Source organism: Aegilops tauschii, chromosome 3 (assembly GCF_002575655.3).
Source record: "Aegilops tauschii subsp. strangulata cultivar AL8/78 chromosome 3, Aet v6.0, whole genome shotgun sequence".
In the NCBI taxonomy this organism is placed as follows: Eukaryota; Viridiplantae; Streptophyta; class Magnoliopsida; order Poales; family Poaceae; genus Aegilops; species Aegilops tauschii.
This window is the reverse complement of record NC_053037.3, coordinates 18,422,024-18,493,768: the sequence shown is the minus strand read 5'-3', so window position 1 is coordinate 18,493,768 and position 71,745 is coordinate 18,422,024. Positions and strand designations below refer to the sequence as shown.

General features: G+C 48.8%; 2 protein-coding genes across 7 annotated transcripts; one reads left to right on the top strand and one right to left on the bottom strand.

Annotated features, from left to right (window-relative positions):
* Positions 1–4,422: 4,422 nt before the first annotated feature.
* Positions 4,423–6,166, bottom strand: LOC109778534 (anthocyanidin 5,3-O-glucosyltransferase-like). The gene has a single exon (XM_020337104.3). It carries the CDS (start codon positions 6,149–6,151, stop codon positions 4,691–4,693), a length of 1,461 nt encoding a protein of 486 aa, XP_020192693.1. The 5' UTR covers positions 6,152–6,166; the 3' UTR covers positions 4,423–4,690.
* A 27,170-nt stretch (positions 6,167–33,336) lies between these two features.
* Positions 33,337–62,654, top strand: LOC109782620 (LEAF RUST 10 DISEASE-RESISTANCE LOCUS RECEPTOR-LIKE PROTEIN KINASE-like 1.2). 6 transcript variants are annotated; one of them, XM_045234568.2, is made up of 4 exons: positions 33,337–34,187; positions 61,000–61,032; positions 61,218–61,472; positions 61,601–62,654. In XM_045234568.2, the coding sequence occupies exons 1-4, from the start codon at positions 33,413–33,415 to the stop codon at positions 62,554–62,556; spliced, it is 2,019 nt and encodes a 672-aa protein (XP_045090503.1). In that variant the 5' UTR covers positions 33,337–33,412; the 3' UTR covers positions 62,557–62,654. The 6 variants fall into 6 exon arrangements, with proteins under 6 accessions (XP_045090503.1, XP_040259196.2, XP_040259199.1 ...); XM_040403262.3 differs by lacking the exon at positions 33,337–34,187 and adding an exon at positions 35,637–36,580; XM_040403265.3 differs by lacking the exon at positions 33,337–34,187 and adding an exon at positions 51,552–52,579.
* Positions 62,655–71,745: the final 9,091 nt, after the last annotated feature.

Sequence of the window (71,745 nt, the reverse complement as noted above, 5' to 3'; positions counted from 1 at the left end):
TTCCTCTCGCCACCGGTTTCATTCTCTGAGCTACTGCTGTGTTCCTCATCCCGGCTTGCGGTGTGCACCGCGAGTCGGGACAGTAGGCCTCCGAAACCGCACCTCTTTGAGTCCTATACGGGAGAAGGGTGATAAGGTTTTTGGGGAGCGCACCGCGCCACTACTGACTTCTTCATCACGGACTCCGACGACTACTTCCCCGATGACGACTTCTTCCCCGACGTCGACGACCTCATCGACGACATGGCTGGAGAGGATGTCGACCCCAAGTCCAGTGCTTCTGCTACTGTTGTCCTGTACGTGTTTATGCTCTTTCTGTTAGAAGTCCTGCCATAGTTCTTTGCTCTAGTTTCTGCCCTACATGTGTTAGGTTCTACTTCATATATGCAACTTGCTATACTGTCTGCTCTAGATGTGTTTAGTTACATTTCATATGTGAAGTTGCTGTTTACCTTCTCTTTGTCAAATCGCATGACTTGCTTTATCACTGCTATACTAGTCGTGCTTTATCTAGTATTTCTGTTAATAAAATTATACGGTAAATTGCTCATATTTCCAACAGCGTTGTCAGATTGTTAAAGGCAAAACACTACAAGCACCAGACCGAACTGCTCTTGCTATAAAAGTTCTATGTTCCAATTTTTTTAGATCATCGTTGCCAAAATGTTTTATTAGAAAACGTGATCACATGTGAAAAAACCAGGCTAGAGGATCGGTAAAGGTCAACGTTGATGCTTCATTTTGTACAAATACCATTTCTGGAGCCACAGCAGGTGTTGCTCCAGATGAAAAGGGTGATTTTATTGCAGCCTAAAAATAGGGTTTCCCCCCGCTTTGTATTACAAAGCGCAATCGTCACCGATACAGTCAGCGATACCACGCTGGGGTAGACAGCACAATCATGCCCAAAACTAAACAAGAGAAAATAAGAGAAAGAAATGTGAGCAACACCGGCTCAACGGAAGTTGTAGCATCCCGCAACCGCTGCGCCCACTGAAGAATTCCGCCACACTCCAATGCCATCGAATCGCTGTGTACCAAGCGGCACCTTCAAGAAGGACCGCGAGGACGGCAACGACGCTGCTGCCCGGACGAGTCCTAGGATTTCTCCCGGTACGCGGAGGGGGTGAGGGAGAGGTATACTCGGCGCCCTTCAAGAAGGGTGGCGGCGCCCACGGGCGTCACCGTGTTGGAGTCGGCCATGCCCAACAGAGATTTCTCCCTACCTCTCACACCCACTACCCAGGACCAATTATTGGCTCCACCCTGCCTACCGCCCACCAACATGTGCCACCACAGCCACGAGGACACCACCGTCGTCTCACCACGACAAACGTCACGAGGCCGGCCAGGCCGAACAAAACCACCGTTGACAGGGGCCGGCAGTACCGCAGCCACGTGGGAGGGGACAACCTCCACCGGCTCAAGCGGTAGCAGACCGGATGCAGAGCAAGAGCACGCCGGGCCAACTGCCTAGCCAGGCCCAGATCGGGCCCGCTAAGCTCTCGCCGCCATGCTGCAGCAGAGGCGTCGTAATAGCCGCTGCCCCCCTCTTCCGTGGCTCGCCGGACCAGCCGGAGGCCACCCGTCGGAGGCCAAGGCGGCCCGCCCCGACCCAGATCGGGCCCCAAGGAGCCCAGATCTGGGCCTGGAGGGCGCCGCCGGCCAAGCCCCGCCGCCACTCAACCGCCTGATCTGTACCAGAACGCCGCCTGCCAAGGAGCTCCGCCACCGGAACATGCCGTCCGAGCCGGGAACCGTGACAGGAGAAGGAAGAGGGGCCGCCACCGCCGGCCAAGAACGGCGCCGCACGGGCAAGCGCCCGGCCAAGCTGGCCGACGGCAGCGGCGGGAGGGAGTGAAGGGAGGAGGGCTAGGAGGGTTGGAAGAGAGGGCCGCCCCGGTCACCTCGCTCGGGGAGGCGACGCGGGGGGGAGAGTTCGTGGCTTTATCGCAGCCTACACATGGTTCTTGCCTCATGTGTGCTCAGCTGACTCTTCGGAGATACATGCAATAAGAAATGGGATTTTGTTAGCACAGAGGATCAGCTGCAACCGTTTGATCATTGACTCTGATAGCTTAACTGCCATAGAGGCTGTGAACCAATAGGAGGCCTTTGGACCTGATGTTGCTGTGATTATACCATGTCAGATGGGATATATTAATGGCTATCTTTTTATTTCTGTGAAGGAAATGCCACAACCTATAGCTGCTGCGCTCGCATCCTGCACCCGGTTCTTCGAGGCCATGTCTGCGATGAGGGAATCCTTTTCTACTCTCCAAACACTACGTGTTGGTCCTTGTCTGTCAATGACCCCAGGTGGCTCCAGCGATGATTTGAAGTTCTTGACGCCACCACAGTGGAGAGAGGGCTCGATGCTCAATAGCTGGAAGCAAGTGGACGATGACGTAAACCCTGAAGGTGATGGAGTCGACGGTATCACCCAGACGAGGCTGTCATGGCCATCCTCCATTAACAGGGACATGTAGGTCACACACAGCTCACCAAGCTAGTATCCACCTGTCTGCATCCTGTGTAAATAGGCTTGTCTTCGATTTTATTCTGTGTGGTTTCTTCTGGTGGCTGGCAAAAGCTATTATGGAAGATCGGAAGTAAGTAAATAACCAGTAGGCTATCCAAAGATACGAGTAGATTGCAATAGTTGCCACACTTTTATTGAGGGAGGGAGGCAAGGAAAGGGAGAGGGAGAGCCCGGACTATACTAAACTTGAGATGAAAATATTTTTTCCAAAAAAAAGGAATTTTCTTTTGCAATATACATATTTTACCTGATTTTTAATAATATATTTTAATCTGTCGAAAAAACTAGTAGCTGGGTTTTTTCTTTTTTGGGGAGAGCTATCGACTTTTCTTCTGAAGCGCTAGCATGAGAGTGAGGAATATGCGGATGGACCCTAGCAGATGTTTTATCATCACTAGTAAATGCGCACGTGCAATCGCATGTTAATATGTAGGCAATATATTAATTGCACGCGGATATTACGTATGCTATTATTTATGTGTTAATTATGTGATTAATGCAATATTTTGTATGATATTAATTGCACGTTAAACACGTTTAACGCTCGTCATTGGAGCAGTCTAGATCGTTGGACTGACATAGTTCGATGGCCGAGATCAGTTGGATCTGCCCTTTGGATCTTTTTATATTAGTATGAATACATATAGATACATTCAGATTCCTTAAAAACTGCCATTCTATGAAACATAACCACTTTAGCAGAATATGTATCACATTAATTATCCTTATAATTTTATAAGGATCTATCTTATAACTATCACCTCATTCGTTATATTCAAGGAACAGGGGGCTCATTCCTTGCTAAATTTTTTTAAATAATATTTTTTTTATTAAATTACAGAAATATTACGCCGAAAATATTATTTTCAAAAATAATACACCGTCGGCCCGCTGCAGGCCGACTGGACCTAATCGGCCCACAGCAGGCCGACTGGAGGCCCATCTGCCTGGCCGATTGGGCTGTCGGCCACCAGATCAAGTCCAGTCGGCCTGCAGTTGGCCGACAGGGTCCAGTCGGCCTGCTGTTGGCCGATAGGCCTGCAGTGGGCCGACTAGGCTCAGTTGGCGTGCTGTGGGCCGACTGGTGCATGCCACCTTTTTTTCCGAATGATCCCTGGTTTTTTTTTTAAACTATGACGTATTCCTATTGCTTGAAAATTCCTAGGACACTGACGAGTGGGCTCCACTTGTGAGCTCTGTTTGTGAACATTTATGCACACCAATATGTGGAATGTATAATAGGGAATGTCTTCTAGTAGCAGACTGTGAGAGCTAAACACGATCGTGTACTAGTGTGTCCGAGTAGTACTCTGTACTAGCGTCCGAGTAGTACTCCAGTTAGTAGCCGACTTGGTTAGCTCGTAGCTATATATACCCCAGACCTTGTAACACAACGAAAAGAGATCAATACAAAGAAAAGCAAGTCTCGATACGAGCCTTTGGCCATCATATCGATTCGGTGTCTTCATGTTTTGTTCGTCGAAGTTTACAAGTCGCTGTGTTCTGCCGACGGCGCCGGAAAAGTTGATTGCTCGAAGCAAGTCTAGCTAGCTTACTAGTGATTCACGTACACACGTAAAGCGGGACAGTGCATAGGACTGTTTATCAATCAAGCAGTGAGCATGTGTGCTTGCTAGCTTGTACGTGTGTATACAGCTTCGGGTGATTTGATCTAGCAACGATCAAAAGCCAACACAGACTAGAACGAACCCTTAGTTGTAGATGCTCTTATGTAACAATGGCAATGTCACATAAATCCTTGCTTAGCGCAAAATGATAGCCAAGAAACATATGAGCACTAACTGTCTAATAAAAGGAAATGTGTTTTGCTATGTCTCCACCGGTTGTTTTTCTTTAGCCTCGGTCGACACCGAGAGCTGTCGATCTGATTTAAGGGTCTGTGGAAAAGATTACATTGTTTTATAGTATTGTCTGAATAAATATTTGTTTTAGTAGATAAACAAAATATTGCAACACACTGAATATTTTAAATACAAAATCTTAGACTCATGAAACGCGACTTAGACGGGTAGACATGTAAAACAAAATGATCACTGTAGAGATGTAACATATAACGTATGCCAAGATCATTCATCAATGTAAACTTCCCCAGTGCCAAGATTATATGGCAAAATTCCGTAAAAGAGATCATGCATCAGTGAGTCCCATGGGGATCCCTTCCCCAGTGCATGCCCGATCCTGAAGGCTGGCCACGTCCGCCATGAACTGGGCAAACGCCAGGCGTGACGACCCGCCGTCGTTGCAAGCTGCCGCGGCGCCTTCCTTGTGCGCCTCGACCCGCATCCTGAGCTCTCTACCGTCCTCGGACTCCATGACAAGCCGTACCTTGCCCGTCACCTCGCCGGCCTTGACCAGCCCCTGCTGCCACCCGACCATCTCCACGGCGATCCCCATGTCCCCCACCATGAATATCTTGTTCATCTTCTGCTCCGCGTACAGCGGCCAGCACAGCATCGGCACACCCGCCGTGACGCTCTCCAGCACCGAGTTCCACCCGCAATGCGTCACGAACGCCCCGGTGGCCCTGTGGCGGAGCACGTCTAACTGTGGCGCCCACAGCTTGACAACGAGGCCGCGATCACTGGTGCGCTCCATGAACCCATCCGGCAGGAGAGCGTCGAGGTCCGGGTCGGCACTGGGGTTGAACGGCTTCCCCATGTCGTGGACCGGTGCTCGCACGACCCATAGGAAACGGTGGCCGGACTTTTCAAGGCCGATGGCGATCTCCCTGAGCTGCTCCTTTGAGTGGCTTTCTGCGCCTATGCTCCCGAAGCAGAGGAACACCACGCTGCGGTCCGGTTGGCCGTCTAGCCAGACAAGGCACTCGTGTCGCTCTTTTGCCTCGGCGATGGCACCGACAAACGGACCGATGCAGTACACCGGAGGCAAAACCCGACCGGGGACACACCGTGGGTCCTTGAGAGCCGCCACCCCCGGAGCCTCCAACGACTCGAACGTGTTCACCAGCGTGCCATTGGCCTCCATGATCCAGCACAGGGAGCCCATCGTCGCCTTGTATGTTTCACTCTCCGGGTCCTCGAGCATTTCGGCCAGTAAGTGCGAAGCCGGCATAGATGGAAGGCCGAAGAGCTCGATAGGGTTGTCTCCTAGCTCCCCGAAGCTCGCCCCGCCCTCTGGAAGGAGCGTAGCAAGCTGGGAGAAGGCGGCGAGGATGGAGGCGCTGCTGGTGAACAAGTTGTAGCAGGGGATCCCGAGCCTCTTTGCGACGACGACCGCCTCGCTGGACAACGAGTCGACGACCACGGCGTGAGGGCGCATGGAAGAGATGAAGTCGTGGAGGCGCTGGTTGTAGCGGCGCAGGAGGTCGAGGTACCTGGGGATGAAGTGTATGTCCAGGGTTAGTTTGGGCGGGTCCTCCACACCTGGGAGCGTGTGGAAGCTGACGGACGGCATGGAGGCGGCGACGCGGGCGACGACGGCGCTGAAGACGATGTCTTCCATGATGCCGGGATCGATGAGCGCGACGGAGACGGCGTAGCCGTGCTCCAGGAGCTGGGCGGCGAGCTGCATCATGGGGACGAAGTGGCTCACGGCGAGGCCGGGGTACAGAACGACCGTCTTCTCCATGGGTTAGTTGTGACGCTGGGGCTGGGAGGATAAACTTGTGAGGACGCAGTATTAATTGATGCTTCAATCGATGATTGGTGTGGTGGAAGATCTGCACAACGATAAATGAGAAGCATCGAACTGCCCGGTCGGCTAGATCCAATATCTCTCACTTTCCATAGCTTTTAGGGTTTAAATTTTTTTGGGACCATACTAAAATTGGCTGATGCGGCTGTAACAAACATATATGGATTCAGGTTGAACGACAACAAAGTAATATCTTGCCGGCGGCAGAACAACGACGAGGGCGATATGTCGACGTCTACGGGTCAAGGATACGCCAATTGTCGAGACGAGTTGCAGCCGGCAACCTGATCGTCCCAATATATATGTACGTAATATTTACATGCATCAGACGCGTCTAACGCCGGAGTGGCTCGCATGCTTGCTCCTCGCTCTTCTTATTATCGGTATTGACATAGCCAGGTACAAATCTCACCTTCATCATACCACCTCCGTCCTGATTTATTAATCCCGTTTGTATTCTATGTCAAAATTTGACCTTAAATTTAACTAAAAAATGTTAATGCATGCTATAAAAATTAATATATTTAAAAACTATGCTTAAATACAAATCCAATGACATAATTTTTAATGACATGCATTAGTATTTTATTAGTGTCTTCACTTCGGAGGCGGCGATGGCGGCGCTGAATAAAAAAGGTTCAGATCTGTCCCCAACGAGCCAATCAGTTCTATGATTGGAGATGGATTTGGAAACCAGTCTGTTCAAGTAAGGATGGTGTGACGGGCGGCATCATCCTCGTGGTGGACCAGTGTCCTCGGGCTCCGTCATTGCGATGACGTTTGCTCCAACGCCAGCGTGGAGCTTGGGAGGTAGTCCAGGAGCAGATGCAAATTGTGTCTGCATCGACAACATCTGAAAGACGGAACGTGTGCTAGATTTGTGGTTGATGGATGACAGGTACGGTTTCCTCCTTTGAAGTCTTAGTCGTGGTGGGGTGCCAGATCTTGAGTTCGACGGCGCGTCCGGGGTGTTGCCCCGGTCTGAGATTCGTTCAACGATAATGGATTTATTTTTTATGAGCCACCTTGAAGGTCCGCAAAGCTGTTTATCAGCGATGGAGCCGCGTCGAGCTCGGGTGAGGAGGTGATTCGTCTTTTCTTTCTTTGATGGCTGCTGTGGTGGTGCCGGAGGCAGATGACGGAAGTTGGTGTTAAGTTCAGCAATGTTCTACTATCTTTTCAACTTTTGTCATATCAACCTTTAGGTGACTTGTACTTTGTTTTTCTTGATATAAATGAGACACGTATTATCATGTAAAAAAGTTAAATTTTTAGTTAAAATTTGGCACAAAATATAAAAGGGACTTATAAACTAATACGGATGTGGTATTACATATGATGACTAGATTACATGCATCCGGGCAGCACTAGGGATCAAACTACTGCTAAATTCCTTCCCTTCAGACCAGTAGGAGACCGTAGGATTAGAATCATGGTTGCCGTCCAATTTGCTAGTAGCCCACGCATGATTTGTTGGATAGGAAGTGTTTCTCAAGCTAATAACTGTGCACACCCTTGCGTGATTAGAGGATACTAATAATTGTCCACAGATCACGTGATTTGTGAACTAATCCATTATTTTAGGAAGCAAAACAAATATTAGGAAACTAATTCCGAATTTGAACGGAAATAATCAATCTGGTGAAATAAGCTTCCGCGCCATGTAGTTTGTTGCCTTATGAGGCAAACTTTGTACCCACTGTACCAAAATTTGCTTCCAATGCAAATAAAAGTTACTTTTACACCCAAAAAAATCGTTTCTATTCATTTGCAATGCATCAAAACTATGCTTCTCTCGACTAATTTTTCTGCTTCCACATCAATTAAAAATTAACATGCTTCATTGGTTCGTACAACATGTTTCCAACGACGGGAATACTTGCTTCTTTCTCGTCATCAAAATCATAGCGCTTCATGGTAATATTTTGTTTCAGACGACCTAAATATTAGCCTCATTCTGGTTGCCAAAATTTTGCTTCCAGATCAACATAAATTAACATGCTTCATATCATATGTTACGTCTTCACAATAATATTTGCTTCACTCCGCTATCCGTGTCTTCCTTACGTGGTTTATATTCTGAACAAGCCAGCAGCCTCTAAGGACGAATGTGCGTCATGATCAAATTCAAAGCATGCGTTCACTGAAACGTGAAAGCAAGTTGTATGAAGTAGAGAAAAAATTGTACTCGAAGCAAGCACCCATTGAAGCACGAAACAAGTTGTCTGAAGCAGAAAGAAAACATGTAACTTAGTCACATTACTCGCCCAGAAATTGTTTCGTACCAACGGCTGATTGGTTCAATTTAGTGAAAATTTATATCAGTACATTTTGTTCGCTACACATAGACAATAGAGCGGCCAAAAAATTGTTTCAAGTGTAACATGGAATTGCTCCCAGCAGAAAAAATTTGTTTCCATCAATCAGACATTGCTTCTTGATATATTAGAATCTGCTTCCAAAGAAAATATAATTTGCATCCAAAGAAATCGGAATTTTCTTAAACTTGAGCCAAATGCTACTATGCTAGCACATTTTCTCTTCTCTTTACAATTTGTCACCAGCCTCTAATCTCCTCGCTGGGCATGGCACGGCCATGTGCTCCTTTGTGACTCCACCATAAATGTCGCACATACAGCATGAGGCTATGGCCACCACGTCGTCAAGAGTGGTGCCGATCAGAACTCACAGATTGTTTGATCACCTACATTCCAAGAAGTTTATAGAATTTGGTTGAACTATAGAAGGAAAAGCACCATTTCAAAAAAAAGGAAGCAAATTATCATGTGGTGCAAAACTGTTGCATATTAGAAGCACCGCTTGCAAACACCAATTCATTACAATGTCAGACCTAGCACTGGCGGCAACAAGAGCAAGATGAAAATGCAGACCTAGCACTGGCCTTATAGGACCGCGGCGTTGTGCAGGTAGAACGCCCGTGCGTTGCTACGGGCTATAATGCAGGTAAATAAATAAAATAAATGATTAAGGTCATCTTTAAGGTCGAAATTCATTTCTTCATTATATGTGCGACCATTTTTGGACATCATTTGGGGGCCCCTCGGGCTCCTCAAATACAACCATCTGGACAGTCCAACTCCTGAAAATCCAGCCCATATATGGGGGGATGTGGTTGTTTGTACTATCCACCGTTTTCGCTTCCTACCCGGTTTCCGCCGTGCGTTGCGGCGTTGTGCAGGTAGAATGGCGTGAGTTCCACCGTCTCCTTGTGGAACACACCGTAGGCGTCGGTGATGTGGGGCCTGCCGGAGCTGGATGGATCAGAGGTGAGGCCGCTCACGAACCGGGCGATCTCGTCAGGGGACGAGATGCCAAGCAGGGCCAGGAGCTCTTCCAAGGTTTTGCCGCATGATCTGGTGGCTACCAGGGCGGGCGTCGTCGTCGTGTAGATTGACAACGGCGAGAAGGCAACGTCGCCGTCGCCCGCGGCCAGCTTTTTTGCCAGGCGAAGCGCGAATGCCGTCAGTCCGTCAGAGCCCACCACTGGCGGTGGCGACCACGAGGAGAGCTGGAGGCAGCTGCGTGCGAGGCGAGGGGAGAAGGGGATCTACGCGGAGGTGGAGGAGATCGGGCCAGTGGCAGCTGTGACTGGAATCGGGAGAGATTAGGGGAGAGATTTACGGGTGGGGCTGCGGGTAATTTAGTTCCTGCCAATTTGTGAGGCGTCAGATTTCGTTGAATCGACGGCATTGGATTGGTCTGGGGCTGGACATCTATCAGACAATAGATAGAAAGTGTTTCCCACAGATTATGCATAGATGGTTGTACTCTTGCATGGTTAATTATACTAATATTTTATGAAATATACCTTTTTAAATTAAATGCCTCGGCCGCTCCCCATCACCCTCCATTTAAAGGCCTTAGAGATTGTGGGGGTAGTGGGATCGTTTGCGCCCATGACCCCACTCCCCCGCGAATATTAAGGTGCATCGCAAGCCCTACCGTCGGGGCAAAGTCATAGTCAATCCTAGGCGCTGGCCCAGGCTGCTACCTGGTGTGCAGGCCTACGGCGACATCACGTCGTGCGTGCCTTGGCAAGGCCCAGCCCCTCCTTGAGCCGCACGTGACACGCGGCTGGCCCGCCGAGGACCACGAATCGACACTTGACAGGGCTCAGGCCGGCCGGGGTGGCACTATTAGGGAAATACTTATACACAGGAGCTCACCTGTAGCGCTTTTTAGAAGCAAGCGCTGCTGCTAAATAGCAGCAGCACTTTTGACAACCAGCGCTGCTACTAATCACTTAGCAGTAGCGCTGTGGATGCAAAACACGCTACTATTATAATTGCCAGACCGTTGCAGGCAGGCTAGGTATACTAGTACACTAGTGCAGAACAGGGCTATAGCACCGGTTCGTAAGGGCCTTTAGTGCCGGTTCGGCAACCGGCACTAAAGGGTGGGGACTAAAGGTCCCCCTTTAGTACCGGTTCTGCACGAATCGCCACTAAAGGGCCACCACGTGGCACGAGCTAGGGCCGTGGGCGAGGAGACCTTTAGTACCGGTTCGTAACACAAACCGGTACTAAAGGGTTTGGGTGTTTTTGTTTTATTATTTATTTTTCCTTTAATTTTGTGTTTTCCATTTAATATAGAGATTGTTTTTACATTATAATGAGTTAGTAAATCAGTAGGTGAAAGAACCGCGGATTAGTTTTAAAGGGATTGATCCTAAGTGATCAAGTAATATGGATTATTATTGATAATTCATATTACTTGATCACTTAGCTAGGATCCATGTAGTTGAAAATGTTCACGTTTCTTTCATAAATGATATATATAACTCATCATCATCATCATCATCATCATATTAATATAAAAACTCTTGCATAATATCATCACCAACAACACTCTAGGTACACCACCAACTAATACTAGCTTAAAGAAGAAACATTCACTTGTACCAGAAGCAAAGATATCATCGAGTTCAACATGGTCATGAGATTATAAGCGTTCATAAAACCACAAAAGCAAATCACTTTGAGATAGATTAAGTTCAAGACGAGAACACGTGAGAGGACAAGTACTAAGAGCATGAACTAGCTAATCACTCCTGCTACTCTCTCTCAAGTAAAATAGCATAGAACATGTGTAGAAATACTGATTCATCATATTGGAGCATGCAGATGAACCTGTCTCCTAATCGTGGGCTGCGATTCTGTTTGCTGCCCCCTAGTACTTCTCTGCTGTCATTCACAATTTTGCTCCAGTCTTTCACTATTAAGCATTCCTCGGTTTTAGAAATCTCGAATGCACTCATGTGCATTGTAGGATATCTTGGTCGTAAGCTAACCATTGACGTGCGACCTTTAGTCTCGATCCACTGAGGCACAACTATCATCGGGAGTCCCTGTTGAAGAACATGGTATAGTAACATACAATTAGCAATGAAGTTTTAGCTTAAAAAATGTATGCAAAAGATGCACTAAGGATAAATAGTAAAAATCTTACCATCCTGCCTAAATAGATGTGACCGTAGTTCAATACAAACACTATTGGTCGTACGTTTTGAGTACTAAGATTTTCAAATTCAGGTAAATAATCTCTCTTGACAGCATCAAGATCCTCAAGCCATGAAACATAATGACTTATCTCCTCGCAGTTTAGTTCAGCCCCAGGACAGTGGACGGTCCTGTCTACCAAGCGCCAGACATATTTGCTTGAATGGAAATAAGCTGTCAATAGAAATTAGTTGTCAACTATTTTTGAATAAACAATATCAAAGACATAAATATGGTTGAGAAACTCACATAATGGTAGAACTGGAGGCGTCTGCACATCGACCCAAATGTCTCTATTACCTTCAATATCATCTTGGGGACGAATATCAAAGGTGATAAACATATCAGGCTCAAATGCATAAGCCTTGCATAATGCTTGTGACGCCCCCGATTTGACCGTACACTAATCATGCACGCAAATGTGTACGATCACGATCAGGGACTCACGGGAAGATATCACAACACAACTCTACAACATAAATAAGTCATACAAGCATTATAATACAAGCCAGGGGCCTCGAGGGCTCGAATACAAGTGCTCGATCATAGACGAGTCAGCGGAAGCAACAATATCTGAGTACAGACATAAGTTAAACAAGTTTGCCTTAAGAAGGCTAGCACAAAAGTAGCAACGATTGAAAAGTCAAGGCCTCCTGCCTGGGACCTCCTAACTACTCCTGGTCGTCGTCAGCGGCCTGCACGTAGTAGTAGGCACCTCCAGCGTCGTAGGTGTCGTCGTCGACGGTGGCGTCTGGCTCCTGGACTCCAGCATCTGGTTGCGACAACCAGATAGAAAGGAACAAGGGGGAAAAGAGGGAGAGAAGCAACCGTGAGTACTCATCCAAAGTACTCGCAAGCAAGGAGCTATACTACATATGCATGGGTATATGTGTAAAGGGGCATATCAGTGGACTGAACTGCAGAATGCCAGAATAAGAGGGGGATAGCTAGTCCTGTCGAAGACTACGCTTCTGGACATCTCCATCTTGCAGCATGTAGAAGAGAGTAGATTGAAGACCTCCAAGTAGCATCGCATAGCATAATCCTACCCGGCGATCCCCTCCTCGTCGCCCTGTTAGAGAGCGATCACCGGGTTGTATCTGGCACTTGGAAGGGTGTATTTTATTCAGTATCCAGTTCTAGTTGTCATAAGCTCAAGGTACAACTCCGGGTCGTCCTTTTACCGAGGGACACGGCTATTCGAATAGATAAACTTCCCTGCAGGGGTGCACCACATAACCCAACACGCTCGATCCCATTTGGCCGGACACACTTTTCTGGGTCATGCCCGGCCTCGTAAGATCAACACGTCGCAGCCCCACCTAGGCTCAACAGAGAGGTCAGCACGCCGGTCTAAACCTATGCGCGCAGGGGTCTAGGCCCATCGCCCTATGCACACCTGCACGTTGCGTACGCGGCCGGAAGCAGACCTAGCCCCCTTAATACAAGCGCGAGCTTACGGTCCAATGCGGCGCGCGCCACTCAGTTGCTGACGTCAAAAGAGCTTCGGCTGATACCACGACGTCGGGATACCCATAACTACTCCCACGTAGATGTTTAGTGCGTATAGACCAAATGGCCAGACTCAGATCAAATACCAAGATCTCGTTAAGCGTGTTAAGTAACCGCGAACGCCGACCAAGGCCAGGCCCACCTCTCACCTAGGCGGTCTCAACCTGCCCTGTCGCTCCGCCACAAGATCCACTCGCGGGGTACTCCTACGAGCCGACCCGACTTAAATCATCACATGTGTCATGTATATAGTATATAAGTATATACCCGTGATCACCGCCCAGGTGGTCACGGCCCGATAGTATAGCACAGCAGACGGACAAGAATGTAGGGCCACTGATGGAAATCTAGCATCCTAGACTAAGCATGTAGGATTGCAGGTAAAGGTAACAACAATAGTAGCAAGGATAGGCTATGCATCAGAATAGGATATCGGAAAGCAGTAACATGCTACACTACTCTAATGCAAGCAGTATAGAGAAGTATAGGCGATATCTGGTGATCAAAGGGGGGGCTTGCCTGGTTGCTCTGGCAAGTAGGAGGGGTCGTCGACTCCGTAGTCGAACTGGGCAGCAGCAGTGTCGGTCTCGTAGTCTACCGGAGAGAAGAGGGGGAAGAAACAGTAAATATAATGCAAACATAAGCATGACGATGCATGACATGACAATGAGCGGTGCTAGGGGTGTCCTAACGCGACAGTAGGTGGTACAGGTGAAGGGGGGGAACATCCGGGAGGTATTCCCGATGTTTCGCGTTTTCGGACAGACGGACCGGAGGGGGAAAGTTGCTAGTTCAATAGGTTAGGGAGGTGTGGTGAACGAACGGACTGCGAAGTTGGATTCGTCTCGTCGTTCTGAGCAACTTTCATATAGAAAACATTTTCATCCGAGTTACGGTTTAAAAGATATGAATTTTCAAAGTTTATTTGAATTTCTGGAATTATTTATATTAAGCAAAATGAATTATGACGTCAGCATGAGGCAATGCTGACATCAGCAGGTCAACAGGTCGGCTGACCAGTCAAACCAGACAGGTGGGTCCAGTGGGACCCACATGTCAGCCTCTGTTAGTCTAATATTTAGTTAAACTAAACTAACAGTCTAATTAGAGGGGTGGGCCCCATATGTCAGTGAGTGATTAGTTAACTAATTATTTTTATTTATAAAACATTTTCTTTTTCTTTATTTTTGCGGCGGGGCCCGCATGTCAGTGACTGGGCCTGCCCAGTCAGCAGTTGACTGGGTCAACCCAGTCAACTGGGGCCCGTGGGGGCCACTGGCAGGGGCACTGGGGTGGCCCCAGGCCAGCCACGTCGGCGGCCGGCGCCGGAGCAACGCCGGCGACCAAAACGCACGGCGGCGCGCGCGGGAGGGGAGCGGGTTTCTCGCACAGAGGGTCTGCGGGGTCGTGGCTGGGCGCGTTCGACGCGGCTCGGTGCCGCGCGTCCAATGGTGGTGGCCGGAGGGGCTGGAACGGCCGGGGACGAGCGCTACGAGCTCGCCGGCGGCGAGGTGCTACGGGTGCCCGACGGAAACGCGGCTACGGCGGGCTATCGAGCAAGCGGAGGGGCTGGGGGGCATCTACGTAAGGTGGGGAGTGCAACGGGCTTGAGCACGTGACCAAAAGGTCACCGGAGACCCGCCGGCGGCGAGCTCCGCGGCGCAGCGTTCGGGCGCGCGTGGGGGAGCAGCTACGGAACGCGGGCGAGCTAACGGAGAGGGGGAGGAGAAGCGGGAGCTCACAGCGGAGCCGTAGGGAGTGGCAGTGAGCTCGGGGAGGGCGCGGGGTAGCCGGAATCGGCGACGATCGACGGCGGCCGAAGGTTGAAGACGAGCTCGTTGCGGTCGGTGCAGTGGCTCCAAGCTCCAACGGAGAGGCGGAGGTGACGTAGTCGAGGGCGGCGACGGCGTACGACACGGCGAGGTGGCGTTTGGGGCACGGTGGCCGCGGGAATTACGGTGAGCGGCGGTGAGCGCGCTCGGGCAGAGGGGATCGAAGGGGAGAGGGAGGTGGATCTGGCGGGGGGAGAGGCGCAGAGGCCGAGGGACGAGCGGGGGCGAGTGGGAGAGAGGCCCGAGGAGGCGGGGGGAGCTGGCGCCCTTATCCTCCCCGTCGCCGGCGAGAGGGTGCGGCGGGGACGGCCACTGTTCGACCCCGGTCGGGGGAACAGGGAAGGGGACGCGGGGGAGAGGTGGGCTGGGCCGGGGGGTCGGGGGTGCGGCCCAGTCTGGGCCACGGGTCCAGTGGGGGGGAAGGGCCTTTTCCTTTTTTTCTCTTTCTCTGTCTGTGTTCTGTTTTCTGTTTTCTTTTTATTTGTTTATTTTCTTTTCTGTTTTATTTCAGTTAAAAGTATTTAGGTATTTTATAAAAATGTGTTTTCTCCACCATAATTACCAGTGTAATATTTGGCACCCACCGAACATTTTTGTTTAAACTTTTGAAAACTTTTATTTTTCACTTTAATTATATTTGAAGTTTGAACTAGGAGTTTGAAAAGGAAGGTGATTCAAATGTGATCAAGCCCTGTTTAGCAACATGATTAGCTTAATCACAGGGAGTTACTGTAGCATGATTCTCAGGGTGTTACAAATCTCCTCCACTACAAGAAATCTCGTCCCGAGATTTAGGAGGTAGAAGGAAACAGTGTGGGGTATTCTTCGCGCAGACGATCCTCTCGTTCCCAAGTGGCCTCATCTTCAGAATGGTGCGACCACTGGACTTTGAGAAACTTGATCGCCTTCTGACGTGTGCGGCGTTCAGCTTGGTCGAGAATGCGGACCGGATGCTCCTTATAGGAGAGGTCTTGCTGCAATTCGAGCACTTCATGATCCACAGCTCGGATTGGATCCTTGAAGCAACGGCGGAGCTGTGACACATGGAATACATCGTGAACCTGAGAAAGGTTCGGCGGTAGCTCCAGTTGGTATGCCACTTTTCCACGCCTTTCGAGAATAGTGAATGGGCCAATATAGCGAGGAGCTAGTTTGCCCTTGATCCCGAAGCGGTGAGCACCCTTCATAGGTGTGACTCGAAGATAAGCCTTTTCGCCAGGTTGATAGACCATGTCTTTATGATGACGGTCATACTGACTCTTCTGACGTGACTGAGCAGTCTTGAGATTCTCGCGAATAATGCGGACTTGTTCTTCGGCATCTTGGATAATATCCGGACCGAAGAGTGGACGTTCCCCAGTTTCTGGCCAGTTCAGAGGGGTTCGGCACTTTCGTCCGTATAACACTTCGAAGGGGGCCATCTACAGACTAGCTTGATAGCTATTATTATAAGAGAACTCAGCATACGGGAGAGATTCCTCCCATTTCTTGCCGAAGGAAATAACGCAAGCTCGAAGCATGTCTTCGAGAACTTGATTGACGCGTTCAACTTGTCCTTGCGATTGAGGATGAAACGCAGTACTGAATGACAGATGAGTTCCCATTGCTTCTTGGAAACTTGCCCAGAATCTTGAAGTGAATAAGCTACCACGGTCTGAACTGATAACCAATGGAATACCGTGGAGTGAAACAATCCTGGACATATAGAGCGTTGCCAACTGGCTAGCAGTGATCGTTTCTTTGACCGCCAGGAAATGTGCAACTTTGGAAAGCCGGTCAATGACGACAAGAATAGCATCATTACCTTTCTGTGATTTGGGAAATCCAGTGACGAAGTCCATCTCAACATGGTCCCATTTCCATTCAGGAATAGAGATAGGTTGCAGAGTTCCAGCAGGTCTTTGATGTTCTGCTTTGATACGACGGCAAACGTCACACTCAGCAACATAACGAGCAATGTCTTGCTTCATATTAGTCCACCAGAATCTCTGACGGATATCTTGGTACATCTTTGTACTACCAGGATGGATACATAGAGGCGTATCATGAGCTTCTTTCATAACTTCCTGTGTCATATCCAGGTTTTTCTCTGCACATGGCACCACTAGGCGGCCCTTGAAGTATAGGGTGCCATCTTCAACAATGGTGAAGAATGAGGGCTTTCCTTCTGCGAGGTAGCGCTTAATCTTGTGGGCTTCAGAGTCATACTTCTGTAGCCTTTTGATGCTGTCCTCGAGATCTGGTTTAGCAACTAGGGTATTGAGGGAACCCTGGGTAACAACGTGGAGGTTCACCTTGCCAAATTCCTTAGGAGGGGGGGCGAGTGCACCCGGAGGAACAATATGGAGGTTCAGCTTCCTGAATTCTTCAACAAGCGAGGGCTGAACTTTATGAACCTGGAGGTGGTTGCAGTAAGACTTGCGGCTCAAGGCATCAGCCATTACATTAGCCTTGCCTGGCATATAGGAAATACCCAAGTCAAAGTCTGCAACAAGCTCCATCCATCTCTGCTGACGGAGGTTCAGATCTGGCTGAGTAAACAGATACTTCAGACTTTGGTGGTCAGTGAAGATCTCGCAACGATTACCGAGAAGGTAATGTCGCCACTGCTTCAGCGCATGAATGACAGCAGCAAGTTCGAGGTCGTGAACTGGGTAGTTCTCTTCATGAGGGCGCAATTGTCGAGAGGCATAAGCAATCACTTTGCGGTCTTGCATTAGGACACAGCCTAATCCTTGACGGGAAGCGTCGCAGTAAATGACGAACTCCTTCTTAGTATCAGGTGGAGCTAGAACTGGGGCAGAAGTCAACTTGTCTTTGAGTGCCTGGAAACTTTCCTGACATTTGTCTGTCCATTGGAACTTGACGCCCTTATGTAACAGGTTAGTCAGAGGCCTGGCGATCTTGGAGAAGTTCTCGACAAATCGACGGCAATAGCTGGCGAGACCGAGAAAACTTCTGACTTGCTTAACGTTCTTGGGAGGAGTCCAATCAAGAATAGCCTGAACTCGCTCGGGGTTGACGGCAATACCATCCTTAGAGATGACATGCCCCAGATAGGTTACTTCCGTAGCCAGAATTCACATTTGGAGAACTTGGCATATAGTTGATGTTCTCGTAGCTTTCCCAGCACAAGTCGAAGATGTTCAGCATGTTCTTCTTCGTTCTTGGAAAATATCAGGATATCATCCAGATAAACCACGACGAACTTGTCGAGGTAATCCATGAATATGTAGTTCATCAGACGAGAGAAGGTGGCTGGAGCATTGGTTAAACCGAAAGACATGACGGTGTACTCGTATGAACCATAGCGAGTCACGAAGGCGGTCTTTGGGATATCCTCTTCGCGAACACGGATCTGGTGGTAGCCCAACCTCAAGTCGAGCTTAGAGAACACTGACGAACCCGCCAGTTGATCATACAGATCATTGATCCGAGGAAGAGGGTATTTATTCTGAATGGTAGCTTGGTTTATAGGACGGTAGTCTTGAACTAACCGGTTTGTCCCATCCTTCTTCTTGACAAAGAGAGAAGGTGCTCCCCAAGGAGAGCAACTTGGGCGAATGAATCCTTTGCGAAGAGACTTGTCGATTTCCTCCTTAAGCTCAAGGAGTTCATGCGGCGGCATTTTGTAGGGTCGCTTGGCTATAGGAGTGGTGCCTGGTTTCAAGTCGATGATGAATTCGACAGCTCTAGCAGGGGGAATCCCCGGAAGTTCTTCAGGGAAGACGTCGAGGAATTCACGCACGACGGGAATGTTTTCAATGCCCTCGAGTGGTGCAGCGTTCAATGCATTCAATGCATAGAGCCTTGCCTCGGCATTTTGCACCAGATGAGCTTGGTAAGCAACTATTTCATCTGAAGGGTGTAGCAGATGGACGGTTTTAGTGGCGCAAACTATAGAAGCAGTATGCGCTTTCAACCAATCCATACCCAAAATGAGGTCGATGTTAGACGACTTCAGGATAATGGGAGAGGCATAGAATTCCAGCCCTTCGATTTCCACGGGGACATCGATGCCAACCAAGGAGGTTTGACACTGTCCCACGGGGGTTTTGACCAATACAGAGGTGTTCATCTCCTCACATTTAACGTCGTGCTTGTATGCAAAATCTTCTGACATGAATGAATGCGATGCACCTGTATCAAATAAAACGGATGCTGGTACTGAATTTACGAGGAGTGTACCCATCACAGTAGCAGGCTGGTCTTGAGCTTCGTTGAGATCAACGTGGTTGGCATGAGCACGACCATAAGGCTTAGCATTGTTGCTGCGGGGCTGGTTGTTACCACGGCCCGTTGCTGGAAGGGCAAGTTGATTCTGATTCTGATGGCAGTCCCTGGCACGGTGACCTGGTTGTCCACACTTGTAGCACAGACCATTATTGGGAGTGGGAACAGGAGCTTGGGATGGTGGAGCTGGAAGTCTTGACTGCCTAGATGGTGGTGGAGGCAGACGAGGTGCAGCATAGGTCTGCTTTGGGGCAGATGCATTTGGACGGTACATGCTGTTCGGGATCCATATCTTACGCTTCTGTGCGGGCGAACCCGAAGATGAGCCCGTGTCACGGTTGCGCCTGTGAGAGCTCTGGTATTCCTGCAGACCAGTTTCGACATTGATGGCCTTGTTCACCAAGGTGGCGAAATCAGCAAAGTCATGCACTAGGAGTGCGAGCTTGATGTCAGCTTGAAGGCCATCACGGAACTTCTCCTGTCTGCGTGCATCAGTTGCAATGTCTTCTTCAGCATAGCGGGACAAGTCCAGAAACTCCCGCTGATAAGCTTCGACAGATTTGTTGCCTTGGGTGAGGTTGCGGAACTCACGCTTCTTCCAGTCCATGACTCCCTGAGGAATGAAGCGGGCACGGAAAGCTGCTTGGAAGTCTGGCCAGGTGATGATTGTTCCAGCTGGCAGAGTACGCCTGTGGCTGTCCCACCATTGAGCTGCGGGTCCCTTCAGAAAGAAGGAAGCAAAGTTGACATAGCTGGCAGGGGCTACATCAGCAGACTCCATCTCATAGGTGATGTCACGAAGCCCGTCATCAGCATCCAGAGGCTGAGTTGAGCTGCGGTAGATGGTTGGGTTGAGGCGTATGAAATCTTGAAGAGTCACTTGGGCTGGCTGCTGGTTCATATTGGGGCGAGGAAACTGAGCCATCATATTTTCCATGAATTGGCGGTTCAGTTCAAACTGTTGGATCATACCAGCCATGTACTCAGGTGGTGGTGGGGCATCGCCACCACGACCACGACCACCTGGTCTAACCATCCTGCTAATATATAACAGGGGTGGTTCAGCATTGAGAAATATTTACAAAGACAAGAATCATTCATGATGAACATGCATAACGAAAGGAGCACGATAGCTACTACATAGTAGTCGGCATAACTTACAAAAGGGGTCATGCATAGAGTTCAGTACATAGAGTTCAGTACATGGACTAAAACATCATAGGCGGCACACAGGCTCGCGGCGACTGCAACTAATAATACAAGCAAGCCTACATCAGTCCCAAGAGGTACTGTGGAGGTAATCGTAGCCCGACAGCTGGTAGTGAGGCAACGGATAGTCCTCCACGTCAGCAGACTGGGGGCCGCGGATACTCAGGTGTAGAGCCCGACGCTCAGGTGGCAGAAGAGAACCAAGTGCGGGAGAGTAGACTCCCACCTCTGGCCAACCGACACCGTGGGGCATCACGGTCCTGGCTGGGTAGATCGCAGTACGCGGTACCTGTCCAGACCGGACAAAGGGGTGCAGCAGCGTCAGAGCACGGTAAAGGTGCTGACGGGTGGTGTACATCTCATGGCGAAGAGCTCGGTTAGCTCGATCCAGCCCATCAGCATGCCGAACCAGGTGCTGATGGTAGAAGGGCTCTCGGGTGACAGTGGAGTAGGCAGCAGTATAGTATCCCTCCGCACCAACATCAGAGGCGATAGCAATGTGCCTGAAAGGGGAGGTGTCCAACTCCCGATACTCTCCACGAAGACGTGTCAGAGCAGCATAGGCAGCATCGTGGACAGCCATATCGATGGTCACACCAACACCATGTGCGGTGTGCAGCACAGTAGTGGAGTCATACTCCCGAGAGTAGAGGTGGACGATGGCACGGTACTGCTCCTGGTTAAAGTCCTGGTACTCCTCGTAGACGGTGTACTCAGGGTGCCAGCGATAACCCAGATAGGTCATCATCTCAGCTAGCACCGCAGGTGATCCCGAGGCACCAATGGCCATCGTGTGGCGAACGACCTGCCTCGTGGGTTCCATCTGAAAGCAAAGACGTTTCAAAGGAGTCAAATGACAGTGTGTGAATTGTTCAAAATACTATTCTAAGAAACAATTATGGCTTATCCATCTTTGGGGTGAACGCGGTCACGGGATCCTAGTGTTAGAGTTAGTAAATTCGTTTAACCCGAGTAGAAGAGAGTTCAGAGTCCCAGAGTAAAGGTCGAGGAGTAAAAGATCCTAGTACCACCCAATGGCGACGTGGGCCCGTAAGACACACAGCCATGTTAGTAAAAGTTTTTGTAATGTCTAAACTCGAATTCGGCCAAGGAGTGTGGATAGGGGGATTCCTACAGGCAGTCGGCTCTGATACCAACTTGTGACGCCCCCGATTTGACCGTACACTAATCATGCACGCAAATGTGTACGATCACGATCAGGGACTCACGGGAAGATATCACAACACAACTCTACAACATAAATAAGTCATACAAGCATTATAATACAAGCCAGGGGCCTCGAGGGCTCGAATACAAGTGCTCGATCATAGACGAGTCAGCGGAAGCAACAATATCTGAGTACAGACATAAGTTAAACAAGTTTGCCTTAAGAAGGCTAGCACAAAAGTAGCAACGATCGAAAAGGCAAGGCCTCCTACCTGGGACCTCCTAACTACTCCTGGTCGTCGTAAGCGGCCTGCACGTAGTAGTAGGCACCTCCAGCGTCGTAGGTGTCGTCGTCGACGGTGGCGTCTGGCTCCTGGACTCCAGCATCTGGTTGCGACAACCAGATAGAAAGGAACAAGGGGGAAAAGAGGGAGAGAAGCAACCGTGAGTACTCATCCAAAGTACTCGCAAGCAAGGAGCTATACTACATATGCATGGGTATATGTGTAAAGGGGCATATCAGTGGACTGAACTGCAGAATGCCAGAATAAGAGGGGGATAGCTAGTCCTGTCGAAGACTACGCTTCTGGACATCTCCATCTTGCAGCATGTAGAAGAGAGTAGATTGAAGACCTCCAAGTAGCATCGCATAGCATAATCCTACCCGGCGATCCCCTCCTCGTCGCCCTGTTAGAGAGCGATCACCGGGTTGTATCTGGCACTTGGAAGGGTGTATTTTATTCAGTATCCAGTTCTAGTTGTCATAAGCTCAAGGTACAACTCCGGGTCGTCCTTTTACCGAGGGACACGGCTATTCGAATAGATAAACTTCCCTGCAGGGGTGCACCACATAACCCAACACGCTCGATCCCATTTGGCCGGACACACTTTTCTGGGTCATGCCCGGCCTCGTAAGATCAACACGTCGCAGCCCCACCTAGGCTCAACAGAGAGGTCAGCACGCCGGTCTAAACCTATGCGCGCAGGGGTCTGGGCCCATCGCCCTATGCACACCTGCACGTTGCGTACGCGGCCGGAAGCAGACCTAGCCCCCTTAATACAAGCGCGAGCTTACGGTCCAATGCGGCGCGCGCCACTCAGTTGCTGACGTCAAAAGAGCTTCGGCTGATACCACGACGTCGGGATACCCATAACTACTCCCACGTAGATGTTTAGTGCGTATAGACCAAATGGCCAGACTCAGATCAAATACCAAGATCTCGTTAAGCGTGTTAAGTAACCGCGAACGCCGACCAGGGCCAGGCCCACCTCTCACCTAGGCGGTCTCAACCTGCCCTGTCGCTCCGCCACAAGATCCACTCGCGGGGTACTCCTACGAGCCGACCCGACTTAAATCATCACATGTGTCATGTATATAGTATATAAGTATATACCCGTGATCACCGCCCAGGTGGTCACGGCCCGATAGTATAGCACAGTAGACGGACAAGAATGTAGGGCCACTGATGGAAATCTAGCATCCTAGACTAAGCATGTAGGATTGCAGGTAAAGGTAACAACAATAGTAGCAAGGATAGGCTATGCATCAGAATAGGATATCGGAAAGCAGTAACATGCTACACTACTCTAATGCAAGCAGTATAGAGAAGTATAGGCGATATCTGGTGATCAAGGGGGGGGGGGCTTGCCTGGTTGCTCTGGCAAGTAGGAGGGGTCGTCGACTCCGTAGTCGAACTGGGCAGCAGCAGTGTCGGTCTCGTAGTCTACCGGAGAGAAGAGGGGGAAGAAACAGTAAATATAATGCAAACATAAGCATGACGATGCGTGACATGACAATGAGCGGTGCTAGGGGTGTCCTAACGCGACAGTAGGTGGTACCGGTGAAGGGGGGGAACATCCGGGAGGTATTCCCGATGTTTCGCGTTTTCGGACAGACAGACCGGAGGGGGAAAGTTGCTAGTTCAATAGGTTAGGGAGGTGTGGTGAACGAACGGACTGCGTATTTGGATTCGTCTCGTCGTTCTGAGCAACTTTCATATAGAAAACATTTTCATCCGAGTTACGGTTTAAAAGATATGAATTTTCAAAGTTTATTTGAATTTCTGGAATTATTTATATTAAGCAAAATGAATTATGACGTCAGCATGAGGCAATGCTGACGTCAGCAGGTCAACAGGTCGGCTGACCAGTCAAACCAGACAGGTGGGTCCAGTGGGACCCACATGTCTGCCTCTGTTAGTCTAATATTTAGTTAAACTAAACTAACAGTCTAATTAGAGGGGTGGGCCCCATATGTCAGTGAGTGATTAGTTAACTAATTATTTTTATTTATAAAACATTTTCTTTTTCTTTATTTTTGCGACGGGGGCCCGCATGTCAGTGACTGGGCCTGCCCAGTCAACTGGGGCCCGTGGGGGCCACTGGCAAGGGCACTGGGGTGGCCCAAGGCCAGCCACGTCGGCGGCCGGCGCCGGAGCAACGCCGGCGACCAAAACGCACGGCGGCGCGCGCGGGAGGGGAGCGGGTTTCTCGCACAGAGGGTCTGCGGGGTCGTGGCTGGGCGCGTTCGACGCGGCTCGGCGCCGCGCGTCCAATGGTGGTGGCCGGAGGGGCTGGAACGGCCGGGGACGAGCGCTACGAGCTCGCCGGCGGCGAGGTGCTACGGGTGCCCGACGGAAACGCGGCTACGGCGGGCTATCGAGCAAGCGGAGGGGCTGGGGGGCATCTACGTAAGGTGGGGAGTGCAACGGGCTTGAGCCCGTGACCAAAAGGTCACCGGAGACCCGCCGGCGGCGAGCTCCGCGGCGCGGCGTTCGGGCGCGCGTGGGGGAGCAGCTACGGAACGCGGGCGAGCTAACGGAGAGGGGGAGGAGAAGCGGGAGCTCACAGCGGAGCCGTAGGGAGTGGCAGTGAGCTCGGGGAGGGCGCGGGGTAGCCGGAATCGGCGACGATCGACGGCGGCCGAAGGTTGAAGACGAGCTCGTTGCGGTCGGTGCAGTGGCTCCAAGCTCCAACGGAGAGGCGGAGGTGACGTAGTCGAGGGCGGCGACGGCGTACGACACGGCGAGGTGGCGTTTGGGGCACGGTGGCCGCGGGAACTACGGTGAGCGGCGGCGAGCGCGCTCGGGCAGAGGGGATCGAAGGGGAGAGGGAGGTGGATCTGGCGGGGGAGAGGCGCAGAGGCCGAGGGACGAGCGGGGGCGAGTGGGAGAGAGGCCCGAGGAGGCGGGGGGAGCTGGCGCCCTTATCCTCCCCGTCGCCGGCGAGGGGGTGCGGCGGGGATGGCCACTGTTCGACCCCGGTCGGGGGAACAGGGAAGGGGACGCGGGGGAGAGGTGGGCTGGGCCAGGGGGTCGGGGGTGCGGCCCAGTCTGGGCCACGGGTCCAGTGGGGGGGGGGAAGGGCCTTTTCCTTTTTTTCTCTTTCTCTGTCTGTGTTCTGTTTTCTGTTTTCTTTTTATTTGTTTATTTTCTTTTCTGTTTTATTTCATTTAAAAGTATTTAGGTATTTTATAAAAATGTGTTTTCTCCACCATAATTACCAGTGTAATATTTGGCACCCACCGAACATTTTTGTTTAAACTTTTGAAAACTTTTATTTTTCACTTTAATTATATTTGAAGTTTGAACTAGGAGTTTGAAAAGGAAGGTGATTCAAATGTGATCAAGCCCTGTTTAGCAACATGATTAGCTTAATCACAGGGAGTTACTGTAGCATGATTCTCAGGGTGTTACAATGCTTGCCAAGTTTTGCATTCAAAATAGGTGTAGGTGTCTGCATTGTATAATTTGATGTTGAAGGTATAACCATGCTCGGTCTTCAAGTAAACTCTCTTTACCTCCATAGTTTTGCTAGGACTGAAACCTATCTTATCCAAAACAAAAATTCTTGCATGGCAGGGCTAGTAGAATAGTGAAAATTTAAAATTATAAGTTGAAGCAAATGAAGCATAAGTCATGCTTAATTACGAAAGAATACTTGTCGTTGTGACTTACTGTATCCACTTCGCAGGTCTCATCCAGCTTGATGCTGAAGCGCCTATCATCAACTAGGAAATTTCTGTTGCACAGGCTGCGCTGGTCTTCGCAGTATTCGCACATAATGAAATCGTTTTCATCGTCAGACGATATTTCCTATGTTCATATAAGTGAAACATTAAACACTTATTAGTTCTATTAATTCAACTAGTTCTATTAATTCAACTAATTCAACTAAGCACTTACTAAAAATAAACTAGTTCTATTAATTTTCTTACTAAAAATAAAGTAGCTAGTTCTATATAGTAAAATTTTAATTAGATGATCAAATCTCATATACCTAAATTTAATGTATATCTAATTCATCTAACATTAATATATCTAAATTCATCTATTAATTCAACTAATTCAACTAGTTCTATTATAATTCAACTAGTTCAACTAATTCAACTAATTCAATTAAGCACTTATTAAAAACAAACTAGTTCTATTAATTTTGTTACTAAAAATAAAGTAGCTACTTCTATGTTTGACATAATTAATATTAATATATCTAATTCATCTATAATTAAAAGTATAAAAACTAACTCGGAAAACATTAATATCTAGCTAGCTAATTCAACTAATTCATCTAAAATTTGACATAATTAATATGTAACATATATTTCTATCTAATTCATCTAACATTTGAGATTAATATAAAACAAGATTATATATATATATATATAATCTAACATTTATATAAAATAAAAGTATAATAAACTAAAAAACAGAAAACAAAAAAAAAATATGTTGTTTACTTTGTGTGTGTGTACCGTGTGTGTGTGTGTTTACCGGGCGGCGCGACGACGACGTACGGGCTAGGGCGACGACGGGGGGCGACGATGACGGGGGGCGACGCGGGCGGCGACGACGGCGACGGGCTAGGGCGGCGATGACGGGGTCGGCGACGTACGACGGCGAGGGGCACTGGGGCGGCGCGTGACGCGCGCGGGCGGGCGATTACGGCGACGGGCTGGGCGGCGATGACGGGGGCGGCGACGGGCTGGGGGCGGCGATGACGGGGGCGGCGACGACGGAGACGGGTTGGGGCGGCGACGCGGGCGGCGCAGGGACGGGCGCGCGACGAAGACGAAGAGCAACTAACTGAAAATTTTCGTAAGTGTTGTTTATATAGGAGAGGCCTTTAGTACTGGTTGGAGCCACCAACCGGTACTAAAGGTCAAATTTGGCAGCCCGAGCGGCGGGAAGCGACCCCCTTTGGTACCGGGTCGTGGCTCAACCCGGTATTAAAGACCCCCCTGTAGTACCGGTTGGAGCCACGAACCGGTACTAAAGGGGGTGCGCTCCCATTCCGCGGCACAAAATTTAGTCCCACCTCGCCGAGCGGAGGGCAGCCGCACTGGCTTATAAACCCGGCCGCGGCTGCTCCTTCGATCTCCTCTCTATAGTAGGCTTGTGGGCCTAACTTTGACGTGCTGTCCTGTGAGCCTGCTCGGCCTTATGGGCCTGTATAATCTGGCCTAAGGCCGAGCAGGCCCACTGGGCAGCGTGCAAATAATTATTTTTATATAGTTTTTTTTTCTTTTCTGCTTCATATATTTTCTTTTGAATAGTTTAAATTTTTGCTTTAGGTACAAAAAATTTGTGTGAATCACTAGTTTGTGAATGACTTAACTTTAAAAATAGTTTTTTTCAGTCATTATTTCAAACTGGTAATATGTCCGGAGTTGTAATAAGTTATTAAAATTTTGAATTGCGGGTGAAATGATGATACCATGCCAAGTTTCAACATTTTCAGAGTTCATTTGTAGTGCTTTTCAATTTCGGGGCCATTTAGCTCAAAACAAATCAGTAAATGCATTAAAAATAGCGAATTATGTCAGAAAGGCTTGAAAGTTGATGACATGGCTTTGAATGGTGCATGCTGAATGCAAAAAAGTCCGGAGTTGTAATAAGTTATTAAAATTTTGAATTGCCGATGTAACAGATTAATTTTCGTCCGAAACTCTGATACTTCGAAAGAGATTGTCCAGTTTGTACACGAAGTGCATCCAGTTTTTGCCGTGACCCTCTCTACTTTTTCGCACATGCTATGCGGGTGAAATGACGATACCATGACAAGTTTCAACCTTTTCGGAGTTCTTTTGTAGTGCTTTTCAATTTCAGAGCCATTTAGCTCAAAATAAATCAATAAATGCATTAAAAATAGCAAATTATGTCAAAAAGGGTTGAAAGTTGATGACGTGGCTTTGAATCGTGCATGCTGAATGCAAAAAACGTCAGGAGTTGTAATAAGTTATTAAAATTTTGAAGTGCCGGTGTAACAAATGAGTTTTCGTCCGAAACCCTGATACTTCGAAAGAGATTGTCCTGTTTTGTACACGAAGTGCATCTAGTTTTTGCCGTGACCCTCTCTACTTTTTCGCACATGCTATGCGGGTGAAATGACGATACCATGACAAGTTTCAACCTTTTCAGAGTTCTTTTGTAGTGCTTTTCAATTTCATGACCATTTAGCTCAAAACAAATCAGTAAATGCATTAAAAATAGCAAATTATGTAGAAAGGGTTGAAAGTTGATGACGTGACTTTGAATGGTGCATGCTGAATGCAAAAAATGTCCGGAGTTGTAATAAGTTATTAAAATTCTGAAGTGCCGGTGTAACAGATGAGTTTTCGTCCGAAACCCTGATACTTCGAAAGAGATTGTCCAGTTTTGTACACGAAGTGCATCCAGTTTTTGCCGTGACCCTCTCTACTTTTTTGTACATGCTATGCGGGTGAAATGACAATACCATGACAAGTTTCAACCTTTTCAGAGTTTTTTTGTAGTGCTTTTCAATTTCAGGGCCATTTAGCTCAAAACAAATCAGTAAATGCGTTAAAAATAGCAAATTATGTCAGAAAGGTTTGAAAGTTGATGACGTGGCTTTGAATGGTGGATGCTGAATGCAAAAAACGTCCGGAGTTGTAATAATTTATTAAAATTTTGAATTGCCGGTGTAACAGATGAGTTTTCGTCCGAAACCCTGATACTTCGAAAGAGATTGTCCAGTTTTGTACATGAAGTGCATCTAGTTTTTGTCGTAACCCTTTCTACTTTTTCGCACGTGCTATGCGGGTGAAATGACGATACCATGATAAGTTTCAACCTTTTCAGAGTTCTTTTGTAGTGCTTTTGAATTTAGGGTCATTTAGCTTAAAACAAATCAGCATTAAAAATAGCAAATTATGTCAGAATGGGTTGAAAGTTGATGACGTGGCTTTGAATGGTGCATGCTGAATGCAAAAAAACGTCTGGAGTTGTAATAAGTTATTAAAATTTTAAAGTGTCAGTGTAACAGATGAGTTTTCGTCCGAAACCCTGATACGTCGAAAGAGATTGTCGAGTTTTGTACATGAAGTGCATCCAGTTTTTGTCGTAACCCTTTTTACTTTTTCGCACATGCTATGCGGGTGAAATGACGATACCATGCCAAGTTTCAACCTTTTCAGAGTTCTTTTGTAGTGCTTTTCAATTTCAGGGTCATTTAGTTCAAAACAAATCAGTAAATGCATTAAAAATAGCAAACTATGTCAGAAAGGGTTGAAAGTTGATGACATGGCTTTGAATGGTGCATGCTGAACACAAAAAAAGTCTGGAGTTGTAATAAGTTTAAAAAAAATGAAGTGCCCATGTAAAAATATACATAAAAAATATATTGATCATCAATAATCTTTCTGTGTAGAATCTGAATTACACATAGAGTTCAATGAAGACCAAGTGGTTGTGATAATTTGAGAAATAAAATATTTAAGGTGGTAAAATCCTGTTAGCCCAGCAAGGTGGGACTAAAAAGTTGTTGCATATGGCGAAGTAAACCTCTTTAGTAGCGGTTTGTGGCTTGAACCGATACTAAAGGGGTGGTGGGGCCCCAACCTGCCAACGGAATGCCGACAGCCTCTTTAGTACCCGGGGCCAACTACACCCGGCATATAAAGGATGGGTTTCGCCTTGAGTACACGGCCGACGACTGCACAGCGTGCAAGAAGACCGGTGGGCTTTGCCGGATCAACACCACCCACGATATCTTTGAGTGCCACTGCGCCGACGTTGTGTCCGACCTTTTCATATGCGTTGATCAATTCATCACCCCCACAGAAAAAGGTAATCAATTCATCATGTTTTTACCCCCACAGTATACAGTATTACCTCAAACGAGTTTACAATATAATATTAAGTTACTGAGAGCCAATGGGCAGCGTTATACAGTATGTCATAGCAAACACCCATGACATGCCTCCCGCAAAAAAAAAACCAGCCATGCCATGTAGTTCAAACCCACGTTTAAAAAATAATCTAATTTAGAGTGCTGCATAGATTTATTTCCGAGTCCATGGGACAAATTCATGGCGCATGCATTAATGAGCAGGGTTTTATATTTCAGCCAAAATATTTATATGTTGAACTTAAGACTAAGTGCAACATTTTGTCAAAAATTGCTGAATTTTATCCAGGAAAATTACATAAATTTCGGGATTTCAAATTTTCCGTCATTTCGGGCAGGAACAAATAAAACATGCATCTCTTCCGAATTGAAATCCTCCTTTTGCCCTTGTCAATATATGGGTTGACATGGGAGGTTCTCTTCTCTATTACTAGTATCTTAAAAAGGCTTTCAGTTAAGGTATAAGCAACAAGTCCACTTTCTGAGAAAGTAACATGTCCACGGCAATATATTTCAACCCCCCCCCCCCCCCCCCCCCCCCGTCTAGGCTTATTTATTTCTTAGACGTGTGGGGTCGATGTAGGCCTCAAAATAAAGACCTCTTGGGTCAGATACCATATTAAATTCATGCTCCAGCCAACTCATTGAAAAGTTCAAACTATGGGAGACGGCCGGACATTATGCTACAACAAACATGTGCCGGTAAGTACTACACGCAACGTTGGCACGTGCCTATATTGGCACATGCATTTTTCAATCTTTCATTGCCGCGGCATGATATGGCGTACCGGCGTTGCACGCCAGGAGCCCACATGACCTCTATTCTATGTCTTCAGCGTAGAAAATAGAAGGAAAATCACGGACACAGGCCTATGTTGGCTATGGCCCAATATCACTAGCTCGGTTGCTCGGCTGGCTCGTTAGCTCGCGTACATCTTTTCCCAAGAAGAGATGTTTTTAGACTCGATTCTTCAAAAAAAGTTGACAGATCAGTCTTATAGAAAACCAATTATCCGTCTTTGAAAGATAAGATAAAATTTGTGGATTGAAAAATGCTCACATATTTAGAAAACCGTTAGCGCATTATTACAAAACTATTAATAAATTAAAAAATCAGAATTAAAAAATATTCATGAATTTTAAAAATAATCACGAATTTAAATAATGATCACCAATCTTAATGTACCCATGGATTTGAAATATTTCCTCGAATTATGAAATGTGTGTCAATTTTGAAAAAGTTTACGAATTAAAAGAAATTCTGAAATGGTGTGAATTTTGAAAAATGTTTACGATTTAAAAGATGTTTGTGAATTAATAAAAACATGTTAATAAAAAACGAAAATGAAACTCTAAATGGGCTAGGCCAAAATGAGCGCGGGATGTGTGACCTTTTTTTACCACACACACTATCCTTCGCTATGGGGGATAAATAGGAAATTCCACACTAACAAGCCAGCGTTGTCTCGATATTCACAAGCCCCATGAAGACACTATGTACATAATTGGTGGTGGCATTGACTAATGGATTATGGTGCTTCATTGACCTCGGCACTGACACGAGAGATTATCTAGTACTCCCTCCGATCCTTTTTACTTTGCATATAAGATTTGTCAAAAGTCAAACTTGATAGAGTTTGACCAACTTTGTAGCAAAAAATAGCAACATTAACAATATGAAATCAGTACCCTTAGATGCAACATGAATTTAATTTTCATATTGTATAACTTTAATATTTAGAATTTGATATTTTTTAATATAAATATGATCAAAATTTAGGACGCTTGACTTCAAACAATTCTTATATGTGAACTAAAAAGGACCGGTGTGAGTACTCCCTCCGTAAAGAAATATAAGAGCGTTTAGATCACTACTTCAGTGATCTAAACGCTCTTATATATCTTCACGGAGGGAGTAGTAAACACGCGGGGTTAGACGTGAAGACAATATCATGTTGGGCCTCTGCCAGTCTTGACCCCGAAATATTCTGATTGAACTTGGTACTATAGTTGCAGTCCTTACAAGTGGCCCGGGGACTTCTTTTCGTATAGAACTCGAGGAACTTTATTCAACAAGATAATTCAAGTACCATCAGTCAAAATGCTGCTGACCAGAAAGCTGGGTGCCGAGTACTGTCTGCCCTTTGTCAAGATTTGTAATATTTTAGGGGGGAAATTTTGGAACCAAACGGATGTTCCAAAATATAAAAAAAAATTGAGAACTATTTGAAAATTTCACTTCAAGTCTTAATGCCAAAATTCCATGGAAAATTTAGCAATATGTCACCAAACTTTGAGAAATTGGCCGAGATTGGCACACAACGGAGGTCGTTAATCATTAGTTATAAATAGTGCGTAGCATAATGTCAGGGTTAATGAACGCAAGCTAAATAAGTGAATCGTTTGTTATTTCGCACATCAATAAAATATTAACTGTAATTTCCATTTAAAAGCACTTTCAGCTTGAAAGTATCTACCTTGTGAGGGATAAACCCAATTCTTACTGTTGTAGTGTCATGCTTTTGGCTAAAGGTAGTTCCATCTTTCACCTACAAGTTGATCCTTGCATGACCTCCTTTATTTTAAATGGAGGCAAAAGATTTGCCTCATCCATTAAATAAGAAGAGAATAGAGTTTTACAGGACACCCAAAGTTACGGCATGACAACTACTCATGCGATACAATATGCCCTAGTTTCTTAGCACCCGCGGACCCGCGGTAACCCAAAGTTTAGTCTCCTCGAGAATGATATTAAAAAGGATTGGTGCCGGCACACTGTTGTGTCGGAAGATCCTCGCATTCCTCTCGTTCCAGATTGTCCAAGAGACAAGCATGATGAGAGAGGCCATAGCTTGTCTATTGGGGTTTTGCTTATCGGTCCGCTTATCCCGCCACTCAAAGACGGATCCCACAAGATGCTAAGTGGAGGTGTCCATGTGCGCAAGACCAAGCTTTTGTATGCTCAAATCCCCAATCCGAAGGGTGTAGCGCCCTCTTGATCACAAACATCACCAACCTTTTAGTAGTATCTCACATAGTCAGATGATCGATAGTTGTCCACATATGCGGCATGCCGGCACATATGACATGACCCCGGAATTTAATCACCTGCAACATGAACATCACAATCACAAATTCAGAGCCATATACACAGCTCAAAAATAATTAATTAGAACCACAAACTAGAGCTATCTTTTGCTCTCCCAACACACAAAAGTCAAGAGCTGCAGCACCGGTTTCCCACTCCTGTTGATAAAAGAAGGGTTTGTCGAGGACATATCTAGATCTATGTCACATCTAAGCTGATTTTCACTCTGTTTGTAGTTTTTTTTTTGTCCTAGTTTTTTGTTTTTGTTGCTGCATTATATATTTGTGGGAGGTTAGATGTGACATCTAAAAAAACATCTAAATATGAATTAGACAAACTGATAAAAGAAAGCCCAACGTATAGAAAAAGAGCAGTCAGACAAAGCCATACAATTCGCATTTCCCTTTCGTCCACCTAGCTAGCCTCTACACATCCTCCACTCCCAAAGACTATTGTTTCGCATCGCAACACGAAGAAACACAGCTAGATGGCTGCGCGTCTCATGCCTCCCGCCGTGGTCATCCTGGCCTCGTTCCTCCTCCTCCTCTTCCTTGTCCATGCGGTGGACGCGGCCGAGTGCGAGCCGGGGGCGTGCGGAAACTTCACCATCAAGTACCCGTTCTGGCTCGGCGCGCCCCGCCGACCCCCGCCGGAGCCCTCCTGCGGCCACCCGGCCTTCGAGCTCTGGTGCATCGACGGCAACACCACGGCTTCCATGAGCGGCTCCCCCATCCACGTCCACAGCATCGACTACGCCACCCGCTCCTTCGTCGTCTACCACAACAGGGTGGCCTCGGGCACGGACGGCGTGTGTCGCGCCGACTTCAATGTCTCATCCAGCCTAGCTCTCAGCCCGTTCAAGATCAGCCCTAGCAATCAAGCCATGTGCTTCCTGTCCAACTGCAACGGGACGGAGCCTCACGGGCCCCAGTACGTGAACTTCACCGGCGTGCCCAGCTGCGGCAAGCCCATCTTCGCGTACCTCGGCGGGAGCTACGACCGGGACAGGCCGCCGGCGATCGACACCGGGACCTGCACGTACAATTACCTGCCGGTGCTGGGGTCGGAGGCGGCGGCCTCGACGGCGGCCAACTACACCCGGCTCCTGAAGGCCGGGTTCCTGCTGGACTGGGCGGGCGCCGGCATCGGCGACTGCCCCGCCTGCGTCGTGACCGGCAGGCAGTGCCGGTACAGCAACGCGACCGCGGCGTTCGGATGCATCTGCCCTGGTGACGGGAGGCTCCGCGGCCCGACATGCGCCGGTGAGTCCGCCCACGCCGCCACTTGCCTCTAGCCCTCTACTTTACTGTCCACAGTTACGTGCCAATCAGCGCGTGCTGACGCGGATAGCCATATCGTCACATGCTGGTTTGATTAGTCTGTTTATTTTCCCTGGTTCATTGCATTTCGCTGCATGGTGGGCTGGTGGCACCTTGTCGTTGGCCAATGCTGTCCCGATCTTCCGTAGACCCATGGAGATTTCACCTTTAGCTTTTTTCTGGATCTTTTTCATAGATATTCAGGCCGCTGACGAGCCAGCCTACACACTAAGGTTGCCCGTAGTGAGAGTATCATAATTAATATCATGTATGTCGTATTACTATTAACCTATCATAGATTCTAACATATGATACTGTATATTAAGGAGATAGTATCATACACTAATATAGTAAAAGCTTCTATATTATGGGAGTACATAATACTAACTTATGGTATTCCCCACTATGGGCGGCCTAAGTATTCCCGTTGTTGGTAGTGTCATCATTCACAAAAGAATAGTATTATTAGGTATGGTACTTGCCAGAAGCTTCGGCTGTGGCAGGCATGTAAACTAGTGCGGTCATTAGGTACGAAGACGTGTGCATCATTGGACAAGTGGAGCTGGTGCACAGCAAGTGGCTTTTGTTAGAGCATCCGCTAGATCCCTCTAAAACTATAATTGCACCAAAATAATTATCAAATTGAGGGATTAGACCCCAGCCACGACGTCGCTTCTCTGTGGCATCCCGGGCCCGGCGGAGCACCGGGGACGTACAAAGGAAAAAACTCGCCTAATGTAGACAGAACCAGGACAGCCATCCGACCATTACCGGTTTCGATGATTCGTTCCGTTTTGGACAACGCCACGTGCCAGTAGAAGAAGGACGAGGAGAAGCACCCTTTGAGATGAAGAAGTGCTCAAGCAATGTCCTGTGGAGGATGAATTTCACCCACATTCTCAACTCCTTCGTTGCACATATGTCGCCCTCGGGGAGCCTCTCAAACTACTTGTGCGGATCATCTATCCTAGGCCCTATCTTGCTCATGGACATCACATAGTGCCAAGTAATCGTTGTTAGCCACATGGAATGAAGAAGAAAGAGGAAAGAAGAAGGAAGACGAAGATGATTAGAGGCTTCTTTGCCGGTCAAGTTGGTTTGGGGGATTATGTTTAGGAGATCTGCCAATACCTCAAAAAAATGTTAACTCTATTTAGTACTTCCGCTGAACTTTGATAATAGATTTGGATCATTTTTGCAAAGGAAAGAAAACCCTATCTCAGTTTGAACTGGACTTCTCCCCTGCAAAAACAGTACAAGTGTCTAGCTAGATGTTGTGCTGAGATAAAATGTCCAGCCCAGTACAAGTGTGAATGTTGTGCTGAGACAAGAGTCTAGCTAGATAGACGACAAGAGCACAGAGTAGCCGGAACTGAAAGAATCTGATTAAGAATCCTGATCCCTGTCACATCATGGCTTACCCGTGAATGGGGTTACAAATTCATACGTCATGGCTTACCCGGCCGTCCAAGTGGTCATTCGGGGGAACTTGTGGACGATGATAGGTTGCCTCGATTTCCCTGTCAAGCATGCCATCCATAGCACGGCTGTTCGCTCGTTCACCGCCCCCATATATCATTCACACTTCATAGCAGTCCTCACTCCCCAGCCCCCAAAGCCCATCATGATCACTGATTCAGTTGGTCACTGGAGCCTTTCCAAATCTTGTTGTCCGATGCCTCCTCGGAGTTGCTGGTTCTTGGCGTACGTCTGGTGGCTACCACTGATGATCATGGCGGCTGCGGATCAGAAGGGCGATAGCTGCTCGGCCAAGAGGTGCGGCAACCACACCATCTCTCACCCATTCTGGCTCGTTGATGACAAGACCGGAAGATCATGTGGTCCCTTGGATTTTGCGGTCACTTGCCGTAGCAACGGCACTCCAGTTCTTCAGAGCTTCGGGGATGAAGGTTTTGAAATAACCAGCATCTCCTACAAGGAACGGAGTTTGCGCGTCGTCGATCTATACAAGCAGGATCACCTGCATAACAACACCAACAGCTGCCATGTCCCGAGCTGGAACGCCTCCGACCAACTGGGCCGCCTATTTAGGGTCGAACCCGTCAATCTGAAGCTCGTCTTGTACAATTGCACGAAGGCAGAGGCAGCAGCGGTGGCACGTCGAGACAGGGCGATGGTGCCGATAAGATGCGGCAACAAGAGCAATGCGTTTGTCCGCGCAGGAGGGCGTTATGATGCTACCGATGACTATGCCAGATACCATATGGAGGGCTGCGAAGCCACCGTCGTGCCGGTGCTGGGCGGTCATGGCATGGCGAACGCGAGCAACTACGAGCAGCTCATCAGTGGTGGATTCCTCCTCACATGGCACACCGGTAAGCTTGCTTCTCTGATTAGCACGTTCTTTTGGCCTCATGGAGTCTTGTATCGCCTTTTCTTTTTTATTACGTTATATGGTGTGCTGGCCCCTTCAGTTGAATTACGGTGTGTTAGCCCACAATAATAAGTCGATGGTCTTGTCCCCCGTCGATAGCGCAAAGTTATAGGGGAAAAATCAATTATTGAGATTCTACCCTTTTTTAATACAAAATCCATTTTAGTTTTGCAAATTTTCACCCCATTTATTCGCAAATTTTATAAAAATATGTTGGAATAAATAAAATTAAGCCCTGAGAGACACAAATCATTGTATGGATTTCCTTGGAGAATTTTGTTATTTCTAAGTCAACCAAGTTGCATAGACAAAAAAAGCTTTTTTAAAAAAAAAAAAAAAGAGGATGACCCCAGACCTCTGCATCTGGGAGATGCATGCAGTCACTTTATTAATCATTCACAAAGACCTTACTCCCTCCGGTCCTTTTTACTCTGCATATTAGGTTTGTCTAAAGTCAATCTCATCCAACTTTGACCAAGTTTATATAAAAAATTATTGACATTTACATAACAACACCAATATCATTAGATTCATCTCGGAATATATTTTCATATTATATTTATTAGATATTATAGATGCTAATAATTTCTCATATAAATTTGGTCAAACTTAGCTAAGTTTGACTTTCGGCAAATCCAATGTGCAGAGTAAAAAGGACCGGAGGGAGTATAAAATAATACACAGATAACGAAAGCTAACATTGCGAAATAAATTAATGTGAACTCTAGGTTTGAACAAGACTTGTCCCCTGCAAAGAAAGATATTTGCACCCCAACTCTAAAATGTGCAACCCCAATAACCGATCAGTGTACAGAGATGAAACTATTTTTTACCGGATATTGTTACCTGCCAAGTGTGAATTTTGTCCAATGATTAGAATTTAGATGCTAGATAACCGATAAGAGCATGGAGTAGCCAGTACAAGAACCATCCTAAAGCATCATGTTTGCTGTCACATAACGGGCATTTGGAGCCACGGAGGTCACGTTGATGACTTACCCGTCAATGGGGTTAGAAATTCAAAAGCAGCGCCTTACCAGTCCAAAGGTGATAGGGACGTTGATAGCTAGCTTTGCCCTGATTTTCCAGTCAAATGTGCTGACCATGGCACTCCACTCGCTCGACGTCCACATATATCATTCTTCGAGCTTGGACCACGGTATATCCTCTCATAGTCGCGTACGTCTCCCCCACCTCGCCACAGCCAAATCTCTCTGCTCCGATGGCTACTACAAGCTGCTGGTTCTTGGCGTTCGTCTGGGCAGTATGGTGGCTGCCGCTGATGCTCGCCGTGCCTGAGGAGCAGCAAGGGGATGGCTGCTCGGCCAAGAGGTGCGGCAACCTCACAGTCTCCGATCCATTCTGGCTCCCTGACTGGGAGGCGGGAAGATCATGTGGTCCCTTGGATTTTGAGGTCGGTTGCTTCCATGACAACATTCCATTTCTCCGGAGCTCTGGATTCGATGGATACAGTGGCTTTTCAATCATGAATATCTCCTACGAGGAACGCAATTTGCGTGTCGTTGATCTACACAAAAAGAGCGACTTCAACGTCCCCAACGCCTGCAATTTCCCGAGATTGAACACCTCCAGCAAGCTGGCACTGCCTTTTAAGGTCAACAACTCCAACCCGAATCTCATCTTCTACAACTGCACCAAGGCAGCGGCTAATCCGGACTGGGCGATGGTGGAGTTGACATGCTTGGACGCGACCAACGCGTATGTTCGCGCGGGAGTGCGCTACGACGCGACCGGGGCCTACGCAGGCTACGCTTTGGAGGGCTGCGATGCGATCGTCGTGCCGGTGGTGAGCTCGGCTGGCTCGGCGAACGCGAGCAACTACGAGCAGCTCATCCAAGATGGCTTCCTCCTGACATGGGATCCTGTAACAGACCCGATCTAGGGAGGGAGTAGGAGAGGATGATTGGCAGGGAAGGGGATCTGAGAGAAGGAGAAAGGAGGCCGATAAGAGAAGAACGGCTTCTCGATCTGTTTTGATGCTAGTTCATTCATAACCCGCGCTCACACAGCCGTGAGGCTTAAGTACAACGCGGCCGCAGCCCACCCACTCACACCTACTACCCTGCCATCTCGGGTCCATCTGTAAGCGCACTGCTTCCCTTCTCCTCCACGTTCTCCCTGGCTTGTGGCCCCATCTCGTCAGCGCCCTGTAGAGGCTGCGGGGTCGCCATGTCAGTCGTGACATTCACCCCTCCTTGAGTGCCGCCTTGACCCCAAGGCGGAGTGGCAGGGAACTGTTGTTGCAGACGAGCGGGATCTTCCCAGGTTGCCAACGATGCTGGCAGTCCTTCCCAATGGATCAACAGGCGAGTGTTCTCCTTGTTCGCCATTCTGACTTGCTTGGTGGCGAGAACAGCTATTGGCACATGCTCCGCCTGCAAGATCTCGTTAGTAGGGGGTAAGTCTGGGTTTGCTTGTACCTCAGCGCCTTCTGCGTTCTTCAGTAGGGAGACGTGCACCACCGGGTGGATTTTACTTGTGGATGGAAGATCCAGCTTGTAGGCGACAGCCCCCACCTTTGCAATGATCTTGTACGGGCCGTAATACCTGAAGGCGAGCTTCTGAAACGGTCGTTGAGCGATCGATGTTTGAATGAACGGCTGTAGTTTGAGCAACGCTGAATCCCCGACTTCGAACGAACGCTCAGTTCGGTGTCGGTCGGCCTGTGCTTTCATGCGATCCTGCGCCTTTTTCAGCTGTTGTTGCAAATGCTCCATCATAATCTCCCTCTCTCGCAGCCACGCTGCTAAGTCTGGAACCGAGCAGTTGTCGACTTGCGACACACCGAACTCGCGAGGCAGGTGACCATATATGACTTCAAATGGGGTTCTGCCCAGTGATGAGTGAAAGGAGGTATTGTACCAGAATTCCGCTAGCGCTAACCATTTCGCCCAGTTGGCCGGGCATGCGTGAACCGCACATCGCAGATAAGTCTCTAGGCATTGGTTCACTCGCTCCGTCTGCCCATCCGTCTGCGGATGATAAGAAGAACTCATGCGCAACTCGGTGCGACACAGCTTGAACAGCTCCTGCCAGACATTGCTCGTAAACACTCTGTCCCTGTCAGATATAATAGCCAGTGGCAGCCCATGCAGACGGAATATCTCTCTCATGAACAGCTTGGCCACTTGGAGAGCTGTGTATGGATGTGTCATGGGTATGAAGTGGGCGTACTTCGAGAACTTGTCGACCACCACTAAGATCACGTCATATCCGCAGGACTTGGGCAAACCTTCAATGAAATCGAGCGACACGATCGCCCATGGTTTCTGCGGGATCGACAATGGTTGAAGAAGGCCTGCCTGGGACGTCCTCTCCGTCTTTGCTTGCTGACACACCAGACAATTCCTGACCGTGTGTTTGACCTGCTGCTTTAGTCCCTTCCAAGCAAACAGCCGTTTGATGCGATTGTAAGTTGCATAAAATCCACAGTGGCCTCCAGCCGCGCTCGAGTGCAGCGAGTTGATCAGGTGCTGCCGTATCTGCTTGTCTTCTCCAATCCAGATTCTGCCTTGGAAGCGAAGGACCCCGTCCTGTGCTGTGAACTCTGGTTCGCTGGCCGGGTCCAGGGCTAAGATGGTTAGCTTCTTTGTTGCGTTGGGATCATCTTTGTAGCTGTTTTTGACTGCTTCTAACCAAGCTGGTTTGCACACTGCCAGTGCCACAAACTCGCTTTCATCAGCGTGGTCGCGTCGAGACAGCGCGTCCGCGGCACGGTTTGCCAACCCAGCTTTGTATTGGTTGACGTACTGCAGCCCCACTAGTTTAGTGAACGCGCGCTGCTGAATCGGGGTGTGCAATCTCTGATCTGTTAGATGCAGCAAACTTTTCTGGTCCGTCCTCACCACAAATTCTGCGTGTTGGAGGTATGGTCTCCATCCGTCAACTGCCAGGAGCAATGCCAGGCACTCCTTCTCGTAAGCTGAGAGCCCTAGATTGTGCGGAGAAAGCGCTTTGCTCAGGTACGTAATGGGGTGGGAGTTCTGCATTAACACTGCTCCAATGCCTGTGCCGCTTGTGTCAGTCTCGACCACGAACTGTTTGGTAAAATCTGGCAAAGCCAACACCGGGGCTTCAACTAGCGCTTGTTTGAGTGCCTGAAAGGCTGCGTCTGCGGTTGGAGTCCACACGAACAACGTATTCTTCTTGAGAAGATCTGTCAATGGTTTGGAGATAATCCCAAAGTTTTTGACAAACTTCCTATAGTAGCCGGCTAGACCAAGGAACCCTCTGAGTTGTTTGACTGTGTCAGGCACTGGCCACTCTTGTACTGTTTGAACTTTGCTTTTGTCGGTTGAAACCCCATCTTTGCTCACGTAGTGCCCCAAGTAGTTGATTGTTTGCTGAGCAAATGAACACTTGGACAATTTGACATAGAATTGATGTTGTCTTAACAGTTGCAGAACTTGAGCCAGAAGATCTCGGTGCTGCTCCAACGTTTTCGTGAAGACCAAGATGTCGTCCATGAAAACCACTACACCTTTGCGGTTGACCGGGGCTAACACATTGTTCATATTTCCCATGAATGTAACTGGGGCGTATGCCAGACCATACGGCATTACCTTGAACTGGAAATGACCCATGTGCGTCTTGAACGCAGTTTTAAACTCGTCCCCCGGCACCAGCCTGATCTAGTGATATCCAGCCCGTAGGTCCATCTTGGAGAACCAACAGGCCCCTGCCAGTTCGTCCAGGAGTTCCTCAATGATTGGCATTGGGTATGTGGCCTTTAGAGTGATCGCGTTCAGGTGTCTGAAATCCACACACAACCTTCATGTTTGATCTTTCTTTTTCACTAGCAAAACTGGCGACGCAAATGGACTGGTACTGGCGGTAATGAGCCCTTTGGCAAGCAGTTCCTTAACTTGAGCCTCAATTTCGTCCTTCTGCTCTGGTGTGTATCGATATGGTCTGAGATTCACTGGTTTTGCTCCTGGTAGCAAGGGTATGGCATGGTCCCATTCTCTGTGCGGTGGCAACTCTGTTGGCTCCCGAAAAAGGTCCTGGTACTCGTCCAAAACTTGCTGAATAGTTGTTGGTACAGGAGTGATTTCCACTTGTCCTTCACTTATGCACAACATCACCATGTGTGCTACCGAGTCTTTTGCCTCTAGCTCTTGCAGCTCTGTCACTGATACTGCTGCCACTGTTGAAGAAGCAGCTGTTAGACCCTGCAACAAAATGCTCTTCCCTTCATGCTGGAACTTCAATGTTTTTGCTCCCCAATCCACTAGCATCTGTCCGCAGTGCTCCAGCCAGTCCATTCCCAGCATCATGTCATAACAGCCTAGCGACAGCACCCGCAGATCAGTGGTAAATTGGTGTCCCTGCGTCTCCCATTTGCACGCCGGTATGTATCCACAACAAGATAGCAGCCCTCCATCAGCGATTTTTACTGACACAGGTGCCATCTGCTGTACTTGAGTTGTCATCCTTGCTGCGACATCCTTGCTGACGAAGCTGTGGGAACTGCCAAAGTCTACCAATATCAACACTTCACGCCCCTCGATCTATCCCAGCAAACGGACCGTGCGCGGACTGGTCTGCCCTGTCGTTGCGAGCTTTGATATGGACATGAGCACCTCCTCTTCCGAATCAGACTCTGCTTCTTGCCTGTCATGCTCTTCAGCTTGTAGCAGCTCAAGGAGTTCCTCCACCACGTGCAGCTGGACTGTGGCTGCGCACTGATGGCCCTGGCCCCAGCGTTCGCCGCATTTGAAGCACAGCCCCCTTGCTCTGCGGTAGTTGCGGAGCGCGGCTACACGATCTTCGCCTCGTCCTTTCTCAGGGCGACGGTCAGCCGTACGTGCTGCGTCCAACGCCCGGCGATCCTCCGCTGCTGCTTGTGGGGCAAGTAACGGTACGCGCTGCGGCGCCGCTGGCACGGCCATTGCTGGTGCTGGTCGCGCTGGGGGTCTTGGCGGCGCTGGATCATATCGTCTGTGCTCGCGCCGCGGCATCGCCTCCACCAGCTCTTCCTGCAACAGGGCCAAGGAAAAGGCAGAGTCCAAGTTTTGCGGTCTATGTAAAGCAACTCCAGCGCGAATTTCAGCCTTTAACCCATCTAAGAATTGAGTTGTAAAGTAAATCGGATCGAACCCAGAATTGTGCGCGAGAATATGATGCATTAATTCCTCAAACTGCCCCATGTACTCCTCTACGGATCCTGTCTGTTTCAGAATGTTAAACTGACGGAGATGCATTTGGTACTGATCTCGATCAAATTTCTCCTTCAGTGATGTGCATAGGCCCTCCCAAGTGGACAAGCAACTCGCTGCTTCGTGCAGCTGCAGCCAGCGAGCGGCGGTGCCTGTGAAGTGTAAGGTGGCTACACGAACCCAGAAATCGGGCTGAATACCATAAACATCGAAGTATTTTTCGCATCTAGACTTCCAGAACTGTGGGTTTTCCCCGTCGAATTGGGGAAAATCCAATTTCGACAGCGCCCAGTGATGCGTGTGCGGTGACTGCTGCGTGGCGTGTGGCGGCTCCCAATTAATCATACGACTCGACCCAACTCCTACAGATGCGTAGTTCTCCGGTAGGGATTGGTACGTACCCTTGACCGGAGGCGGCTGCAGGGTGGTGACCACCCCGTGAGCCCCACCCCCGGAGTTGAAGATCTCGCCGTGGCCACTTGGCCCGTGGTGCTCGGGGCCCATCGTCGAAGGAGACGGTGCCGGAGGCACCACCACTTCTTCCACCGTCTCGCCTTGCATCGCGAGTGCCGGGTGGAGGGCGATCCGTCCCACTTGGGTGCGGAGCTCGTCGAGCTCGCGTTGCAGGTTGGAGACCGCCGGCCTCCAGAGCTCGAGGGACGCCTGGATTGCCTCCAGGCGGGCGTCGTTCGCCGCACGCCCCTCGTTGACGGATCGGATCAGATCCGCGAGTTGTGTCTCCATCGCCGCCGCTTGCTTCGCTTGCTTGGTTTGGTAGCGCGGCTTAGGATACGCAGTCTCCAGATCGACTGGACCTCTGATACCACTTGTAACAGACCCGATCTAGGGAGGGAGTAGGAGAGGATGATTGGCAGGGAAGGGGATCTGGGAGAAGGAGAAAGGAGGCCGATAAGAGAAGAACAGCTTCTCGAACTGTTTTGATGCTAGTTCATTCATAACCCGCACTCACACAGCCGTGAGGCTTAAGTACAACGCGGCCGCAGCCCACCCACTCACACCTACTACCCTGCCATCTCGGGTCCACCTGTAAGCGCACTGCTTCCCTTCTCCTCCACGTTCTCCCTGGCTTGTGGCCCCATCTCGTCAGCGCCCTGTAGAGGCTGCGGGGTCGCCATCTCAGTCGTGACAGATCCACCCCCTCCAGGTAAGTCTACCCGTCAAATCACCTTTTGATCAGTGCGTGATTTGCTGGATTTCCATAATCCATCAAGCCGAGGATAAGGCTAAAGTCGATCGTGTGGCGGATGTTCGCTTCAGCTTCCTCCTTCCTGCATGCATAGCCCCTTATACAGTCAAATTGACACGTTCTGGCTGACGTGCCAGAAACTTCGGTTGTGCTCTCATTTGGTAAGTAGTTGTGTGAACCTTTTTTTTTTTTGCGATATAGTTGTGTGAACCATTAGAAGTTCGTTTAATGAGTTGAACAGCTAGTGGCTTCTAGGGCGAAAATCGATTTATGGTCAGAATTCTGAACTTCTCAAGTCGATCTGCAGCACGGTGAAAATTGGCATCATGGACTTGTTCACTTATCCACTGAGTGGGCAATAGAATTTTCGAAATCCAGCCTAATGGGCCTATATTAATTTTTTATGGCATTTTTTTGACACAATGACAATGTTTTAGGTCGTCGTTAGTGGTGGAGCCGCCGGGACTTCCCCTATATCACGCCTAAAGCGTCAAAATGCCACTAAATCAAGCGATGGACGCGCAAAGAACCATGCCTCATCTCGCTGGTTACCCTCACTCGCAGAGCACGTTCCACGCGCCTCTTTTCCTTTTGCTCCCTCCTTTGGAAAAAACCAACAGCCCCATGTAAAATAAAACTAGCCCATCTTTGTTTTTGATAAGTTCATGAATCCATAAAATATTCACAAATTTCATGAATTTTAAAAACCGATTAATTTTTCTAAGGATGTTCATGAATTTGAAAACCATCAATAATTCTAAAATGTACATATTTTTTAAAATATTCACAAATTTAACTAGTGTTCAAGAATTTTTTTAATAAAAAAAGGAAAATCCACCAAAAAAATAAACAAAAAAATAGTGCAAAACTGAACCTTCCCAAAACTGGGTGGGATGCTCTGGTAAACACTATGTCTGGGTCCAGGACCGGCCCTGGGGTATAGCGGGAGGGGCAATGGCCCAGGGCCCAGGCCGGGAGGGGGCCCATGATGTAGGATACATATCTTATACAATAGGTAAGAAAAAAACTATACAAGAGAAACGAAAGGACATGCCATAGCTTGGTGCCCCCTAGGTAGCGATCGCGAAGCGTCACGCCAGCCACACGGCCGCTCGCTTCGCTTCTGTGTGAAACAAATCAATCGAAGATCTGGTCTCGTGCCTTCGTCCCTTGTCGGTTCATCTTCGTGACTTCATCCTATCGTTGACCGTCGGCGTGTCACTTGGCGCCTCGGCCGCCGCTGGTTGTCGTCCCTGCACACGCCGCTCAGCCATCCAGCATCCGGCAAGGCGGCAATACAGTATGTATCCATCCAGCATCCGGCAAGGCGGCAATACAGTATGTATCCATCCATGTACCATATTCCTGTTCCATCCCCCGATTCCATCCAAAGCTAAACTTCTTCAGTAGTTTCTTTGATTCTTTAGTACGTATTCAACTATTCATCCATGATCCATCCTAATTTTTTATCATGTTGTGTACATGTCTAGGGTCACAATCATCCAATGTATAAAATTCTAATTCTTTGTATCCTCTTTTCTTCCTTATTTTAGGACATTAGCCTGCCATCTTGCCTAAGAAAAAGCATTTGTCGAGTGCTGAGAAAAGGAGAAAAAGAAAATAAAGTGATCTGAAACGCGAGGCCCATGTCCTCGAGTTTGCCTAGGGCCTCCCAAAATACAGGGCCAGCCCTGTCTGGGTCCGTCCATTAAATGAACAATACGCGGGGTACACATTTTTTTAGGAAACGGGCCATTTAATGAAATCACTAGTTAAGGGTTGCTCCTACTTTCTTCGGCGCTGACAATTGTGCACATGTAGTGCGTCATTCGTCGCAACGTGGGCGTTTTCGTTTTCTTTTTTCTTATTTTTATTTAAAACGTTTTATTTCTTGAACCGCGTGTCCAAATCCTGAAGTGTATGAAGTTCTATTTCAAACCATTTTATTTCTTGATCTTGTTTTTGTTTTATTTGGATATATGTGCGACCAATACATATGAAGTTTGAATATTGTACAAGGATTAGAATTCGGAACTGCTATGCGTCCGACGTCTTTCAACCTATGCTTTCACCCATCGTCGGATGCAGGGTCCAGGGACGTCTTAATCGGCACCGTTGTACGAGTGTGAGCGTCGGGCATAAAACGTCGTATATATGACAGCATTAGAATCTATAGCTAGATAGCCGACAAGAGGATGAAGTAGCCGATGATCGATACAGAAGGAACGAAACTGCTCTGCGTATAATGGTTTTCTCATCCGACCAGTACGACTAAAGAGCATATCATCTCTAAATGCTATGGCCCACAAACTGAATTATCTATAATTGTCTCTAATCATACAGTGTTGGACAGGCATTCCGTTGTATGTATAGCAGGGTCGCAGAAGGAACCAGCCTAATTAAGCATTGTGTTTCCTGTCACATCACGGGCACACAGAGGTCACGTTGATGACTAACCCGTCAATGGGGACAGAAATTCAGAGACCATGGCTTACAAGTCCAAGGCGTGGTTGAGAGAATTAGTGGACGATGATAGCTTTTGCCCCGATTTTCCAGTCAAATGTTGCGACCGTTTGTACTCCACTCGCTCGGCGTCCACATATATCACTCTTCGACCACTGCATCTCCTCTCTCATACACATATCTCAACCGCCCCACGGGCAAATCTTCCCTTCTGATGGCTACTACAAGCTGCTTGTTCTTGGTGTTTGTCTGGGTGGTATGGTGGCTGCCAGTGATGCTCGCGTGGCCCGAGGAGCACCAAGGGGAAGGCTGCTCGGCCAAGAGGTGCGGCCACCTCAATATCTCACAACCGTTCTGGCTCCCCGACATGGAGGCGGGAAGATCGTGTGGTTCTTTGGATTTTGAGGTCAATTGCAATAGAACTGAAGGTACTCCTACCCCAGTTCTTCGGAGCTCTGGATTAACCGGCTTTACAATTCTCAACATCTCCTACGAGGAAAGCAGTCTGCGCGTCGTTGATCTACGAAAAGAGCAAGACTTGAACGTCTCCAACGGCTGTAATTTTCCGATATGGAACACCTCCGGCAAACTGGCACCCCCGTTTAAGGTCAGCCCGGCCAACCTGAACCTCGTCTTCTACAACTGCACCAAGGCGTTGGCGCATCGGGACACGGCGCTGGTGGACTTGAGTTGCGCGGACGCGACCAACGCGTATGCTCGCGCGGGAGTGCGTTTCGACGAGACGGGAAAGTACGGTGGCTACGCCTTGGAGGGCTGTAATGCCATCGTCGTGCCGGTGATGGGCTCGACGACGACGAGCAAGGTGAGCGCGAGCCACTACAAGCAGCTCATCAACGGCGGCTTCCTCTTGACATGGGAGGACCATCCGACACCTCTCCCTGAACCTGTACCTCTCCCTGCGCCTGCACCTGCACGTAAGTTCACCCGCCGAACCATCTTTTCATCGAGTTTCTACTTTGTAGCTAAGCTAGGTCATTCAGTGTCCATCGCGTAAATGCGTAGTACTACTACGTGTGACGTGACAGAAACTTCGGTTGTGGCAAGCAGCGGAACTGGTGCTCTGAGTAGGCACGTGGCCATGTTCATCATTACAAGTTCGTTAACAAGTTGAACTGGGGTGTGGTACGGAACAACAAGTGGCTTCTAGGGCCAAGATCGATTTTGGTCTCAACTATGAGCCTCTCTACTATGCCTAATCTGGACTCTGAACTTCTGCCTAGCCTCAACTCTGAAGTCGGAACCTCACAACTCACAAGTCTGCACTACGTCTGAAATTGGCATCATGGGCTTGTTCACTGGTCCACTGACAGCCCAGTGGCAAATTAATAGGCTATTTTGAAATTCGGCCTAATGTGCCTGTATTAATTTTTCTGGGGCATTCTTGGACCTTTGGTCATCGTTAACGGTCCAGCTACTAGCGCAGCTTCCCCTAAAAAACAGAGCTACTTGCTCAGCCCAATAATCCATACATACTTTCTGTTTGTTTTTAAAATATTGTTCGAATTCTTTTGGACTATATGGAACACGCAAAACCAACCATTTTCACATATCACAAAAAAGTATATAAATATTTGTGTATAAATAATTTTATATAACAAGTAAATCTTTTCTTTACTAGTTTCAAATTACTAATTGATTTAAAAAAATGTCATGAAATAAAAGAAATTCATGCATGTCAAAAGAGATATGTATGTATTTTAAGAAAAAATATTCATGTATTTGTAAACACACTTTCGTGTCTTTAAAAAGAAGTGGGCATGTACATTAGAAAAATGATCGTTTGTGTGCCCCAAAAGTAAAGTAAAATAGATAACTAGAGTGTGGAAAATAAGGCGGTAGTGCTTTACAAAGAAACGAGGGAAAATAATAAAATAAATAAAAACCAAAGAAATAAAAAAATTAAATCAAAGGAAGCCAATCAGAAAAGGGGCAAAAATAAAATAAAAAAAATACACCAAAGAATTAAATATGATAAAACAACGCAATGATTGAGTGCCTGAGTGCATCTGCTATTCTGGTAGGGCATCACTCTCCTCCCACACGAAGCGAAATTAACATTTTCATGTATTGTAGCAAAGGGAATCCACCGTAAGGCGTAGTCTGTGATCCGGGTTTCAAGCCTTAGCCATGCGTCACCAAGCACTTTATGTTTCAGGTACTCGAACATATCCACATAAACAATGAATGTCAAGACATATTGTTTACTACAACGAAAACACTTGGATAGTAGGTGATAAAAAATGTTTAATTAACATGATACTGATTTAGGATTCTTTATTAGGATGGATCGATTGATACAAAGCATGGAGATGGTTTAACCTCCTTTTAAATTGGAAAAATAAAGAAATCGACCCAAGGAGAAATTTGCTTTGGAATTGGAAACAAGGTGATTGGCTTTTTTGTTGTTGAAGGAATCCAATCTTTAGATTCATGTTCTGTAGAACAAATTCTATAGACTAAAATCCTAAAAAATCTGCCTTGCCAAAAAAAATCCTACGAAATCTGTTGTGATTCATTTTAATAGAAAAAACACGCATTCCTACGGATTTGCTACTTCTAAGGTGTTTGAGAGGTTGATTTTCAAATGCTAATGTTAGAAAAAAAAAAGTGTAGCCTAGGTGTAGAAATGGACAATCGAAGGTTGGAGTTTTTTTTAATTTTGTTTGATAATATTACGTGCCAATTGCGAAGGTTGCTTTTTTTTAGCAAAAGAGGGTTTCCCCTCCGATTTCCATTAGAGAAACCATCAAGTATCCGACAGGTTACAGTTCATAAACTGATCCTATTACAGCCCAGACAAAGATCAAAGCGAAGACAAGCAAGGAAATAAAAACAGGGGAGGCCACTGTCTAACAATAGGCACTCGAACTACTTCTAAACAGTTTTGCTTAGCAGCACCCCAGGCATCAGCATCTTGATCCGATTCGCCAAAAGAGAAGACTTCCTTCACTACTGAATTCGAAGCACGCCAAAACGCCACCCTTGCGTCGCCTTGTAAACATCACTTGCTACTTGCTCGATGAGTCTTGCTCTCAGCATCAACATTCTTTCCTCTGGGTCCTTTCTCTGCAAAATAGCCCAATCAGAAATCCAACCACACATCATTTTCACAATTTCCATTGGGTCAGTAATATTTTTTTTCTATCAAAGACAATATCATTTCTACATCTCCAGATCGCCCATAAAAGAGCTGAAGTGCCAACCAAGATCAGTTTCTTGTTATCTGTTTGGAAAATTTTTAGCCAGTTCCCAAGGCAGTCACTGAGATCTCTAGGAGTATTTGTGAAGGTTGTACAAAGATCATAATCAACTCCTTAGCAAACAAGAGGGCAAAGTAGCTCGAACCTAAAAATGATCGGGCAAAACATCCTGGTTCCAGTCACATCACGGGTTCATGGTAGTCATGGTCATGGCTCAATCCGTCGAAGTCGTTACACGGCCCCGCAAAAGGAAAAAAACGGAAATTTCAGTAGTCACTGCTTACCAGTCCAAGGTTTCAGTTCGGGAACTTCGTGTAGCGTATGATTCGCTTGCCCGTCAAATGTTCCGGCCACTAGTAGTCTAGTCGTCGCGCTCGGCGCCTCCATATATCTTCCCTCCTTCCACCACGTAGTACGCCTCAAAAGTCCCCGTAGCCCTTTGTCCATCTTCCAAAAGCTTCTGCTCCGATGTCTGCAAGCAGCAGGTTCTTCCTGGCCTTGTGTCTACAACTGCTCCTCGTGGCCGCGGCGGCCGACGAGCAAGGAGAAGGCTGCCCTGGCTCGGCCAAGAGATGCGGCAACCTCACCATGTCGGACCCGTTCTGGCTCGCCGACGAGGAGATCGGCAGATCATGTGGTTCCCCGGACTTCGTGGCCGTCTGCGGCAGCAACTTCACCGGATTTGCTTCTCCGGTTTTACGGAGCGCTATGCCCTTCAGCGACGGCTTTGCAGTCCTCAACATCTCTTACGAGGACCGCAGCCTGCATGTCATTGATGTGGGCAAGCTGCACGTGCTGCAAGTCGCCAACAGCTGCCATGTGCCCATCTGGAACAGCTCCGTCAAACTGCGGCCCTCGTTTAGGATCTACCCCGCCAACCTGAACCTCATCTTCAACAACTGCACGGAGGAGGCCACGGCGGCGGCGGTGGCACGTCGTGATCGAGGCCTGGTGCAGACGACGGTGAGGTGAGGGGACGAGTGGGAGGTGCTTGTTCGCGCGGGAGTACCTTATGACCCGACCTTGAACTACGGCGGCTACGCTTTGGAGGGCTGCCACGCCGTGGTCACGCCGATGATGGGCTCGTCGGCGGGGGCGAACGCGAGCAACTATGAGCGGCTCATCAGGGGTGGCTTCCGCTTGACATGGCATGAACCTCCGCGCCGTGCACGTAAGTTCACCCGACAGATCATCTTTTAGTCAAGTTTGTAGCTTAGCTAGGCCCCTTGCTTGGTTTTCCCCTTTATTGACCCAAGCCATCAATCATGCATCATGCATTCATGGGAAGGGGTGTGTGCCCGGTTGGAAAATGCATCATGCATTCATGCTAGTAGTCACTAAAGGATAATGCTGAAGTTGATCCGCAGCCGGGCAGCGAGGTACTAGCTTCCTGCCCAAGTTGTGGGGTGATAGACGACCATAGCCTATGCTAGCCAAATTGATATAACCCCTTTTCAAAAAGAAAGTTAGATTTTCTCTCATATATTTTTTTGCGGCACTATGGCATATTAGGGGATCTCCGACACAAGTCACTGAATCTCCCCCATATGTCCGCAGGATAAAAAACTGGCTCATCAAATTTGTCCGGACCGTATGGATCTCCTTGTTCGCCCCCAAGTCAGGAGGAGCTCTAGGGGAGGCCAGACAGTCGACGGACACCGTCAACTCAGTCTTGGACACCATCACAAATCCACTTTTTTATAAAAAAAAACTGATTTTTCAAATGCTAAGGCTTGAAAAAAAAAGGGTGTAATGCCTACAAAAAAGAAGGTTAGAGGGCTGTTATCTGCCAAGTGTGTAGGTTGCACAAATATCAGAATCTACTCATCAGCAAACAAGAGCACAAAGTAGGCCGAACTTAAATGATCAGGCTAAGCATTCTGGTTCCAAGTCACATCACTAGTCCACGGGGTCATTGTCATGGCTTACTCCGTCAAAGTCGTTACACGCAAGTTTCAGAAGCCATGGCTTACTAGTCCATGGGGTCATTAGTGTGAAACTTCCTGGAGGGTGATCGCTTGGCCCCCGTTTGCAGTCAACTGTACCCCGCTCGTTCGCCACGCCATATATGTGGTTCAAGCTTCGACCACAGTACTGCCTCCCTTCATCGTTCATTCACCACAATCTCTCCCAAACTTCTGCTCCGATGTCTCCCGGGTGCTGCTGGTTCGTCCTCGCCGTCCTCTGGGCTTGGTGGCTGCCATGGATGCTCGTGGAGGCCGAGGACGGGCAGGAGGTAGACTGCTCGACCAAGAAGTGCGGCAACGTCAGCATCTTGGATCCGTTCTGGCTCACCGACAAAGCTACGGGAAAATCATGCAGTCCTGATCCCCATCCGGGCTACGACGTCGCTTGCACCAACAACAGCGATCCAACTCTACGGAGCTCTATACCCCTCAACAGAGGCTTCGAAATCCTCAACATCTCTTACGAGGAACGCAGCTTCCATGCCATTGATGTCGGCAAGCTGGACGTGTTGAACGCCACCGACAAGTGCCTTGCGGTGTTCTATAACACCTCGGTCAAACTGAAGGGCCGCCCGTTCAAGATCGCCCCCGTCAACCTGAACCTCATCCTGTACAACTGCACGGAGAAGGACGGAACTGCGGCCGCGGCACGTCGGAACAGAGAGCTGGCGCCGACGAGCGTGAGGTGCGGGAACCAGTGGGCGGTGCTTGCCCGCGCGGGAGTACCCCACGACGCCACCGGAAACTACAGCAATTACGCTCGGAAGGGCTGCGGTGCCGTCGTGGTGCCGGTGCCGGCCTCGTCAGCGGGGGCGAACGCGAGCGACTACAAGCAGCTCTTCAACGATGGCTTCCTCCTGACATGGGATGTGCCGCTCCCGCCTCATCCCCCTATCTTTCCACGTAAGTTTACTCGTCAAATCATCTTTTATTCATCAAGTTCGTGGGTGAGCTAGGATGTGCGGTGTCTAATTTGCTTGGATTTCCCGTACCGAACCAAGCAATCAGTCATACTATTAGTCACCGCACGAGGATAAGGCCGAGTTGATCGTGCCGGGTGTCCTGCTTGCCTAAGGCGTGGGGCGACTTGCCTATATTAGTCAAATTGTGACATGCTTGGTTTTGTTAGATATATTTTCCGGATCACTTATAATACAGGTTTGTTATTTCACATCTAGATGTGAGATATTATCTCACATCTAGATGTGAGATATTATCTCACATCTAACTCCCTCACCCTTGGGGACATAACAAATCCATGGAAGAGTTTTTCAAAAAAAAAAACAATCAAGGGTGAGAGTTATCTCACATCTAGATGTGACATAGACAAACCCCTTATAATAGTATATCTTGGAGGCGCTTGTCCAGTAAGAGTGTGCAGTCGTCTCCTTTCTCCGTCCCAAGCCAGAGTACTCAGGGTTGGGAAGGAGTGGCTCCTGGATAGTTTAGTCTGAACTCTGACCTTCTGAAATCCATGGCTAATTTTTATTTTATTTTTGAAATAAGTCTATAGCCAAATTGGCAAAGTTCACTTCTTCAGGAGTATAATCCAGTAAGAGCCCAGTCTTTTTTTTTTTGAGGGATTGTAAGAGCCCAGTCAGAAGTAGACTTTCAGACATATATAGTTGTGGGCTAATGTTTATTTCTCCACCCTTACGGCCGAATTGCACCACATTGGCCCACAATGGTGGGTGCTATTATTCATCGCTTCATGCAATGGATAGTCCGTATAACGTGCTCGACCCATGTGAGGGCCCGTCCCATCGGCAGAAAAACCCGTGAGCTCCCAGCTACTTCTCCCTCTGTAGAAAACCGGCTATTGAGTAACTTTTGGTTTTTAAATTCGAATTGTTTATTTATTATTTCTAAAAATGTTCCCAAAATTTATAATTTTTTATAAATTAAAAAATACTCACAAATTTAAAAAATGTTCATGGATTCAGAAACTCTCATGATCTTTTTAAAAGTTTATTGAATTCTGAAATGCTCATGTGTTTTCAAAATCATGGATTTTTAAAAATGCTTATGATATTTCAGACGTTCATGAATTTAAGAATGTTCATGTATTTGAAAAAGAAAAAAAAAGAAAGCATAAGAATGAAAAGCAGCAAACACAAGTAAAAATAAAAATGTAAGGAAACCAATGTTAATCATAAAAAAAAAAGACAATGACTTGAAAAACCACCAAGAACCGCCCGAGGCTCGTGCCGAAGTTGGAGCAGACCCATCACGCTCGCCCCCATGCGATTTAGCGACAATCTGTTGCAATGAGTGGTGAATTAGAATTTCCTACAATGGTGGAATCCGGCCAACGTAGCCCGCTATCCGGGTTTTGAACCGTAGCCCTTGGCCGTTGCCTTCCAATGACTCTAAATAGAAATTATTTTCCATAAACTAGCCAATCTGAACTGCATATCTATCTGAATGCAATTTGTTCCCCCAAAAAATCTGAATAAAATATGTGAACTCCATGTTCTAACTCGAATTCTCCCTTCTAAACGCAAATTCTAAAAAATACGAAACCCACTGACTGATCATGCTATGGAACTTTTTTTCTGTGGGATACAGTAAGGAGTAACCTGCCAAGTGTGAAGTTGTATCGAGATTAGAATCTACTCCCTCCATCACTTAATATAAGATGCCCGGTTCAAAAAAAATCACTTAATATAAGAGTGTTTTCTGTTTAAAAAAACGCTCTTATACGAATGGAGTAGCCAGATAGAAGACAAGAGCACGAAGATGCCGGAACCAAAATGACCAGGCTAAGCATCTTGGTTTCAGTCACATCACGGGGCCATGCTGGCCTTTGTCATGGCTTACCCCGTCAAAGGAGGACCCTGAAATTTTGCAAGTCATGGCTTACCGGTCAATGGGATCACTCGGCGTATCTGTGAACGACCAGTTTTCTATTCAAATTTGAACCACTCGCTCTGCCGTCCGTCCGTCCCCATATATCATTCCTGCTTAGAGCCTTAGACCACCGTATTGTCTCATACCTGTAGCCAATCCCCTTTTGCTGTTTGACTGCAATCTTTCCAAGCCTTCTGCTCATATGGCTCCTGGCTGCTGGTTCTTCCGGGCCCTGTGGCTACCACTGATGCTCGCGGTGGCCGCGGCCGAGCAACAAGTGGAAGCCTGCTCGGCCAAGAAGTGCGGCAACACCACCATCTCTCACCCATTCTGGCTCCCCGACTGGGACACGGGGAGAACATGTGGTTACCATAGATTAAAATAGCCCGCGAAATAGCCGCGATAGCTGCGCTATAGCTGCCCGGGAGCCTCGCCGCTACGCTATGGCTGCTGCCGCGAAATCCTCCACATATCCCTATAAATGGCTCAACAATAAACAAATCCCTCCAGAATCATTTCCGCTATTTACCGCGATTGCCCGCTATGGCGGCCGCTATAGCTGCTGGGAGAGGCCGCCGCGAAATCGTTTCTCCCGCGATTTTAATCTATGGTGGTTACCCGGAATTCGAGGTCAGCTGCCTTGAGAACCGTACTACTCCAGTGATACTGAACTCTGCAGCCATCAGCTTGGGCTTTGCGATCCTCAACATCTCCTACGAGGAGCGCAGCTTGCACGTCGTCGATCTGGGCAAGAGCTACTTGTTACAGCACGCCCCCAACAGCTGCCAAGTGCCCATCTGGAACACCTCCGCCAAGCTGAGCGCCCAGTTCAGAATCAACCCTGGCAACCTGGAACTCATCTTTTACAGTTGCCCCGAGGCGGCCGGAGCAGCGGCTCTGGCAGAGGACGGGGAGCTGGTGCGGACGGGGATGGGGTGCGGGAACAAGAGCAAGGTGTTCGTCCGCGCCGGAGGGCGTTACAACGATACGGGCGGCTACGAGGGCTGTGACGCGGCCGTCACGCCGGTGCTGGGGACGTGGTCAGGCGAGGTGAACGCGAGCGACTACGAGCGTCTCATTAGCGATGGCTTCCTCTTGACATGGGAGAGCGCCCCTACATGTAAGTTCACCCGTCAAATCAAATCATCTTTTCATCAACGGTCCTGGCTAACTAGAATCAATCATGGCACTCACTTATTGAGGATAAGGCCGTAGACCCGAAGTCGTCCCTAGTCGTGGCCGATCAACGTTAGCCGCGGCCGGCCCGGCCAGCGCGACACCTGCACCCTCCGGCTCGCAGAGGACGTGCGCCCACTTGATCATAGCTTGTAGTGAATACAAATTTCCTGCAATGGTGGAGCCTGGTTAGAAGTCCGGGTTTTGAACCTTAGCCCTTTGCCCTAGTCTTCCAATGCGTCCGAATAAGTATGTGAACTCCAAAGTTTAAAATATTATAAATATTTTGAAAAACATTTCACAATCTAAACTCTGTGCCTATCCCAATAAAATTAGTTCCCTAGAAATAATCCGAATAAAACGTGTGAACTCTAGGTTTGAACTGGAATTCTCCCTTGCAAGAAAAACATTTACGCAATTTCTAAAAGTTCAACTCAGTGACTGATCATGCTATATAGAACCTTCTTTTTTATGGGATGGAGTAACCGGTAACCTGTCAAGTGTGAAGGTTGTAGCAAACTTAAAGTCTAGCTAGATACTCCCTCCGTCTCATAATGTAAGACCCTTTTTGACACTATATTAATATTAAAAAACGTCTTATATTATGGGACAGAGGGAGTAGAAGACAAGGGCACACAGATGCCGGAACCGAAATGATCAGGCTAAGCATCTTGGTTCCAGTCACATCACGGGGCCAAAGAGGTCTCGGTCATGGCTTACCTCGTCAAAGGGGATGGGGTGCGGGGACACGAGCAAGGTGTTCGTCCGCGCCGGAGGGCGTTACAACGATACGGCCGGCTACGGCAGCTACGATGGCTGCGACGCTGCCGTCACGCCAGTGGTGGGCGCGTACGGCGAAGCGAACGCGAGCCGGTACGAGCAGCTCATCAACGACGGCTTCATCTTGACATGGGAGCTCCCCCCTCCACGTAAGTTCGCCAGTCCAATCTTGTCCTCCATCCACTTCCTAGCTAGCTACCCGCAGTGCCTTTGCTTCGATTTCCCTTATCCGACCCTGTGTTTTGGTTTTCGGTTTGAGATTTTTCTCGCCCCAGACCGAGATGGCCGAATTTCGGCCATTTTCAATTTTTTCGGCCGAAATTTGATCAAAATTTGACAAATTTGACCAATTTCGGCCAAAGATATATTTCGCCCCAGTCCGAGATGGCCGAAATCCGTTTTTTCCGGCCGAAATTCAAAACACAGATCCGACCTACTCTAGCAATCAAGCATGCCACTCACTTATTTAGAGGATAAGGCCGCAGACCCGCAGTCGTGCCCAGTCATGGCGGATCAACGCCCGGCCAGTGCGGCACCTCCACCTTCCTGCTCGCCCTAGCAGGACGTGCGCCCACTTGAACATAGCCTACAGTACCACCACCAAGCACCAACCAACTTGACACCTGCTGACATTTGGTCGTTTTAGCTTGATTTTCTCCGGTTCACGGCATCCATCTTTGGTCCGTTGGTGCCATGCGATTGGCCTTGCGCTGGTTAGTGCGATCCTTTCCATTTCCGTAGGTCCCCTACGAAGATTTACCTCTGGTTCTTCTCCTTATCTCGGGCTGACATTTCTTTCAGCGGCTAGATGCATTCCATCGCCGTGCTGTGTGTTTCCGCGGCACTGGCCAGCGGATTATGGTGCTTTGGTACTGACCTCGTGGTGACCACGAGTGACGGTCGGGTAAACGTGTAGTACCGTTGCCTGTTACCCAAATGTTAACTTTTGACTGTTACCCAAATGTGACGCGTGGTTTTCGCTAATAAAAACTCCGGCTAAGCTTTTTACATGTGGGATCTTTGCAGTATGCTTGTGTCCACCCCATGTGAGGGAGTTCCAAAATATAAGAGTTTTTAATACTAGGATAGTATCAAAAACGTTCTTATATTCTAGGACAGAAGAAGTAGTAATCTAGACGCTTTTATGTTTCTTTACAGACAGAGGAAGTAATATGAGTAGATGCCCGGGTGCTTTGTGCTCTTTTCTGTAAACAAAGAGCGGCAACTACTACACTAATTAATAGTCTAGTACTAGTTGCACGAAGCTTCGGCCCCTTGATGATGTGGCCTGCAAACTTAACTACTCCAAGTGGGCAGTACGAGTTTAGTTAAGATTAGCAGATGCTCATGAACACAAGTGGAAAGGAAGGCAATATACTACAACCAGACTGCCGTACGGCCGACGACTCGATCCATCAGCCTAATTTGAACTCCAACTAGCTCAGCCATGGGTCCATCCATGGCCGACAAGAGCGTGCACTGCCCGGCACCGATCGGCCCCGGATTGGCATCATCCTGGCCGGTCCGGTCGCATCACTGCTCGACCACGACCGGGGGCTGGTGGAGTTCTCGTGCGTGTGTGGACGTTGGCAACCCACCCCAGCTGTGCAGTCAAACTTTCCGGCACACCACTCACACTTGGCCAAGAGAAAAGCTCCATCCTCTTATCACATATCCCCTCGCTCGTACCATGAAACCCACACAAGAGTGCCTACTAGCTTGTCACGATATCGCAGTTCATAGTACTACCAGCTCATCTCCTCCATCCACTTTGTGCCAAAAGATTATATCATCCTCTTCGTCACCAGAGACTACGGTCGGATTCTTCTCTTTCGTATGTCGCCATGGCCCGGGCCTCGCCTCCTCCTCTTGGCCGCCGTTGTCGTCGTCGTTTCCACGATCATCCCGGCGCCGATGCTCGCCGCGGCGGCAGACGTCGGCGGCTGCACGCCAGGGAAATGCGGCAACCTGACAGTCTCCATCCCGTTCGGGGTCGTCTCGGGCTCTGAGGAGAACCGGTGCGCCCAGATGGGGTTCCAGGTCCACTGCAAGGACGACGTCCCCTACCTCGGGTACTACGAGCCCGAGTACGGGCTCCGGATCCTCCACATCTTCCTCCACAACGGCTCCCTGCTCGTCTCCGACGTCCACAAGCTCGGTGACTTCGATCTCTCCGGCGACGGAACTCGTTGCCATGTCCCGACGGCCAACACGGCCACTAAAGTCGGGCATCCGTTCTCCATCAGCCCCCTGAACCAGAACCTCGTCTTCTACAACTGTACCAAGCCGCTGGCGCCGAGGACAGCGCGCCGAGCGGGGCTGGTGGACACGGTGTGCCGGAACAACACGTTTGTCCGGACGGGAGGTCGGTACAACGAGTCCGGCGGGATCGACGGCGGCTACGCTCTGGAGGGCTGCAGCGCCACCGCCGTGCCGGTGCTGGTGGCGTCCGGCGAGGTGAATGCCAGCCACTACCAACAGCTCATCAGCGATGGATTCCTCCTCACCTGGGAGCCGCCGAGTGCCGGCAACGGTGAGTTCAGTCGTTGAATTGATCGCTTTTTTATCGAGTTCCTAGGAATCTATCTGGCCTCAGTTCCTTATCTGCCGGGCCATGCGACATTAATGGCGGGTTGGCAAGCCGTCGCCGTCGCCGTCCCCAGCCGTGGCGGGCGCTCCCACGCTCCGGAACGGCATCCCACAAATCAAGGCGATACACCAAAATAAATAAATAATGGAAATGGAAAACAGATAGCGCGTTGACTCTGACCGGTCAAGCCGCCATGGCCACCGTCCTTCATCTTCAAAGTCGCACATCCCGCCATCCGTTCTGTCCCGTTGCTCTCGTTAACTTAGTCCTCGTCCTCGCCCGCTCCGGTTAGTCAGCCGCTCCGCTTCCCATCCCCGTGCCCAATCCAATCCATGCCGCCGCTCCAGCCACTGCTCCTCCTGCTGCTGCTCTCCGCTACCTTTCTCGGGCTGCCGGCGCCGGCCAGCGCAACCTGCTCGCCCAAGAGATGCGGCGACCTGAACATCGCCTACCCGTTCTGGCTGGAGGAGGGCGGCGGCCGTCCGGCGTGCGGGTCCCCGTCCTTCCAGCTCAAGTGCAACGGCGGCCACGCGTTCCTCAGCCGCTCCATGCTCGGGCAATACCAGGTCGCCCGGGTCTTCGCCGAGAACTCCTCCCTCGTCGCCGTGAACCACAACCTCCTCGTCCCGCCCCGCGCCGGCTGCCCGCCGTGGTGGTTCAACATCTCGCTGGGCCTCGGGCTGGGGCCCTACACCATCAGCGGGAAGAACCGGGAGGTGCTCATCCTCCACAACTGCACCATGCCGCAGCAGGAGCGGCAGGTGGCGCCGCCGGGGTTCAGCCGCACGCGCTGCGCCGACGGGTCCTTCTACCGCCTCGGCGGGGAGTATGGCAGCCACCGCGAGCCGGGCGTTGTCCCGCCGGCCTGCAACCTCTCCGTCGTGCCGGTTCTGGGTTTTCCGGATGGCGACGACGACTATGTCCAGAGCATGAGGCAAGGGTTCCTGCTTGAGTGGGCGGTGCCGTCAGGCGACTGCCCCAAGTGCGAGGCAAGCGGCGGGCAGTGCAGGTATGCCAGCGACGGCACCGGGTTTTCCTGCAACTGCTCCGGCGTCTCCCACCCCGAGAAGTGCGGTGAGTTGACGAAAATTAACTGACAGCGCCACCATGGTTTTGCCTAGTCAATCACTAGTTCTTTGATCAAGCTAATCCGCTGCTGGTATTCATTCCCCTCAAAATTTCAAGTGCCAGTGACCCATTCTGTGACTCCAAAAAAGCCTGACGTTTTTGATGTTGCATCTGACAAAGAATCGCTGTCAGGAAAAGATTTACTGCGTTTTACGTCGCTGTTGCTAGGAGGGATGTAGAATGCTGATTGGACACGGATATTGTGGTTTCAACTCTAGGGTGCTTGCTTGGTTTCTTGGAGCTCCTGCAGATTACTGTTTTGTTTTTGGTAGTTAGTGATAAAGTCCACTGATTGAGCCTATCGGTTCCTAGTCAAAATACATTTGGTTGAATTAGTCAGCATTGTTCTTGGTTTCGTTGCAAGTAAACTATTCCTGTATTCGCCGATCAATGCGCCTAGTACTTTTCTTTTCCCTGGTCCATGTTTCGAAATTCAAACATGTGGAAGTCAATATATTGCAACTGGTTGTTGTTGAATTAGTTAGGTGTGTAAGGTTGAATTGAACGCTGTACTTTTTATGATCTAAATGTGGAGACTGGAGTATGATTATGACTGCTACGGAATGTACTTCAGGATATATTGCCACCATCATTTGGTAATATGAAATTTACCCTTTGCTGGATTTTCCTCATTAACCAGTCACAAAAGGGAGTTTGATTATTGTACGGTCGAAGCTGACAGAGTTACCATGACAATACCAATTCAGCACGCATATTTTTCTTCTCATTTGTCGAGCGACTACTGTACTCGTTTATTATTTCATAAATGATGAAATATTTACGGAGTCTTCTTATGCAGGGAAAGGAAAATCAACAAGATGGGAGATTATAGGTGAGTAGCTCAAGCGACCAATTCGGCACACATATTTTCTTCTCATTTTCCTTTGGTTCTAACCTCCAGTGCTCCATATTGTACCAGAATATGGAGAACAAGGTGGTAAAATCACATGATGCAAAATTAGTCACATTTCTTGGTTGCTTCATATTGCTAATGTGTTATATTGTTGTTGTGGACAGTTGGACCAGTATGCGGGGCTGTATTCATGTTCGCGGTGTGTTCCGGTTGTTTTGCCTGGTACAAACGCAAGAAGCGGAGACAAGCTGTAGCTTCAAATGAGTTCATGAGAAGTGGATCAATGACATCATACAGTAAAGACCTCGAGTTGGATGGTTCTCCTCATATCTTCACTTTCGAGGAGCTTGAAGAAGCTACTGATGGGTTTAGTGCTTCAAGGGAGCTTGGTGATGGTGGTTTTGGAACTGTCTACAAAGGTAAAGCACATGTTTGTCGATCTTGTTGCTTGTGAATCTTAACACGTCAAATTGCAGATATATTACAACTTTGAACATTTGAACTATATGCTTAGATAAATTACAACTTTGAGCATTTTTTCATTCAGGAAAACTCAAGGATGGGAGAGTAGTTGCGGTGAAACGCCTATACAAGAACAACTACAGACGGGTTGAGCAGTTCCTGAATGAGGTTGACATCTTGTCACGCCTGCTCCACCAGAACCTTGTGATCTTATATGGTTGCACGTCTCGGATGAGCCGTGACCTTCTCCTGGTGTACGAGTTCATCGCAAATGGGACGGTCGCAGACCATCTTCACGGGTGCCGTGCGGCCGAACGAGGCCTCACATGGCCTCTGAGGCTGAACATCGCCATAGAAACGGCTGAAGCACTGGCCTACCTCCATGCCGTGGAGATCATACACCGAGACGTGAAGACAACCAACATATTGCTCGACAACAGCTTCCATGTCAAAGTTGCAGACTTCGGGTTGTCACGCCTGTTCCCGCTTGAGGTCACCCATGTGTCGACTGTTCCACAGGGCACACCGGGCTATGTCGACCCGGTGTACCACCAGTGCTACAAGCTGACCGACAAGAGTGATGTCTACAGCTTCGGCGTCGTGTTGGTGGAGCTGATATCATCGAAACCTGCTGTGGACATGAGCAGGAGCCACAGTGAGATCAACCTGGCAAACATGGCCCTCAACAGGATTCAGAACCATCTAGTTGTTCAGCTGGTTGATCCGGAGCTCGGCTATGACACCGACCTCGAAACGAAGAGGACGATCGATCGCGTCGCGGAGGTGGCCTTCCAGTGCTTGCAGCTGGAGAGGGATCTGAGGCCGTCGATCAAGGAGGTGGTGGAGATCCTGACTTGCGTCAGGGACGGAGACTGTGGGGCTAATAGCATGAAGAAGAAGGCGTCTCAGAAAGAGGACGTGTGCTTGCTCAAGGATGGCCTGCAGTTCTCGCCCGACACTGTTATACATAGATTCCATAGCCAGTCGACTAACCACTCGGTAGCATCAAATGCTAGTGGATTATCTAACAACAAATGCTGAAAAGAAAGCTGCATAGGCCCTTTTTGGCACTCTTTGACACTGACAAAACAAAAAATAATATTAAAGCTCGGCAAAATGGGGTATTCGATGTGCTGCAATGTTTTGACTGCCGAGGTTGCATACGACCTCGGATGGAGATGATACAAAAATCAAAATTGTATATTTTTTCCCATGAGCAGGGTTAACCAGGCAAACAGGAGGCTAGCAGGCACTAGTAGAAAAAGGGTCAAATGTCAAGCACATTTGTGCCGGTTTGATTTTGAGCCGGCACTAATGTGTGCATTAGTGCCGGTTCTAACGGCTAGCCGGCCGCTCTCATTAGTACCGGTTCGTGGCGAACCTTTAGCACCGGTTCGTGGAGGGGTCCCGGACTGACAACATCCTGCCACCACTCACTTTAGTACCGGTTCGTGCCCTCCAGCACCTTTAGTACCGGTTCGTGGCACGAACCAGTGCTAAAGGTCGTCCTACATAGACCATTTGTCCACCCGAGCTCGCTCTATTCTTCCCCTTTCCCCTCTCCTCTCTGTTCTTCCCCTCTTTCTCTCGAGGTCATCACACATTTTGCCCAAAATTTGTCAAGATTTGAAGGCCCGCATCCATTCAAATGATCACAAAGGTTAGCAACTTTGTCCTTCATCTCTCATTGCTAGATTAGCTCTTGCAATGCTTTGTATAGTGATTAATTTATGAGTTTAGTAATTTGGGAGGAATTATATGTGCTAGTATTTGATTTATATGCAATTTGAGGTCAAAAATAACACTTAGTTTGCATATGTAGGTGTGGTTTACTTAGTGCCTTCTAAATCTCCGTCGTAACCACCGTCGATCGCCCGCACCGTCCCGTCGCTGGCACCACCTTGTGGTGAGCCTCTTGTTCATGAATGTTTTACATTACCAAATTGATGTTTGTGTGATTTGGATATATAGTTACTCGTATAATTATCTAGATGAATTAGACACGTTATAGAAATATTAGAAATGTTATAGAAATGTTAGTTATATAGAAATTTTAGAATTAGTTTTAGCTAGATGAATTAGATTAATGTCAAATTGTTAGACAATGATCGATGTTATAATTTTAGTTATAGAAAAATTTAGAATTTGCATATAGAATTTTAGTTATCACAATCCAATCATTTTAAAAAGTTACTTTTTGCGGGCATATAGTATTTGTTCTCGACGATGCCCGGCCCGCATCCTCGCCGTCGACCCGTTCGCGACGACGTCCGGCTGACCAATGTCCGGGACTGGGCTCTGCCAGGCTGGCACTGGGAGGTGCTACCTGGAGGGGCACCGCTTGGTGAGGAACCCGGCCTCGGGTCCCGTCGTCGACCCTGATCTCCTTTGGAGGCGTTCGCGTGGGCCACATTCGGTGCAGAGGGAGCCGGCCCCGCCGGAGGTGGTGCGTTGCCGTGTCAGGGAGGAGGACGAGCACGTCCATCGCTACATGGCTGCTATGGACGTCAGGTTCTCCAATACCTGGCAGGTTCTTTGGGCAGATGACCGGAGATATGATCCTGTGATGGTTCCTTCTCTTTGGGTGGCCACGGCCCGCGCCCCAGGAACCGCGAGTGGCCTAGATTCTTCTGTAGTATTCGATCTTTATTAGCTACCTAGCCAGTGATGTATTCGATATATAATATTCGAGACGATGTATTCTAGATTATATATATTATTAGAGACGATGTACTCGAGATTATATATTATTCGAGACGATGTATTCGAGATTATATATTATTCGAGACGATGTATTCGAGATTATATATTATTCGAGACGATGCATATTATGTACTATATGATTCAGTTTTTCCTTATTGATTGCATCCATGCATTGTAATTTGAATACTAAAGCTATGGCGGACAATACCGGCAGAGAGGGAGAAGAGGCCCTGTTCGAGATCATACGCAGCCCTAACAAACCAGATGATCTGAATGAAGCAGATGACGGCTCCCAATATCTGAACAATACCGGGGAGGGTGATGATAAGATATTCGATCTCGACGACCGAGCTGACGAAGTCATGAACTATGATTATGATTATGATGACGCAGACAATGATTATGATGATGAATACAATGTTGATCTTGAAATAACAAAGACTACCGGCGAGGTATATTTATATAAGCAGGCATCTAGTGATCATCACATGTTTTTTTATTTGAAGATATATTAACGAATCGATCTTTCTTCTTTCAGCCCTCCGGATCGAGCAAATCTGCTTCTACAGACAGCAGGACAAAGCGAGGCCCGGGCAAAAAGTTGAAGGAGGGTGTAAAGTACAACATCGATTCCATCAAAGCTAGTGGCGAACCCCTCACGCCTAAGAACATTGTGAACAAGTTCGTTCGTCAGTGCGGAGTTCTTGTGAAGGACCAACTCCCGATCTCCATTCAAGAATGGAAAGAGCCAAAAACTAAATGTCCAGATGTTACTTGGGTCGACGACAGAGCAAAACAAAAGCTTTGGGAATCTCTGATGGAACATTTCATCCTACCAGATTATTTCACTGATGCAGATGTGCAGAAAGTCAAGGACGCTGCTCTTAAGAAGATGGCAATTGCATTCAACACCCACAAGAAAACTGTATGGGCCAACTACCTCGCAGCAGGAAGGAAGACTCCAGAATTCAAGGGAACACTGGAGAAGCAAAGAGAACACTGGCCCGCTTTCGTGAAATTCAAGGAATCAGAATTATCTAAGGAACGATCGAGAAAAAACAAGGCCAATGCCGCAAAAAAGACGCAGTTCCATAGGCTGGGGCCAGGTGGCTACGCGGTGGCAATGCCTAAGTGGGATAAGTCTGAGCAAGAGATGGAGGATGCAGGGGTCACTCCGGTTACTAGGAGCTGGCCCCCCAGGTGCAGAACTTGGTTCTATGCGCATGGGGGGGGGGCGTTGGACCCGAAGACAGGCCTGGTTTCGAAGAAGGCAAGTCTAAAAGGAGCCGAACAAAGGTTGCTTGACGCAATAGAAGATGCTCGAAAGGGGGTGTTCATGCCCAACAGAGAGAAAGACGAGCTTACGCGCGCCCTGGGAAATCCGGAACACCCGGGAAGAACACGAGGCAAGGGCGTTATTCCCTGGTATGAGGGCTTTTCGGAATGGAACGACGACTACAAGAGCCGTGCAAGAAAGAAGATGGAGGAGGAGAAGAAGAGGAAGCTGGAGGAGGAGCAGAGGAAGCAGGACGCAGAACGCCTTCAAGGCCTAGAAGCAAGGCACGCGGACTTGGCACTCAAATTCCAGCAGCAGCAGCAGCAGATCGACTCACTTAGCCAGGAAAGGGGGTCTCAGCAGCGGCAGCAGCAAGCGGATGATCGTCCAGCATTGGATAGCACCGTCCCATCCATGCCGAGAAGCAGCATTGGTTCCGCCCCGGGCGACGCACTGCTGGATACATACCCTATGGATGACATCATAGAGAACACTAACTGTGAGCTACACTTCAAAATGAAGAACATATCCATGGTGGCGGATGCCGTTGCTTTTACAAATACCCCCGAAGCAACCTTCCATTGCACCCCGATTCCAGCGGGCTATGCTCGTGTCTTGGTTGATGAGGTGGTGGACCAATATTCCGGGCTAAGGCTTGACATCCTGGAGGTGACGACGAGCACACACTAGGAGAGGCCATACATCGTATCATCCTATGGAGAAAGGATTGCATCATCTTTCAAAGGCCACCGACACCGCGTCTGCCGACTCCTCCTCGAAGTCCACCACCGAGTCAGCAGACTCCCGCTCCTCCAAGTCCACGAACGCGTGAGCCGACTCCTCGTCGAAGTCCGCCACCGTGTCAGCAGACTCCCGCTCCTCCAAGTCCACGAACGCGTGAGCCGACTCCTCCTCGAAGTCCGCCACCGTGTCAGCAGACTCCCGCTCCTCCAAGTCCACCAATGCGTGAGCAGACTCCTGCTCCAACTCAGCCACGTCAGCCGTCTCCGCCGCCTCAGCAATCGCAGAAGAGACACGTCGCAGCTATGGTGCGTAGCGGTACGAGTTGAGGTAGTACAGGAGGTACAGGCGGAGACAAGCGATACAAATATGGTCCAAGCCTCGCTCCTCTTCCCCAGAGGCCTTACGACATGATCGAGGAGCAAAACGAAGCCATAGTGAAGGCCCAAGTGGAGCCCATTTTGGACCGAAACCGGCACCGCCGCCGACGGAGAAAGTGCCTGAGGAAAAGATTGACCACTTCATTCGTATGGCTAGACCACCAGCTCCCAAGCCTGTTGACTCAGACTATGAGCGCCAAATCAGGAAGGCACATCGAGCACGACTACAGAAAGAAGCGAGCTCGAGCTCGAGCCAACAAGCAGTTGTCAAAAAATGCGGGAAAACCGTTCCCCAACTGGGAGAACAGGCGGCGCAATCGATCCCCCCGCTTGTTGTGCCAACAACACTTGAGAGTACGCGCGCCCAATGTTATTGTGGGCAAACCGTTTACGTTCCCCAGCTGGGCAATGTGGTAATAACCGAGATGAAGAAGAGGTCGACTCTCCTCCCCACAGGGAAAGGCGATCCAAACTTACTCACGACCCGGTGAGCGCCCGTGACAAGGCGACCGTTCAGACAAAGCAGTCATCAAAGCGTCCTCGGACGTCCTCTCCGGCACCAACTGAAAAATCTCCAAAGCAGTCCAAGGTTGTAGTGCAGAAGACTCGGAAGGCGCTGCCGAGAATCAAAATTGGCGTTCCTGTTGCTTCTGCGTGAGTGTTCTTCTTTCGCTTTTACTCGACGTTCTGTGCTGTTTATTTTTCCCTTGGTTTGACCGAATGAATCTTGAAACTGGCAGTGCCGCTACCTCTGGGACCTCTGCTTATAAGAACGAGGATGAGGAATGGAAGATGCGGTGACCTCCAATCCGGGTACAATCCTCGTGATTTTGTCTTTGATTTGTCGATTGAACTGCGATATATCCAGTCGGGTGATGAAACTTTGGCGACTGATCTTTTTACAGCCCTCAACGTCATTGACCTCCCCGACGACGACGAAGACGAGCCACAAAGGCCCTTGGGGAGAAGAAACAGGAAAACGTCCGCTGGCAAGACGCTTCAATCGACATCGGTGGCGGAACCGGTAATTCAGGACGCTGACGATGCCAATCGGACTTCCGTCTCCTTTGCCATACCGCTGTCGAGTGCTCGGCCTTCCTCGTCAGCTGCACAGACTCCCGCCGATCCACCTTCACTTTTTGCTACACATCACGTCCCAGAGGGCCAAGTGGGTGCTGCAAAAGAGGCTATACGCCAGGCGGGCATTATGATGGAGAAGATGAAGATGGTGCGGGAAGCCAGCCAAGCTGCTTATGATGCCAGCTCCGCTCTCCAGAGCAACGTCCAAGTTAGTAGATCGTCGACTGACTCTTCTGGCTTGTTCTGTTAGGATATGGTACCTGGAAACTTTCTTTCCAAGAATCTTTGCATCTGTCTGCGCCTTGTATCTATACACCTAGTGGGTGTTTTGATTTGTCACTGAACGGATTCGCACTTTGAGCTGATAATGTTGTTGCCGATTGAATCTTTTGACCAGTGGGGGCACGCTGAGTGCACCCACTGGGTGTAGTCCCCGAGACCATAATTGACTGCGGGCAGTCGACTATGGTCTGAGCATCAGAATTTGAATTTCTTCACTCGGTCTGGTCGGGCCATGTCGAGTGGAACTTTGAACCAGTGGGGGCACGCTGAGTGCACCCACTGGGTGTAGATCTTTTGACCAGTGGGGGCACGCTGAGTGCACCCACTGGGTGTAGTCCCCGAGACCATAATTGACTGCGGGCAGTCAGCTATGGTCTGAGCATCAGAATTTGAATTTCTTCACTCGGTCTGGTCGGGCCATGTCGAGTGGAACTTTGAATCAGTGGTTTTTTTTGCACTCGTGCTGGAAAGGCCTTGTCGAGTGTAAACAGAACCAGTGGGGGCACGCTAAGTGCACCCACTGGGTGTAGTCCCCGAGACTACTGTTGGATGTTTGATTCGGCAGTAGTCTTAGAATTTGTTGGCTTTATCTTTTTACCTCTCCGAAACAGCCAATCTTTTCACTAGTCGGCTGACCTGTTCTTTGGTTGCAGAAATCTTGTGATCTTGGAGCTCGTTTTGCTGACCTGGAGAAGCATCAGATTCAGCTCAACCTCGATCTGGAGCTGGCCAAGACAGAACTGCAGAAGGCCAAGGATGGCGCCGCTGGTAAGGAAGACCTGTCGACTGAGTTTTCCCTGAACCGGATTTCATTCGGCTTTTTCTGAATCCAACATTATTTCTTTCAGAGAAACTGAACCAAGCTCTGGCGAAAAAGGATCAAGATCTGGCGGCCGCGTGGAAAAAAGCTGATGAGAAAACTGCGCTCGCTGAACAGAAGTTGGCTTCAGTCGGCAAATTGGAGGAAGAAAACTCCAGGCTGAAAACTGCCCTTGACGAAGCCAATAAGGAAGCGACTCGCCTGAAGAAGGACAAGGAAAATCTGAATGAGAAGATGGAAGGTATTGCCCGCAGGAGGAACGATCTGGAGAATTATCTGGGAAGCCTTGCTAAGAAGTTGTTCGTTATGCTTGAAGGTGTTTCCTTTGATCCGACTGGTTTGTTCTTGTCGACTCGACATATGATCATTGGCTTACCCTTGAATTGTGTATGCAGAGTTTTGCCGGGACTTCGAGGAAGAGACCGGGCGAATTGAACCAAGCTTGGACCCCATCAACTCTCCAGTGAAGGATGAAGCTGCCATGAACGTGCTCCGACTGGAGTCCCGCATCACTGGTGTTGTCGATTATCTCGCCCGACTGAAAGTCGCGATGTTGCGGATTGACACAGCTCTCTGGCCCATGGCAACACTTCAGAATGACCTCATGTCTATGATGGCTCGGCTCAATGAAGCTCCCAGTCGAATTCAAGAATGGAAGAAGTCTTCTGCCCGGTGCGGCGCTGATGTGGCTCTATCTCTGGTTCGCGTCCATTGTCGAGAAGCTCGGGAAGAGAAGCTGGCGGCGATTAAAGTTGCTAACACCAAGAGGCACGACTTCCAGTCCTTCATGGAGACTTTCATTGCTGCCGCCACTCGGATTGCTGACGGGATCGACCTGGACGAATTCGTCGAGCCTGCCAGCCCTCCTCCTGCGGAGTGAACAAACTTTTATGCTCTGCCTTAAATTTGCCTCGGAATGCCGAGTGATTTTGTAACCATTAAACTCCTTCGGGCTGAATGCCCGAGTACTTTGATCTGTGGTCTTGAACTTTAGGATTTATCTCTGAATATGCTTGTATTTGTCTTCGAGTGGAATTTGTTCTTCACGCGGAATAATCTTTGTGCTTGAGATGCAGCTCTGAGGTTGATGCTCCAGTCGACCCGCACCTCGTCGTCCTTGCGGATAAGGGTGGAGCGCACATTGTACTTGTGGCGTAGCTCCAAAGGAGAAGGTTGCAGTCGACCTGCACCTCGTCGTCCTTGCGGATAGGGATGGAGCGCACGTTGTACTTGTGGCGCAACTCTGAAGGAGAAGGTTGCAGTCGACCTGCACCCCGTCATCCTTGCGAATGGGGATGGACTTCGAACTTAGGCGAGTACTAGACTGCAGCTAAGCCCCCGAGTGGGAGGGTTGCTCACCACTCGGTAGGATTTTTCAAACTTAGGCGAGTACTGGACTGCAGCTAAGCCCCCGAGTGGGAGGGTTGCTCACCACTCGGTAGGATTTTTCAAACTTAGGCGAGTACTGGACTGCAACTAAGCCCCTAGAGTGGGAGGGTTGCTCACCACTCGGTAGGATTTTACAAACTTAGGCGAGTCCTGGACTGCAGCTAAGCCCCCGAGTGGGAGGGTTGCTCACCACTCGGTAGGATTTTTCAAACTTAGGCGAGTACTGGACTGCAGCTAAGCCCCCGAGTGGGAGGGTTGCTCACCACTCGGTAGGATTTTACAAACTTAGGCGAGTCCTGGACTGCAGCTAAGCTCCCGAGTGGGAGGGTTGCTCACCACTCGGTAGGATTTTACAAACTTAGGCGAGTCCTGGACTGCAGCTAAGCCCCCGAGTGGGAGGGTTGCTAACCACTCGGTAGGATTTTTCAAACTTAGGCGAGTACTAGACTGCAGCTAAGCCCCCCGAGTGGGAGGGTTGCTCACCACTCGGTAGGATTTTACAAACTTAGGCGAGTCTTGGACTGCAGCTAAGCCCCCGAGTGGGAGGGTTGCTCACCACTCGGTAGGATTTTCAAACTTAGGCGAGTACTGGTCTGCAGCTAAGGCCCCGAGTGGGAGGGTTGCTCACCACTCGGTAGGATTTTACAAACTTAGGCGAGTACTGGACTGCAGCTAAGCCCCCGAGTGAGAGGGTTGCTCACCACTCGGTAGGATTTTACAAACTTAGGCGAGTACTGGACTGCAGCTAAGCCCCCGAGTGAGAGGCTTGCTCATCACTCGATAGGATTTTACAAACTTAGGCGAGTACTGGACTGTAGCTAAGCCCCCGAGTGAGAGGCTTGCTCATCACTCGGTAGGATTTTACAAACTTAGGCGAGTACTGGACTGCAGCTAAGCCCCCGAGTGGGAGGGTTGCTCACCACTCGGTAGGATTTTACAAACTTAGGCGAGTACTGGACTGCAGCCAAGCCCCCGAGTGGGAGGGTTGCTCACCACTCGGTAGGATTTTTCAAATTTAGGCGAAACGGATTCGCGGCTAAGCCCCCGAGTGAGAGGCTTGCTCACCACTCGGTAGGATTTTTCAAACTTTAGGCGAAACGGATTCGCAGCAAAGTCACCCACCTGGGGATTTCATACGCAAACAAAAGCAACAACAATCATTTAGGAAGACTGTAAAGCTCTTGTCTTTGATAAACAAACTACAAAGGTATTTTTTATTACATCTCATCCGAATGAGTACTTAAGTATAAAAGGGGCGGAGCAGCTCCGCGTTCCAAGCCCGTGGCTCGTCTTTCTGATGCTCGACATTGTAAAGATGGTATGCTCCATTGTGGAGAACTCTGGTGACAATGAAGGGACCTTCCCAAGCATGGGCGAGCTTGTGTGGTTTCTGCTGATCCACTCGAAGAACCAAGTATCCCTCTTGAAATGCTCGGCCCCTCACGTTTCTGGCGTGGAATCGATGCAAGTCTTGCTGATAAATGGTCGACCGTATTAAGGTCATCTCTCTTTCCTCCTCTAGGAGATCGACTGCGTCCTGCCGGGCCTGTTCTGCTTCG

Coding starts and splice junctions, on each gene's coding strand:
- LOC109778534 (XM_020337104.3), bottom strand. CDS start 6,151: ATGGAGAAGACGGTCGTTCTGTACCCCGGCCTCGCCGTGAGCCACTTC.
- LOC109782620 (XM_040403262.3), top strand. CDS start 35,695: ATGGCTTACCCGGCCGTCCAAGTGGTCATTCGGGGGAACTTGTGGACG. Junction 61,033..61,217: donor AACAAGATGGGAGATTATAG/GTGAGTAGCTCA, acceptor TGTTGTGGACAG/TTGGACCAGTATGCGGGGCT. Junction 61,473..61,600: donor TTTTGGAACTGTCTACAAAG/GTAAAGCACATG, acceptor TTTTTCATTCAG/GAAAACTCAAGGATGGGAGA.